Genomic DNA, 59,335 nt, shown 5'->3' on the forward strand with positions numbered 1-59,335 from the left:
GAGCTGCAGGTGAAGGCTTTCCCACACTGGCCGCACACGTAAGGCAGGTCTCCGCTGTGGATCCTCTGGTGGACGATCAGACAGGACAGCTGGCTGAAGGCCTTCCCACACTCGCTGCAGTCGTACGGCTTCTCGGCGGTGTGTATCCTCTGATGCACGATCAGGTGGGAGAAGCAACTGAAGGCTTTGCCGCACTCCTTACACTCGTACGGCTTCTCGCCCGTGTGGCTGCGCTGGTGCACGATCAGGTTGGCACTCTGCGTGAAGGCTTTGCCGCAGTCATTGCACGCGAAAGGTTTCTCCCCGGTGTGGATCCGCTGGTGGACAATGAGGTTGGAGCTCCGCGTGAAGGTTTTGCCACACTCATTGCACTCGTAGCATTTCTCCGTGATGTGCACTTTTTGGTGGCGGGTGAGCTGGGAGCTGTAGCTGAAGGCTTTGTCGCAGTCGCTGCACTTAAAGGTTTTCTCTAGCGAGTGGATTTTCTGATGCACGGTCAGATTTGAGCTCTGCGTGAAGGCTTTGCCGCATTTGGCACACACGTAGGGCTTCTGGCCCGTGTGAATTCTCTGGTGCACCACGAGGTTTGCACTCTGGATGAAGGCCTTGCCACACGCGTGACACTCGAAGGGTTTCTCGCCCGTGTGGATTCTCTGGTGCACAACAAGATTGGCACTCTGACTAAAGCTTTTGCCACACACACTGCAAGTGAAAGGCTTTAACCCGGGCTGTATTTTTTTATTTTTCACAGCGCCAGAACTGAGACTATCGTTCCCCTTCGATTTCTTATGTTTCTGGCCTTCTTCTTCTTTAAAACTTCCAGAAAAGTGATAGTCTTGTATGGTTACTTTTCGGAAATCTTTCTTCTCCCTCTTTCTTCTCTGCCTCTTTAGCATGGTTCCATTCTCACAGATTTCTTCTAACTCCGGCCCCTGAGGGCCAGCTTTCTGATTTCTTCCTGGTAGGATGGGGTGGTTTTCAGCTTCGTGATATGGCTCAGGTTTTGGAACGAGCAACTGTAGGGCCTTGGTTTCAGCATCTGAACCAAGGGGACAGACAACACAAGAAAATGTGGTATATGGATACAATGGAAGTTTACTCATCTGCTAGAATGATCTTTTTTTTTTTTTGGTCGGTCGTGGGGCTTGAACTCTGGGCCTGGGCGCTGTCCCTCAGCTCTTCAGCTCAAGGCGAGCGCTCTACCACTTGAGCTACAGCGCCACTTCCGGTTTTCTGGTGGTTTATTGGAGATAGGAGTCTCACGGTCTTTCCTGCCCGGGCTGGCTTTGAACCGCGATCCTCAGATCTCAGCCTCCTGAGTAGCTAGGATTACAGGCGTGAGCCACCAGCGCCCGGTGCTAGAATGATCTTGAATCATTTGCAAAAGATCTGGAAAAAATTATGCTCAGGGAAGGGAATCAGGCCCATAGAGAAAAAGGTTTCATATGGGTAAGCTAGAATTAGTATGTGAGTAAATAAATAAAATACTTCAGGTACTGCGCAAGTATACACAAATGTATTAACTGAAATACAGAAAAGACAGAACTCAAAACTGAAATTCCTCAATAAAAGAAACACTAGGAAACAAGTACTAGAAATGGGTAGGATGGGATCAAGAGGAAGGGAATATATGAAGACAACTAGAGAATAAAGTTGAGAACGTAATGTAAATCCTGCAAAATAAAGAAGTATGAGAGGTGTGGGTGAGGAAGGAGGAAAAGGTGAGAATGTGGAAAGAGGTAACATCGATTAAGACACATTATACTGTCAGGTGCTGGTGGCTCACACCTGTCATCCTAGCTACTCAGGAGGCTGAGATCTGAGGACTGTGGTTTGAAGCCAGCCCAGCTGGGCAGGAAAGTCTGTGAGACTCTTAAATCTAATTAATCACAGAAAAAGTCAGAAGGGTGCTGTGGCTCAAGTGGTAGAGTGCTAGCCTTGAGCAAAAGAAGCTCGGGGACAGCGCCCAGGCCCTGAGTTCAAACCCCAGGACTGGCAAAAAAAAAAATCACTAGAGTGGACCCTTCTTCCCTTAGCTAGCTAATTCTGGGAGGCTCATGATACCCACAAAGCCCAAGAAGGCATCTGTCTTTGTGGGTACATAGACAGAAAACTCAGCGAGCAATACGTTTGAATAAAATGCAGACTGGTGTTAGAAGTATGGCTTGGTTGGCAGCGCACCACAATTAGTGAAAGTACCAGTCCAGAATTTTGAGTCCTGGTCTTGGGCCAAAAAATAAAAGATAAAACTGGGAGTACACTTCTGTTTATCTGCTAACTTGAGAAGGTATACAAAAGAAGCCACTTCTTGGGCCTGGTCCAGTGGCTCAGTTGTATTCTTAGGTACTGGGGAGGCAGAGATCAGGAGGATTGTGGTTTGAGCCCAGTCCAGGCAAAAAAGAAAAATCCAGCAGGGCACTAGGGGTTCAGGCCTGTAATCCTAGCTACTCAGGAGGCTGAGATCTGAGGATCACAGTTCAAAGCCAGCCCGGGCAGGAAAATCCGTGAGACTCTGATCTCCAATAAACCACTCAGAAAACTGGAAGTGGCACTATGGCTCAAGTGGAAGAGTGCTGGACTTGAGCTGAAGAGCTGAGGGACAGCACCCAGGCCCAGACTTCAGGCCCCAGGACCAACAAAAAAAAAAAAAAAAGGAAGAAAGTAAAGACTGAGAAACCCCAGGGTTGGCTGGGAGACCAGGAAGTTGACCTTACCTAGAGAAGTCAGGTTCCTGTGAGACTCCAGCAGCTCGCTCTTCGCCAGGGCCCCCGGCCAGGAACAATTGCCAGGCGCCTCCTGTGTTGTCGTTAGGACTACTGCCATGTTCCAGAAGGTGTTCTGAACCTAGACACAAGCAAGGAGAAGCTGGTTTTATGACGGCGGGGGCAGTGTGATCACAGGATGGAGGATGAGCATGTTTGTTTCTGAAATCTACAAAACATTAAAGAATAAATGAATAAATAAATAAATGGAATAGGAAGCCAGAATCTACCCAAGCCCAGCACCTATGGGAATCTGAGCAGAGAAATGAGGCTGCCATTTTTATTTTATCTCCAGTGAATCTGATGGGAGAAAAGCACATGGGAGTCACTGGTGGCCTGTCATCCTAGCTACTCAGGAGGCTGAGATCTGAGAATTGAGGTTAAAGGCCATTCTAAACCAGAAAGGCTAGGAGACTCCAATTAACCACACACAAACCAGAAACAGAGCTGTGGCTCTAGAAGCAATGCATGAGCCTTGAGCAAAAAAGCTCAAGGACAGCCCAGTGCTGGTGGCTTCACGGCTGTCATCAGAGCTACTTATGAGGCTGAGATGTGAGGACTGCAGTTCAAACCCAACCTGGGCAGGATGGTCAGTGGGACTTTTATCTTGAGTTCTAGCCCCACAACTCACACACACACACACACACACACACACACACACACACACAAAATAGCAGTGGCTAAAACATCCTAACTCCAAAAAAAAACCTGAGAATTTTTTTTGCCAGTCCTGGGGCTTAAACTCAGGGCCTGGGCGCTGTCCCTGACCTTCTTTTGCTCAAGGCTAGCACTCTACCACTTGAGCCACAGCACCACGTATGGCTTTTTCTATTTACGGGATACTGAGGAATCAAACCCAGGGTTTTATGCATGCTAGGCAAACACTCTACCACTAAGCCACCTTCCCAGCCCTTACCTGAGAATTTTTAGAGCTTTAGAAACTCTCGTCTCATCCCAGCCACTGAATTTAATTCAAACAGAGGTCAATCTGGAAATGGACTTCCTAAAAGCCCGCCATATTCTACAAAAGCTTGAAAGCTACTGCTTTACAGGAAGGATGGATGATACATCAATCAGAAGGAGCATCTTCAGTATATTCCAAAGGACTAAAAGTCAGGAGTCCAAGCTGGGTGCTGGGGGCTCACGCCTGTCATCCTAGCTACTCAGGGAGGCTGAGATCTGAGAATATCGTAGTTCGATGATAGCCAGGACAAGAAAGTCCCTTGAGACTCTTGGTGCTGTGGCTCAAAGTGGTAGAGAGCTAGCCTTGAGCACAAAGAGCACCGGGACAGTGCCCAGACCCTAAATACCAGCCCCACAACCAACAAAAAACAAAACCAGAAAAACTCGAAGAGTCTTGACTAGGAAACAAGATGCTAGATTCAGAATCAGAGGATCAGAATCCTCCTTGAAATGATGTAAGAGGCCATCACTTACCTTTTGCTCCTCTTCTGATATATTCAGGTCTGTCTGAGGGCCAGCCCCGGGGACCCACACATGTTTGCTGGCTGCCTGACTTAGGGTAGGTTCATCCTCTTCCTCTTCTTTTTTCACCTTTATGGGGCCCCAGGGAGCTAGGGCCATGGTAGCTCTCAATCCTGCAGGCACCTCTCTTCTCAGCCAGGGAAGGCCAATAGCTAGAGGTTACCCAGCACAGATCAAGCCCCATTTAATCTGTACTTTCAAAAGCCTCTTCTTGACTTTCCAAGGCCAAGAGAAATACCTATTAAAAAAAAAAAAAAAAGCAATATTGGACTGGTTGCCAATGGCTTAGCTACTCAGGAGGCTGAGATCTGAGGATCACAGTTCAAAGCCAGGCTGGGCAGGAAAGTCTGTGAGACTCTTATCTCCAATGAACCACCAGAAAACCAGAATTGGCACTGTGGCTCAAGTGGTAAAGCACTCACCGTGAGCTGAAGAGCTGAGGGCGAGAGCCCAGGCCCAGAGTTCAAGCCCCACAACCGACCAAAAACAAAAACAAAAAAAAAAAACAATATTGGCACTGATGACAGATATGTCCAGATGCCACGTAGCCCAATGGCCAATTTCTCTAGGGCCTGGCCAGTAGGCACGGTAGCCCAGTGAATGTTTCGTCCTCTCTCATAAGATGAAAGATGATGCTAGGTAACGGTGGCTTACACCTATAATCCTACTTACTCTGGAGGCTGCATAGGAGGATCTTAATTTGAACCAGCCAGGGGAGACAAATATGAGAGATTCATGTATCCACTTTTAGCATCACTCCTTTTTTTTTTTTTTTGCTAGCCCTGGGGCTTGAACTCAGGCCCTGGGCACTGTCCCTGAGCTTCTCTTGCTCAAGGTTAGCACTCTATCACTTGAGCCACGGTGCCACTTCCAGTTTTTTCTGTGTATGTGGTACTAAAGAATCAAACCTAAGGCTTCATGCAGGCTAGGCAAGCACTCTACCACTGAGCCATCTTCCCAGCCCCCGCTGATGTTTTTCTCTAAAAGTTAACATGTTACCTGAGTACCGGTGGCTCACGCTTATAATTAGGGCTACTAAGGAGGCTGAGATCTGAGGTTTGAGTTCCAGGTTCGAGGTTCAAAGTCAACCTAAGCAGGAAAAAGTCCGTGCGACTCTCTTAATTAACCACCAATTGGAAGGGGTGCTGTGGCTCACTAACCTTCAGCACAGAGAGGCTCAGGGACAGTGCCCAGGCCCTGAGTTCAAATCCCAGGCCTGGCAACCAAAAAATAATTTTTTTTAAATAAGCCATGGCAGAACTAATTGACAATACTGTCACCAGACTTGTGAGTGAGATCTTAAACAGAACTGGAGGGATTCGAACCCACTCCTGAGGGCGTTCCCATCCCTCCATCCACCCACCCACCCACCCATCCATCCATCCATCCATCCACCCACCCAACCCCCACCCACCCACCCATCCATCCATCCACCCACCCACCATCCATCCATCCATCCACCCACCCAACCCCCACCCACCCACCCATCCATCCACCCACCCACCCACCATCCATCCATCCACCCACCCACCCAACCCCCACCCACCCACCCACCCATCCATCCACCCACCCACCCACCATCCATCCATCCACCCATCCCTCAATCCATCCATCCATCCATCCATCCAAAACAGAACTGGAGGGATTCGAACCCACTCCTGAGGGCGATCCCATCCACCCACCCACCCACCCATCCTAGGTCCTTTCCCTCATTTCCAGGGCCCTGTCGGGCAGCAGGCGGGTCCCAGGCCAGCCCCGAGTCCTGGGGCACAGTCACCACCTTGGACAGGGAACCCCCCAAGCGGAGGACACGCCCAGGGCGGTCCTTCCTCCCCCCCCCCCGCCCGAGCCCCTCGGCATCCCCAGCCACCCACGCGACGCGGCCCGCTCACCTGGACGCCCAGCCCGGGACGGCGGAGGTCACCGGCGCCCGCTACTCCCGCCCGCGCGAGAACAATGACCGGACAGGAAGTACCTCCGCCTCCAACTTCCGGTTCTCCTCGTCGGGCCCGCCCCCACCTCCACACCATCCAGTCTCTCTAGGAATCTCGGAGGTGCTTTCCTCTCGATGGTTACCTTCCCCCCCCCCCCCCCCCCCCCCCCCCTCCTTACCAAAACCACCAGTGGGTGCTGTGGAGCCAGTTTACTGTGTGGAATTGAATCTCTGTTCTGGGCTGGGCACAGAAGGAGACGGGAATGGTAGGGTGGAGAGGCATGGAGGTCAAAAATCAAGCCCAGGCCCTAGTGGCTTACCCCTATCATCCTAGCTACTCAGGAGGCTGAGATCTGAGGATCTTGGTTCAAAGCCAGCCTTGGCAGGAAAGTCCATGAGACTCTTATCTCCAATAAACCACCTAGAAAACCAGAAGTGGCGCTGTGGCTCAAGTGATAGAGCCCTTGCCTTGAGCTGAAGAGTTCAGGGACAGTGCCTAGGCTCAGAGTTCAAGCCTCACAACCGACAAAAATAAATAAAAATTTTTAAAAATCAGTTTGTGAGTCTACTTCTAGGTATCTTTTAGGTTCTTCCAAACACTACTCCATTCACTCTTTGTACCTGTGTGTGTGTGTGTGTGTGTGTGTGTGTGTGTGTGTATGATGGTTCTGGTGTTTGAACTCAGGCCCTGAGCTTGCTCAAGACTAATGCTCTACCACTTTGAGCCACAGCTCCATTTCCAGCCTTTTGCCAGTTCATTGGCGATAAAGAGTCTCATACTTTTCTGCCTGGGCTAGTTTTGAACCTCAATCCTCAGATCTCAGCCTCCTGAGTAGCTAAGACTTTAAGCATGAGTTCCACTTCTGGTTTTTCTGATAGTTCATTGGAAGCAACAGTCTCACAGACTTTCCTGACCAGGCTGACTTGGAGTCGTAATCCTCAAATCTCAGCTGCCTGAGGAGCTAGGATTACAGGTGTGAGCTACTGGTGCTTGGGTTTCATGTGGCCATTTATCATGTTTCTCTGCTGTTTTCTGTTCCTATAAACTGGTGATTAATTAGGTCTACAAAACCTAAGTTGAAGGCAAATTTTTCGGCTCATTACATCACATATCACATTACATATTATGTGGGCTTTTATCATTTTACATTTTTGTTAATTGGTTAATGAGGTAAATGCCAGCTTTCTCCATTACATAATCTGGGTTGATTCTGTGTGTGTGCTAGTACCAGGGTTTGAGGCTTGAAGGCATTTCACCCCTAAATAGCATCTTTCACTCCAAGTCAGCACTCTGCCACTTGAGCCATATCTTCCATTCTGGCATTCTGCTGGTTAACTGGAGAAAAGAGTCTCTTAGCGGGCTGGGAAGGTGGCTCAGTGCTAGTGTGTTTGCCTTGCATGCATGAAGCCCTGGGTTCGATTCCTCAGTACCACACACACAGAAAAAGCTGGAAGTGGCTCTGTGATTCAAGTGATAGACTGCTAGCCTTGAACAAAGAAGCTCAGGGACAGTGCCCAGGCCAGGAGTTCAAGCCCCAGAACTGGCAGAAAAAAAAAGAAAACTAAAATGATTTATTCCAAGTAAGGGGAAGAAAGTATTAATATTTTAAGATCTTCAGGCTCTTCAGCTTTTCCCTCACTGTAGGATACCTCCTAATCTAATGAAGAACTAGCCTTCAGGAGCCTTAGGGTTGACATACTAACATTTATTATAATAATAAATAATCAAGTAGTTTGTTAGTTTATTATAACAACATACTATCAACCAGCCAGAAGATGCAATCCTGATACACTGGTATTTGTAGTCCTCAAGCATTATAGAACAAATGAAACTTACAAATGAGCAATGGCTCACACCTGTCATCCTAGCTACTTAGGAGGCTGAGATCTGAGGACTGCAGTTCAAAGTCAGCCTGGGCAGGAAAGTTAGTGAGACTCTTATCTTCGATGAACCAGCAAAATAAGCTTAAAGTGGTGGTGTGGCTCAAGTGGTAGAGCACTAGCCTTTGAGGGCAAAAGCTCAGGCCCTGAGTTCAAGCCCTAGACCTGGAGGGGGCAGGGAGAAAATATCTAAGATGAATGGAATTCTCCATTCTTTATAAATGGAATTAATGAGCCTGCATAATACCATGTTCTAGACTTTGGGCAAACCTCTTTTAGGGAACTTTATTGACAAACCAATTCATAAAGTACTTCTGTGAATACATTCACTGAGCTCCCACAACAACCCTGTGAGGTAGATATATGTCCACATTTGACTGACAGAGAAACTAGACTAAGTGGTGGATTTAATAATGTCATGTAACCTGGGTTCAATTCCTCAGCACCACATAAGCAAAAAGAAAAAAGCCGGAAGTGGCACTGTGGCTCAAATGGTAGAGTGCTAGCCTTGAGCTGAAGAGCTGAGGGACAGCACCCAGGCCCAGAGTTGAGGTCCCACGACCAGACCCAAAAAAATAATAATAATGTCATGTAATAAGGCAAAGAGTCAGAACTGGAACCCATGTCTTGGGATTCTAAATCCAGCAAGCTTCTTAGGTGGTTTTCAAACACTAGACTCTTAAGCACTCAATCGCTATGATCTGTTTATATGGACAGATCACACTGTCCATATAGATTTTCTGTCCCAGTGACATTTTCTTTAAGATGTTCAATATATGTATTTTCAGAAACATCGACTTCTTAATCCAAATGCTATTTTTGCTATCATTGACAAGGACACCATTACATTTTGTAAGACACAAGCTCAGTTTCCTCAGGGTTTTCAGCTGCTCTCTTTTCCAGTGTCACAGTAAAGGGCCTGTAATAAGTATCCTTTAACCAGGCCGGGTGTCTGGGGCTCATGCCTGTCATCCTAGCTACTCAGGAGGTTGAGACCTGAGGATCCTGGTTCAAAGACAGCTCAGTCAGCAAAGTCCATGAGACTCTTATCTCTAATGAACCACCAAAGAAAGCCAGGAGAGCTGTGGCTCAAGTGATAGAAAGCTAGCCTTGAGTGGATAAAGCTCCAAAACAGAACCTAGGCCCTGAGGCACTATATATATATGTATATATGTATATATGTATATATATATATATTGTACATACATATATTCTATATATATATACAATATATATACATATATATATATATAAAACCACAATTTGGATTGCATTTTCCAAGACAATGAAGTCTATATCACTTCCTCCAATTTGTCTATAAATAAGTTGATTGGCTGGGTGCCAGTGGCTCACGCCTGTCATCCTAGCAACTCAGGAGGCTGAGATCTGAGGATCGAGGTTCAAAGCCAGCCTGGGCAGGAAAATCCATGAGACTCTTATGTCCAATGAATCACCAGAAAACCAGAAGTGGTGCTGTGGCTCAAGTGCTAGCCTTGAGCTGAAGAGCTGAGAGACAGGGCCCAGGTCCAGAGTTCAAGACCCATGACAAAAAAAAAAAAGTTGATTGCATTTTTTTTCCTTTTGGAACTAAATATCATTTCACCAACAGTTAATGAAGCAGGGTATATTTCATTTTACATATAACACTGGATCCTTCTTTATTTGTGGTGCTGAGGATCAAACCTCAGGACCTTGTACATGCTGAGCAAGTATATTCTCCCACTGAGCTACATACCCATCCCTACACTAGATTTTCTGGATATCTACCTTAGATTCACTGGCATTTTGTAGCCAAGAGATTTCCTCCACAGTATGGCTTTTTGCTTGCAGATGGACATTTGAAGTCTGAGAGAACACATTAGCAGAGTCACCGCACCCACGAGGCTTTTCCTCTAAATGAGCTTTCTGATGTTGGCAAAGGCTATTTCTTGGCCTGCACACTTTACTCCGATCATTACACCCACAGGCTTTCTCTCCCACGTGGTTCCTCTGGTGGCCAATGAGGATCCTCTTCGAGGTGAATGATTTCTTGCATTTCTCACACTCATAAGTCCCCCCCCCCCCCCCGTGTGTCTTCTCTGATGCACCACGAGGTTTTTTTATTCTAACTGAAGTCTTTGCCACACTCACTTTCTCCCCAGGGTGGATGTGTTGGTGCACTGTGAGATTTCTTCTAGAAGTGAGGACTTTGCGACATACGTGACATTGGTAGGTTTTTTTCCCAACTGTGGAGGCTCTGGTGTCCAGTGAGGTTTCTGTTGTATGTAAACCCCTTCCCACACTCGGCGCATGCGTAGGATTTCTCGCCCGTGTGGATTCTCTGATGGGCGGTCAGGTTGGAGCAGTAACTGAAGATTTTCCCACATTCGTGGCATCGGTACGATTTCTCCCTCATGTGAATTCTCTGGTGCCTGAGGAGGCTCTTCTTCAGGATGAAGCTTTTGCCACACTGGTACAGCTTCCCCCCGCTGTGGATCCTCTTGTGCTCGGTGAGGTTCCTGTTGGAACTGAATGCTTTTCCACACTCGTTGCACTTGAAGGGTTTTTCTCCCGTGTGGATCCTCCGGTGGACGAGCAGGCTGGAGTTGTAGCTGAAGGCTTTTCCACAGTCTTCACATTTGTAGGCCTTCTCCTGGGTGTGCAGTTTCTGGTGGACTGTGAAGCTCTTGCTCGTGATGAAGGTTTTCCCACACTTCCCACATTCGTAGGACTTCTCTCCATTATGGAGTCTCTCGTGGTCCAGCAAGTTTCTATGGCAACCGAACATCTGGCCACAGGCTTGGCAGCTGTACAGATTCTCCCCGGTGTGGAATCTTTGATGGAGGGTGAGGCTCTTTTTCAGGATGAACACTTTCCCACACTCCTGTCACCCGTGGGGTTTCTCCCCAGAGTGGATTCTCTGGTGCAGGGTGAGACTCCTTTTGAGGATGAAAGCTTTCTGGCCCTTGTTACATTGGTACGGCTCCTCGCCCCTGTGCAGTCTCCGGTGGTCCACGAGGTAGGCATTCTGGGAGAATACCTGGCTGCCTTCGTCGCATTTGTAAGGTCTTTCTCCAGAATGGCGGCGCAGATGGAGGAGGAGGCCGGAGTGGTGGTTAAAGGCCTTCCCACACTCTTTGCATTTGTATGGCTTCTCCCCAGTGTGGACCCTCCGGTGGTTGAGAAGCTGGGAGATTTTGTTCAACGATTTACTACAGATGTTACATGGATATGACTTGGGATCTTCCTTTCCTGGGAAGCTTTTGGACATGGCTGAACCTGAAGTGAAATGTTGCAATTCCTTCCACTTTGGGCCTCTGTGGGCGCGTGGGGTTCTGTTCTTCTGATCTCTTTCACAGAGATCTTTCTTTACCATGTCTGCCCATGCTGGCATTTCATTTCCCCACTGACTGGTCAACAGGGGCCATTCACGCTCAGCCTCAATGCCAGGGATGTGGGTAACTGCTGTTTGAAGTCTCTTTGATGTGCCTTTTTGGGAATCTGCCTTCTGAGAAACACTTGGCTTAGATATTGCCTCCCCGTACTCGGTCATCGTTTCCGAGTCTAGTTAAAGGAGCTCAGTGCCCTGAACTCCCTTACTGTAAGATTCTTTTCAGTTCGGGGCAAGGGTACATTCTAAGGCCATGAGGAAGGCAGCAGACATCAGGAGATAGAAGAGGCCTCAGGGAGCTGGTCACTGGTGGCTCATGTCTGTCGTCCTAGTTACTCAGGAGGCTGAGATCTGAGGATCATGGTTCAAAGCCAGCCCAGGCAGGAAAGGGTATGAGACATTTATCTCCAATGAACTACTAGAAAACTGGAAATGGGGCTGTGGGTCAAAGTGGTAGAGCGCTAGCCTTGAGCAAAAGAAGTCAGGGCCAGTGCCCAGTTTCTGAGTTCAAGGCCCATGAGGGACAAAACAAGAGAGAGAGAGAGAGAGAGCCTAAGGAAAGAATCTCTAATAGCCTGGATCCTAAATTAGAGACAGCCCTGTACAAGAAAGGACATGGCACTTTGGACAGCAATTGGAAAGCTACACCCAGGAAGCAGAGAAGGTGAGAAGCTTGCCTGGGGCTGGGCTGTTAGAAGCATAAGTGCCATCAGTTGATTTCTTGGGTTTTCTTCCTGGGGAAGGGAAGAAGCTTCAGGGCCAGGAGAATCTGAGGAAAGAAAACAAGCTGCATGTGAGATGTCTGCTGTTCACACGTGTGTGTGTGTGTGTGTGTGTGTGTGTGTGTGTGTGTGTTGGTCATGGGACTTGAACTCAGGGAATGGCCTCTATCCCTGAGCTTTGGTGCTCAAGGCTAGCGCTTTACCACAGGAGCCACAGCTCCACTTCTGGTTGTTTTTTGTTTTGTTTTGTTTTGTTTTTGGTAGTTCACTGGAGATAAGAGTCTCACAGACCTTCCTGCCCAGGCTGGCTTTGAACCACGATCCTCAGATCTCAGCCTCCTGAGTAGCCACCCATGTCAGCTATCCGTTGTTCTTATGCCACTCCAGTTCTACCATCTCCAGATTAGATTCCAAAGAGTGCAGAGCGCTCAAGTCCTAGGCAAAGATGGCTACACAGTGACCTCTAAATGGCTGGGGAGAAATGTCCATGTGCAGGGTTGCAATCAAACAAGTGTAGCAGTAAGAATGGATAGAGGGAGTTTGGAGCCGAGGCTCGTAGAGTGCTAGCCAATGAGCAAAAGTGTCAGGTACCAAGTTCAAGTCCCAGACTTGACTCTAATGAAGAAAAAAAAAAAGAAAGAAAAGAAGGAGGGAGGGAGGGAGGGAGGGAGGAAGGAAGGAAGGAAGGAAGGAAGGAAGGAAGGAAGGAAGGAAGGAAGGAAGGAAGGAAGGGAAAAGAAAAGAATGGATGGAGAGCTGGAGGGTCCCAGAAAAGGATTAAGAGGAGAACAGTAAGGATTACAGAAAGAGACTGGCATTACAGGAGCAAAGGGGGCTGGGAAGGTGGCTCAGTGGTAGAGTGCTTGCCTTGCATGCATGACGCCCTGGGTTCGATTCCTCAGCATCACATACACAGAAAAAGCCAGAAGTGGCGCTGTGGCTCAAGTGGTAGAGTGCTAGCCTGGAGCAAAAGAAGCTCAGGGACAGTGCCCAGGCCCTGAGTTCAAGCCCCAGGACTGGCAAAAAAAAAAGAATAGAAAAGAAGCAAAGTCAAGCACCAGTGGCTCACGCCTGTAATCCTAGCTACTCAGGAGGATGCACACACTGGAGAAATATACTTAAAGGACCAAAGCATGGGTTGTAAGTTGACAACCACTTTGAGCCACACCCCCAGCTCCTTTGTCTTTTTGTTTCTGACATACCAGCCTTGCTAACTTGGCCCAGGCTGGCTTCTTACTCCCAGATCCTCCTGCCTCTGCCTCCTGTGTACCTAGAAATACAGTCATGTACCCCTACATTCCACTCACTCACATTATTTCTTTGGTAGGAGTTCAAGCCTCAGGATCAGTGTACCCAAAAATAACAATAACAATAATAATAATAATCCAGGCAAAGTCAATACCGTGTGGAGACTCTTGGAGGCTGGCCAGTACTGGGTCACTAAGAAGAGGATTCAGGTGGAGTTCCGCTGACCGAAGAGGAAGTGGTATTCCCAGTACCGTCTGCCCTTCTTGGAGAGTGTCCTCGACCTGGACAAGGACTGGAACCTGGAACCAAGCAAAACAGAATAACCTGTTTGGAGAAAATGGACTCACCAGGACAGGTGCCAGGACACCTGTAAATCCTGTTGAGCATGCCTGTCATCCTAGCTACTCAGGAGGCTGAGATCTGAGGATCGCGGTTCAGAGCCAGCCCAGGGAAGGATAGACTGTGAGACTCTTAGCTCCACTCAACTAGGTCCTTCACCCCCCACCCCAAAAAAAGCTGAACGTAGAGCCGTGGTTCAAGTGATAGAGTGCTAGCTTGAGCAAAAAAGCTCAGGGACAGTGCCCAGGCCCTGAATTCAAGCCCCAGAACCGAAAGCAAGCAAGCAAGAATGAAAGGAACAAAGAAAAGAGAGAGAGACAGAGAGAGGGAGGGAGGGAAGGAGACAGGGGAAGGGAGGGAGAGGGAGGAGAGAGAAAGAAAGCAAATGGACTCATTTAACCACCTCAGACCAGTTCCTGTCCTCATTCTAGAAGTGTGAGATCAGAAAGACCCACCTGAAATATGGAACACCAAAACCAAAGACCATAGGTTTTGCCTTTGGAACAATGAATCCGGCCTCCTCTCCCACCCATGGTACTGCCAGAGGCCACTGTCCACAAAGAACAAGAGCAACAGGAGCCGGACCACCTGTGGGCTGAGGCAGGAATGGAAGTTAACAAGCAGTAACGAAGAGCCTGGATTTAGCTTCATATCTGGTTTGAAACCAGACGAGTTCAATCCCATTTCTTCTACTTATTTATCTGGTATTCCTTTGTCCCCTTAGCCCATTCTCCTCCTGCTCCAATACATATGTTACCAGTGTGGAAACGTCATCTCTTGGTTCTGTGGTTAGTCAGGTGTCTCTGATCTAACGCAATCCATGGAGGCATTTCTGTATGAGTTTATGACTTATGAGCTCATTTCTTTTCTTTTTGCCAGTCCTGAGACTTGAATTTAGGACCTAGGTACTGTCCCTGAGCCTCTTTTGCTCAAGGCTAGCGCTCTACCACTTGAGCCACAGTGCCACCTCCAGCTTTTTCTGTTCATGTGGTACTAAAGAATCAAACCCAGGGCTTCATGCATGCAAGGCAAGTGCTCTTACCACTGAGCCACCTTCCCAGCCCCCTAGCTCATTTCTGTATGACTTTATTTTAGAGCTATGTCTCATTACAAATGTATGACAGGTGAATAATTTCATAACAAAAGACACGGGCTCTAAAACTTTTGGTTGGATGATTAAAAACAAACAAGCTCACCCTCCATGCCACTCAAAGTTTTGAGTTATGGTTGCTTTTTTTTTTGTCAATAGTGGGGCTTGAACTCAGGGATTGGGCGCTGTACCTCAGCAAGGTCAAGGATAGGAAATTCATTTCAAGTGAACACTTCAACCTATCCTACTGGATGGTGGAATGGCCACTAGAGGGCGCACAGGGTGGTCTTTGTAGATCTGGAGGACATCGTTCTTGCTGTCACTCTGTTATTATTGCCAATGCTAGAGCTTGAAGCCAAGTCTTCCTGCTCCCAATTGGCTTGCTCTTTTTTCCTTTTTCTTTTTGGTGCCAATCTTGGGGATTAAACTGAAGGCCTTCGCACTGTTACTGAGTACTTTTATTTTGTTATTTGTCAGTCATGAGGCTTGAACTCAGGGTATAGGTGCTGCCCCTTAACTTTTTCTCTCAAGGCTAGTGCTCTACCACTTTGAGCCACAGTGCTACCTGCAGTTTTCCCCTAATTAATTGTAGATTAAGAGTCTCATGGTCCCTCCTGCCCAGACTAGCTTTGAACCACGACACTAGGATATCAGCCTCCTAAGTGGCTAGGAATATAGGTATAAGCCACCAGTACCTGGCTTCTGAGCTCTTTTCACTTTATTTTTTTTTCCTTTTTGGTTGGTCGTAGGGCTTGAACTTAAGGCCTGGACACTGTACCTGAACTTCTTTGGCTCAAGGCTAGCACTCTACCACTTGAGCCACAATACCACTTTTGGCTTTTTCTGTTTATGTGGTACTCAGGAATCAAACCCAGGCTTCATGCCTGCTAGACAGAACTTTACCACTAAGCCAAATTCTTAGCCCCATTCCAAGCTCTTTTGCTCAAGGGTAGCACTCTACCACATGAGCCAGAGGTCCACTTCTGATACCTTGTGGTTAACTGGGGATAAAGAGTATTGCAGGCGGCTGGGAAGGTGACTCAGTGGTAGAGTGCTTAACTCGTATGCATGAGGCCCTGGGTTCGATTCCTCAGCACCACATGAGCAGATAAAAGCCAGAAGTGGTGCTGTGGCTCAAATGAGAGGGTGCTAATCTTGAGCTGAAGAGCAAAGAGCTGAGGGACAGCGCCCAGGCCCAGAGTTCAGCCCCCATGACCGACAAAAAAAAAAAAGTATCACAGACTTTTCTTACCCAGGGTGGCTTCGAACTTCAATTCTCAGATCTCAGTAGCTAGAATTGCAGGCAGGAGCCGCTGGTGCCCAGCTCACTTGGATTTTTCACTCCAAGCTAGTAGTCTATCTCTGGAGCCACCGCTCCACTTCCAGCTTCTGGATGGCTAATTGAAGATGAGAATCTCATGGAATTTCTTGCCCACGGATGGTTTCAAACTACAATCCTCAGATCTCAGCCTCCTGAATAGCTAGAATTATAGGCCACCAGAACCCAGCTTTTTTTTGCTGTTGTTGTTGGTTGTGGACCTGAACTCTGGGCCTGGGCACTATCCCTCAGCTCTTCCGTTCAAGGCTAGCCCTCTACCACCTGAGCCACAGTGCCACTTTGGGCTTTTTCTGCTTATGTGTTGCTGAGGAATTGAACCCAGGGCCTTATGCATGTAAGGCAAGCACTCTACCACTGAGCCACCTTCCCAGCCCCAGAACCCAGCTTTTGTCAATCACTTTTTTTCCCCTTTGCCAGTTCTGGGACTTGAACTCAGTGCCTGGGCACTGTCTCTGAGATTATTTTGCTCAAGGCTAGCACTATACATTAAGCCTCAAGGCCACTGTTGGCTTTTTCTGTGTATGTGGTACTGAGAAATCGAACCCAGGGCTTCATGCATGCTAGGCAAGCGCTCTACCACTAAGCCACTTCCCAGCTCCTGTCACTCCCTTTTATATCACCATTTCAATCAACAGAAACACTTCTGCTCAGAAGAACACTTACAAACCTCGTTCTCTTTTAGGTGTTGGGACCAAATTCAGCATTAGGAAGCATCACCCAGGGGGACAGGCTGGAACCGATGTTCTTGCACAGATTCTGTATAGGGCCTAAGGTTTTCCATCATGAACCCATTTCTCTATTGAAGTCTCAATAGCGTTGGAACCTGCTTTAATGAGCATTAAGTTACTGTCATCACGCATAGAAATCACAAGCTCACCCATCAGCCCAGCCTCCATAAGCCAATGTCCCTCCCTCCACAGCCCCCCCCCCCCCCAGCCATCTCACTTTTAGTGCCAGTCCAGCCAGATCTTTCTGCAGCTCCTCTACCAGGGCCACAGCCTCCTCGCCACTCCCGGGATGAGGGAGCTGCACCCAGGTCCGGAGCTCTCAGGGAACTGCTCCAACACCAACAGCTCAAGGATCTGAGCCTTGGTGCATGCTTCTGGCCTCAGTCATCGTCGACAGAGCTCCCAGAGTCGGCTCAGAGCCTCCTGGGGTCCAGATGTGTCATGGTAACATAATCGTCTGAAGTGCTGATGGGAGGTCTCCCACACAGAGGAGCTGCTCCCTTGGATGCTGGTCCCCCATGTCTAGATATCATCCTTCCCTTTTACAAGGCCTTCTTGTCTCAGAGCATTGTGGGCCCTGTTTTCTCTTGTCATCATCTTTCACAAGAAGTTCTTTCCTCGTAGTTCCCTTAATTCGTGCTTGAGTTCTTTCTTAGGGCTTGGGGAATATCACCTGTAAGACCTCAAAAAAGCACGGTTAAAAATTAGTCCAGCCACGCACTGGTCAGGAGGCAGAGATCTGAGGATTGAGGTTCAAAGCCAGCTGGGGCAAGAAAGTCTGTGAGACTCATCTCCAGTGAACACCAGAAAAGCAGAAGTGGCACTGTGGCTCAAAGTGGTAGAGCACTAGCCTTGAGCAAGAGATCAGGGACAATGACCAGGCCACCAGAAAAAAAAATTAGTCTAGAGAAACACTAGATGCAGTCAACTGCTAGTAATAATTAGAACCATCTCTCTGCTGGGTACTGGTGGCTCCCTACTGTAATCTGACCTACACAGAAGGCTGAAAATTGTGGTTCAAAAGTAGTCTAGACAGAAAAGTCTGTAAGATTCTTAGCTCCAATTAACCACCAAAATGCCAGAAGTCAAGGTGTGGCTCAAATGGTAGAATACCAGCCTTAAGCGAAAAAGAGACAGTACCCAGGCCCTGAGTTCAAGTCCCATGACCAGCACCACACACACACACACACACACACACACACACACACACACACACACAGAGTTAACAGCAGTTCCCAACTTGCAAAGTTATAAGAAATTCATGTCTAAATAGACTCGCTATTACCTTGCCCATGTAATTGTAACTCCTCTGTATGGTATTTTCACAATAAAAATTTTAAAAAAATAGATTCGCTAGACAAGTGTACCCCCCTCCAGGGCATATTAAAGTTAACAGTGCCAGATACACAAACTAAAATGTTAACCTTTTTCTTTTTCTTTTTTTGTCAGTCATGGACCTGGGTGCTGTCCCTGAGCTCTTCAGCTCAAGGTGAACCCTCTACCACTTGAGCCACAATGCCACTTCTAGTTTTCTGAGTGGTTCACTGGCAATAAGAGTCTCATGGCCTTTCCTACCCAGGCTGGCTTTGAACTGTGATCCTCAGATCCAGCCTCCTGAGTAGCTAAAATAACAGGCATGAGCCACTGGCTCCAGACTTAGTTAACCTTCTTTAACTAGCACACTTCCCTAGGTTCAGTCGTGTAGCTAAGTAATCATGGCCTTAATCCTGATGCACATGGGAAAAATACATGAACACTCAATTAATAAAGGTGGAATTAAGTGCTACATAACTTTGAAGACCTACTTCTAAAACAAAAACAACTGTTCATTGTGTTGTCAGGCCCAGTGGCTCACACCTGTAAATGCTAGCTAAAAGGGAGGTGAAGATTAGGAACTGTGGTTCAAGGCCAGCCTGGTATTAAAAAAAAATAAGACACCATCTCAACCAATGGCTGGGGCTGGGCAGGTGCATGCCAGGCTTATGGAGGGAAGCAAGCAACACAATGGCTGGATGCCAGTGGCTGGAACCCAGTCATCTCAACCTGAGACACGGGCCAAGAAGACATGACCCTACCAGAAGTCTGGGGGGGGGGGGGGAGGGAAGAGGGGGACACTGCTTTTTTTTGGGGGGGGGAGAGAGGAGACTGCTTCTGTGCAGAGAAGACTAAGAAGGAGGGGGTGGGATTGGTGGAACCTCCTAAAAATGAGCTGCTCTTCTCTCTGGGTTCTAGGTGACACCCCCAAAACACACACACACACCATCCCACGGTCACCCCCAAGTTTCAGGGGTGCTGTCTTCAATTACCTGTCCTGAATTCCATGTGTGGGGTGGGGTGGCAGGTAAAAATGTGAGGGACACCCCAGACTGTTTCTCTCAGGGGACTCCTGGCAGGTTGTATCGGGGTGGGGGGATTAGGGGGAGGCTCCAGCCTCTGCCACCTCCAGCTGCTAGATGATGACAATGGCACTGGAGGCAGCAGGGGCCAACAGTTAGCAGGACAGGCCTTGGAAGAAGGGCTGGACACTGCGACTTCCGGTTGCTCAGCTCTCCAAGCTGTTACTCTCTAGCAAGCTTCGTCTCTCTGGTGTCACCGCCCCACCAAGCTGGATACTGCGACTTCCGGTTGCTCCTCGCTCCAGACTCGATCTCTCTAGGAATCCGCGTCTCTATGGTTCCTGGCTTTCTCCTCCTCCCTGAGGGAGGTAGGGCCAAGTTGGAGGCTGAGCTCTACCCTAGGCCTTTGGGGCTTTAGGTTGTGCTAACTGCCTGTGACCAGGAAGGGTTTACTATAACGAATCAGGAGGTTGTTGCTGGTGCCAGAATTAACCAGCTGCATCACCCCACCCTACACACACACACACACACACACACACACACACACACACACACACACACAGAGTTTTCAACAGTAGAGAAACATTGTAGCTTCAACCAAAATGTTCGTTTTCATTTTTCCCCTCCTTTCATGAAATTCTTGACATACTAATATTGTCAGTTTTGATGATACGTAGGATCCCTAATATTGTCAGTTCTGATGATACGTAGGATCCCTTTAACAACCACTTAAACTTTAACAAGTTTTGCCTACTCAAGAGCTGGTGGCTCACATCAGTAACTATACTTGCTCAGGAGGTTAAGATCCAGAGGATCTTGGTTCAAAGCCAACCGGGAAGAAAAGTCTGAGACTTTATTTCAAAAATAATCTGGGGAGGCAGGGAAGAAGAGGAGGACTGGCTAAGAACGGAGAGACCCTAACTGTTGCCAGATGGGTCAGGTGGAGCATGTGTGTGTGTGTGTGTGTGTGTGTGTGTGTGTGTGTGTGTGTGAAGGCATGCATGTTGGTACTAGGGCTTGAACTCAGCCTGTGCACTGTCTTTTTTCACTCAAGTCTGGTGTTCTACCACTTGGGCCAGAGCTCTATGTCTGACTTTTTGTTGTTGATTAATAGGAAAGAAAAGTCTCATGGACTTCCCTGCCCCAGGTGAGATTTGGATTTCTATCCTCATGGTCTCAGCCTCCAGACTAGCTAGAATTACTGGTGTGAGCTACTGTCTTGGGGCTGTTTTCTTAGGGGCACACTTTTCCCTAGCTATCTAGAAACGTACTAGGAATGCAAGAGTTTAGGTAGCTCACCAGCAGCTCACAACTGAGGGGAAAAAAGAGATACTAAATTTTTGTGTTCTTTTAACCTAAATGTGTGTATATATATATATAATAAAATATTATATATAATTATACATTATATTATATATTTACATATATTATATATATATATATATATATATGTTGTTGGCAACTCTTAAGTCAACTCATCTTAGAATTGCAAGACAAAAGAAAGCCAAGTGCCAGTGTCTCATGTCTGTAATACTAGCTACTCAGGAGGCTGAGATCTGGAGATCGTGGTTCGAAGCCAGCCTGGGCAGGAAAACCTGTTGCACTCTTCCAGAAAACTAGAAATGGCTCAAAATTGTAGAGTGCCAGCTAGCCATGAGCAAAAGAAGATCACGAGCCAGGCGCTGGTGGCTCACGCCTGTCATCCTAGCTACTAAGGAGGCTGAGATCTGAGGATCTCGGTTCAAAGCCAGCCCGGACAGGAAAGTCCATGAGACTCTTATCTCCAATGAACCACTAGAGAACCGGAAGTGGCGCTGTGGCTTATGCTGTAGAGCGCTCGCCTTGAGCTGAAGAGTGCAGGGACAGCGCCCAAGCCTAGAGTTCAAGCCCCACAACCGACCAAATAATAATAATAATATGATCAGGGACAGTGCCCAGGTCCTGAGTTGAAGGTTGAGGAAGGCCGAAAGAGGAGGCCCACAAGTTGAAGGCTAACCTGAACTATATAGTGAGACCCGTCTCAAAAACAAAACAAAAGACAGAGAGGGTTGGTGTTCATGATTTTACTAACAGGCTCTAAAAGGAATTGGTTTGGCCATAGTTCAACTCTCACTAAGACATGGCCATAATTCAGTCACTGCTAAGCACTAGAGCAAGGGTATAATTCCAGTACTTTAAGTTCCTAAAGTATGTTCCTTTCTTCCAACTGTCAAGGGGAAAATAAGCATGCATTCATTATCTTCAAACTATACCCTAGTTTTCTCTAAATACAAAAGTAGTACAGTTTCATTGTAGAAAATTTAGAAAACATAGAAAAGTGATACGGAAGAAAATAGAGATCATCAACAATTCTATCACTCATAAATAACCGGCTCTACTTTGGGTTACTTCCTTCCTCTTTTCCTACACATAATTTTTTAATTAGAAAAAAAACTGGATCAGTTTCATTGTTTTTCCTTCTTTCATTCCTGTCGTTTTTTTTTTTCCCACACAGTTTCCCCGTGGCATTAACATATTCTTCAAAAATGTTTACAATGTTGCAGGGCACTGATGGCTCACGCCTGTAATCCTAGCTACTCAGGAGGCTGAGATCTGAGGATCACGGTTCAAAGCCAGCCCGGGCAGGAGAGACTGTGAGACTCCTATCTCCAATAAACCACCAGAAAACTGGAAGTGGCGCTGTAGCTCAAGTGGTAGAGCGCTCGCCTTGAGCTGAAGAGCTGAGGGACAGCGCCCAGGCCCAGAGTTCAAGTCCCATGACCGACAAAAAAAAAAAAAAAAAATGTTTACAATGTTGCAGGGCACTGGTGGCTTACACCTGTAATCCTAGCTACTCAGGAGACTGAGATCTGAGGATTGCTGTTCAAAGCCAGCCTGGGCAGGAAAGTCCATGAGACTTTTATCTCCAATAAACCACTAGAAAACTGGAAGTGGCGCTGTGGCTCAAGTGGTAGAATGCTCGCTTGAGCTGAAGAGCTGAGGGACAGCGCCCAAGCGCAGCCCCACAACTGACAAAAAAAAAAGTTTACCATGAGCCGGGTACTCATGGCTCACGCCTGTCATCCTAGCTACTCTGGAGGCTGAGATCTGAGGATCATGGTTCAAAGCCAGCCCAGGCAGAAAAATCCGAGACTCTTATCTTTAATAAACTACTCCTAAAAATTCAGAAGTGACGCCGTGGCTCAAGTGGCTTCTTGAGCCAAAAAAGCTCATGGACAGTGCCCAGGCCCAGAGTTCAAGCCCCAGGACCAACATTTTTTTTTTCTCTTTACAATGGCTGCAGAAACATTATTAAGAATACACAATCAGGCTGGGAAGGTGGCTCAGTGGTAGAGCACTTGCCTTGCATGCATGAGGCCCTGAGTTCGATTTCTTAGCACCACATAACCAGAAAAAAAAAAAGCCGGAAGTGGTGCTATGGCTCAAGTGGTAGAGTGCTAGCCTTGAGCTGAAGAGCTGAGGGACAGCACTCAGGCCCAGAGTTCAGGCCCATGACCGGACCAAAAAAAAAAAAAAAAAAAGAATACACAATCAAGCAGAGTGCCAGTGATTCGCACCTGTCCCCCTAGCTACTCAGGAGGCTGAGATCTGAGGATCTAGGTTTGAAGCCAGCCAGGGCAGAAAAGTCCAAGGGACTCTTATCTCCAATAAACTACTCAGAAAAAGCTGAAAGTGGCGCTGTGGCTCAAGTGGTAGAACAGTCCCAAGTGAGTTTAAGCCCAGGCTAAGTAAAAGAAAACGAATAGCCAATCAGACAAGTTAGTGGCTCACACCTGTAATCCTAGCTATTCAGGCAGCTGAGATGTGAGGATCACAGTGTGAAGCCAGACATAGGCAGGAAAGTCTCTGAGATTCTCATCTCCAGTGAACCACAAAAAGCAGGAAGTAGAGCTGAGGTTCAAGTGACAGGGCTCTAGCAAAAAAGTTCAGGGGTGGAGCCCAGGCCCTGAGTTCAAGCTTCCAGGACCAGCACAAGAGAGACAGAGAGAAAGAATAGACAATCATTCAGTTAACCCAGTACTGTTGGAAAATCATTTGGCTTTTTTTCCTTTCCGTTATATCAAAGCCAGCAGGAATATCATTCCTTTTGTTCACCTTTCTGTACATATTTTCCCTGCATGGATTTTTTTTTTTGGTCAGTTGTGGGGCTTGAACTCTCGGCCTGAGTGCTGTCCCTGAGCTCTTCAGCTCAAGGCCAGCGCTCTACCAGTTGAGCCACAGCGCCACTTGTGGCTTTCTGGTAGCTTATTGGAGGTAAAAAATCTCATGGACTTTCCTGCCTGGGCTGGCCTTGAATCCCAATCCTCAGATCTCAGCCTCCTGAGTAGCTAGGATGACAGGCGTGAGCCATTGGCACCCAGCACAAAACTACTTTTCAGAAAAGAAGCAGTTAGCTGTATGGTTGACAACTGGTTAATTAGGAGACTTCTATGTCCTTGCTATGTTTTCTCTGATGTTGAAAAAGCTGCGAGCTGTAACGGTAGGCTTTCCCACACTGCTCACACTTGTAAGGCTTCTCCTTCGTGTGGGTCCTCAAATGCAGAATAACTTGGGAAGTCTGTCGGAAAGATTTCCCACATTCATTACAGCTATAAGGCTTCTCTCCAGTGTGAACTCTCCGATGGTCCAGAAGATTGCGATTGGAAGTAAAAGCTTTGCCACACTCGTTACAGGTGTAAGGTTTCTCTCGGCGATGGAGTCGCTGGTGTTCTTGAAGCATCTTCTTTAAGATGAAGGCTTTCCCACACTCATTGCATTCGTAGGGCTTTTCCCCGCTGTGAAGTCTCTGATGATCTAGAATCTTGGTGTGGGAACCACACGATCGCCCACACTCCTTACACTGGAACACCTTTTTCCCTTTGTGCATTCTCTGATGTTGACTGAGGTTGGAACTCCGGCTAAAGGCTTTCCCACACTCAAGACAACTGTAAGGCTTCTCTCCAGTGTGCACCCTGTGGTGGGAAATAAGTCCTGAGCTCCGACTGAAAGTTTTCCCACACTCCTTGCATGCGTAAGTTCTCTCTTCACTGTGGACTTCTTGGTGTCGGATAAGGTGGGACTTCCCGCTGAATGATTTGCCACACTCGCTGCACCTGTAGGGTTTGAGTCCACTGTGAATTCTCTGATGCACTACTAGGTTGGAGCTATGACTGAAGGCTTTGCCACACTCCCTGCACTTGTACGGTTTCTCACCAGTGTGGATTCGTTCATGCACAGTAAGGTTGGCACTCTGACCGAAGGCTTTGCCACATTCCGCACACACGTACTGTCTCTTATCAGCTTGAACTTTCTCCTTTGTTAGAGGACCCTGGTGCTGGCTACCATCTCCTTCAGGTTCTGGATCATTCCCTTCTGTGAAGGCGGTTGTGTCTTTCACCACAGGGTATTGGAAATTTCTTGTCTTTCTCCTCATTATTGCCTGATGGAAAGGATGTTTTTTTTAAAAAATATTATTATTTTTTCAGAGGAGCTGTTGATAATGGTGGCATCCTGAGCATCACGTCTGTGGAATTCTTGCAAGAATACAGTATAAGGATGGTTTGGTTTGGTTTGGTTTTTCAGGAATAGTGTCAATACCTCCTCAACCCCAGCTTGACCATTTAACTGAAAAAAAAAAAATACATGTTGTACATGTCACCACTGGTGGTTCATGCCTGTAATCTTAGCTACTCAGGAGGCTGAGATCTGAGGATCATGGTTCAAAGCCAGCCCAGGCAGGAAAGTCGCCAAGACTCTGATCTCCAATAAACTACCAGAAAACTGGAAGTGGCACTATGGCTCAAGTGGTAGAGTGCTCACCTTGAGTTGAAGAGCTGAGGGACAGTGCCCAGGCCCAGAGTTCAAGCCCCATGCCCCAAAACAAAAAAAATCAATATAATCTGGCCTCTACTATGTGAAATGACTAATCTCCAGATGAGTTTGGCTTGTAGTTGAGTTGGCTTCCTTTCTTTCTCTCTTTTGTTCTCTTTCTTTCTCTCTTTCTCTTTTTCTCTCCTTCCTTCCTTCCTTCCTTCCTTCTTTCTTTCTTTCTTTTTTTCTTTCTTTCTTTCTTTCTTTCTGTCGTTAACAGCTTGAAGTCAGGGCCTGGGCACTGTCCCTGGGCTTTTTTTGCTCAAAGTTAAGGCTCCACCACTTTGAGTCACAGCTCCACTTCTGTTTTTCTGGTAGTTCATTCGACATAAGTGTCTCATGGACTTTCCTGCCTGGGCTAGCTCTGAACCACCAAGCTCAAATCTCAGACTCCAGAGTAGCTAGGAATACAGACGTGAGCCACCAGTGCCTGGCTAGCTGATCTATTTTCTTACTTGGAGTGATACAGTGGCTGGCACCTAATAGACACTCAAAATTGTTCTATAGAAGAGCAAGCAGATTCTGTCTTAGAATATGGCTAAGAATTCTAGAAACCCTCTAGGTGCAGCTAAACCACCTTGGTTTACCTCCTATGTATTCTCAGGGCCTGGGCACTGTATCTGAGCTTCTTTTGCTCAAGGGTAGCACTCTACCACTAGAGCCACAGCACCACTTCAGGCTTTTTCTGCTTATGTGGTACTGTAGAATCAAACCTAGGGTTTCATGCATACTAGGCAAGCACTCTACCACTAAGCCACATTCCCAGCCCTCCTCCTCATTATTTATTTATTTATTTTTGTCATTTGTGGGGCTTGAACGCTGTCCCTTAGCTCTTCAGTTCAAGGTGAGTGTCTACCACCTGAACCACAGCACCACTTCTGGTTTTTTGGTGGTTAATTGGAGATAAGACTCTCAAGAACTTTCCTGTCTAGGCTGGCTTTGAACCGCAATCCTCAGAGCTCTGCCTCCTGAGTAGCTAGGATTACAGGTGTGAGCTACTGATGTCTGGCTATCCACATTATTTTAAAAATGATTAATAAAAATTTAATAGGATCATAGTTTGAAGCCAAGCAGGACAGAAAAGTCCCCATGAGACTTTTATCTCCAATTAACCACTCAAAATCCAGAAGTGTGCTGTGGCCCAAGTGGTAGAGTACTAGTCTCAAGCACACCGAAGCTCAGGGACAGTGGCCAGGTCTTGAGTTTAAGCCCCATAACAGACTAAAAAAATTCAATAGACTTATGATCTACAACCTGGTATTTCTGATTTATGTATAACTTGTACAATGAAGCTGGGCACCAGTGGCTCATCCGAGGAATGAGAAATATTTGCTTTCAATCCTTGACCCCTCATCCTTTAGCAAGTAGGAGTCCTGTCTCAAGACTAATTTCACAGTCTAACTCTCACCTGTTCAGCAAAGATGATTTGTATGGCAGCAACTTCACTCCAAATGATCTACTCAGCACATTTTGCCTGGTTTCCTCTTTAGATTCAATGAGGAAGCTCCTAGTACAGTCAAGAATTGCTGTTGACAGATACGAACGATGAGTTCTCTTAGAGCTCAACTCTAAGCAGATATTCAGACAATATCCATTCTAAGGTAATATCCTGTCCTTAAGAACCGTGGCTGGGCGCCGTGGCTCATGCCTGTAATTCCAGCCGCTCAGGAGGCTGAGATTTGCAGAATGCAGTTTGAAGCCAGCCGAGGCAGGAAAGTCCATGAGAGACCTACCTCCAACTGATCATAGGAAAAAAATGCAATTGGCACTGTGGCTCAAGTGGTAGAGTGCTAGGCCTTGAGCAAATGCTCGGGGACTAAAGAGCTAAAGTAACTCCATTTTGAGATTAACGCCACCAACCTGTAGCTGTGTTGCCCTCAGATTAACCCCAAAAGAAAAAAAAAAACTGTTCTCAGAAAAACTTCAAGTTTCTACCAACCCTGCCCACCCTTATGAAACAGAGCAAGGGCTGGGAAGGTGGCTCAGTGGTAGAGCGCTTGCCTTGCATGCCAGAGGCCCTGGGTTCGATTCCTCAGCACCACATAAGCAAAACGAAAAAAGCCGGAAGTGGTGCTGTGGCTCAAATGGTAGAGCGCTAGCCTTGAGCTGAAGAGCTGAGGGACAGCGCCCAGGCCCAGAGTTCTGGCTCCACAACCAACCCAAAAAAAAAAAAAAAAAAAAAAGAAACAGAGCAATTGCCCAAGTGTTCCATCAGAAAAAGGGAAGTGTGGTCAGGGTGGACTCAAACCTCAGTACTATGAAATTTTTAACCAATCATGTAACTGCTTGTGTGGAAACCCCCTGAACTTGTGAACTTGTTTGTTCAATACCATAAAAAGCTATGCTGATTTTGTACTCAGGGCCTCTTAGTATCACCAGTTACCAAGTGCATGCAGGACCAAGCTCAAGCTTGTGATAAACGACTCTTGGCTGTTTGCATTGATCGTGGTCTCTGGTGGTCTGTGAGGGGGCATCTGAAATCAGGTAGTTCATCTGGGGGCTCGTCCGGGATGCCCCCCTCCAGAAGCTCACCCAGATGCCTGATCAGCAAGTCGTCTAGCCGGCTGGTAAGTAGGGGTGCAGCTGCTTCATGTGAAATGTTTTGTGTTTGATTAGCAAGTAGGGTTTTGTGACTGGCAAGAAACCTATAAGGTCACCAGTGGGCCGGTGGAAGACGTTCCTCGGACCTTTAGGGGAAGCCATCTCCCGGGTGGGGATGCTCCGGCCTCCGCTACTGCGGGTAAAGGGTGGATTCGAGCTCAAGTCTCGACGCACATGCTGTCCCTGTCTTGTCTGTATTTGTCATTCTGATTCAGCGCCTCTTTTTCTTTGTTCATCTTACTTTTATTTTCAGATCAAAGGGCATCCTGGAGCCCCCCAAAACGGGCAGCCAGTGGCTTCTTTCACCCCAGCCACTCTCCCGCTTTAGTTAATCCTTTTGGAATTCCAGGACCACATGAGGAGTCGATTTATTCCCCAGAAGACCTCTTTCTGTGCGCCGGAATCCCCAACCCGAGCCAGCGCCGACTTTATCAATTCCTTCTCGGGTGCCTATTCCTTTCAGCAGTTTCCTCCTTGGGCTGGGCCCTTTTTCACTTTGAAATGGGGCAGGACCAGCGTACTCCCTTGACTCTCCTGACTAATCATTTTAAGGATGCTAAAGACAGGGCCCACAATTTGAGTTTGGAAATCAAGAAAGGTAAGTTGATCACTCTTTGTCGGTCAGAATGGCCGGCTGTTGAGATTGGATGGCCCCCAGAGGGCACCTTTAACCTGTCAATCACTCAGAAGGTAAAGCATCGAATATTTTTGCCTGGAAAACGGGGACACCCAGATCAGATTCCTTATATCCTGGTGTGGGAAGATCTGGTAGAAACCCCCCCACTCCGCAGGTGGATATCCCCCTTCCTGTTCCCCACTTCTGGCGCATCCACCATATTGACCCTAAAAGGCCCACAGGTGCCTAGTCCATCAGCGCCTCCTCCTGTTCTGATGGAGGAAGATCCGAATCTCCTCTTCCTCGATACTCCACCCCCACTTAACCCTACCCCGCAGCCCCCAGCAGCGCCTCTGGCCCCCAAGGAGGCAGCAGCGGCAGCAGGGTTGGGGGGAGATAGAGGGGAAGACTTAGAGGGCCCTGCGGGGAGGATGCGAGGTCACACCCTTAGGACTGCCAGTCTGCAACCTCCGGACTCGACCATAACCTTGCCGCTTCAGGAGATCAGACCACCCGATGACACAGGGAACCCGAGGCTCCAATACTGGCCCTTTTCCACCAGTGATTTATATCATTGGAAGTCCCAAAATGCAAAATTTTCAGAGAACCCTAAAGATTTGATTACTCTTTTAGACAGTGTGATGTTTACTCACCAGCCTACCTAGGATGACTGCCAGCAGTTGCTCCGGATCCTGTCCACCACTGAAGAAAGAGAGGATCCAGGCAGAGGCTCAGAAACAAGTCCCAGGAGATAACGGGCAGCTCACCCTTAATCCGGATCTAATTAATGCTTCCTTCCCCTTGACCAGGCCCCCTCCAGACAATTGGGATTACAGTACGGCTACAGGTAGGGAGAGGCTTCAGGTCTATCGCCAGACTCTAATGGTGGGTCTCCGGGCAGCTGCTTGCAAGCCCACTAATTTGGCCAAAGTATCTTCAATAATGCAGGAAAGGAATGAGTCCCCCTTTCGACAGTACACCCCCTTGGATCCAGGTGCCCCCGAAAGTCAGGCCGCAGTAGTCATGTCCTTTGTTAACCAGGCAGCCTCAGATATTAAAAGGAAATTACAAAAGCTTGAGGACTTGGAGGGTAAGTATATTCAGGACTTAGTGAGAATAGACCAAAAAGTATACAATAATAGAGATGCTCTGGAAGAAAAGCAAGTACGGGCTACCAACAAGACCCCAGAGACAGCTAGGAGGCAGAGGCAGAGGACTAGGGCCAAACCAGTGCACCTTTTGCTGTGAGACCGGACATTGGGCTAAAGAATGTCCCAAAAGAAAAGAACAGAGATCCAGACAACGGTCCCCCCAGAGACCAATGTTAAACACCCCCCCCAATGAAGACTAGGGGTGACAGGGTTCAGCTCCCCTCTCCAAACCCAGGATAACTCAAGGTGGAGGGGACTCCAGTAGACTTTCTAGTTGACATGGGGGCTCAGCATTCAGCCTTGATTGAGCTTAGCGGAAAGGTTTCTGACAATGCTGTGTGGGTACAAGGAGTCACCGGAGTAAAGAGATACCCATGGACCACTAAAAAACTGTTGACCTTGGAAATGGGAGAGTGACTTATTTTTAGTCATTCCCCACAGCCCCTACCCCTTTCTGGGTCAAGATCTGTTGACCAAGATAGGGGCACAAATTCATTTTCACCCCGATGGCCCTCGAGTAAGGACTTACGAGGTCAGCCATTTCCTATGCTGACTTTGGCTTTAGAGGATGAATACCACCTTCACCAACAACTGCAACCTCCAGACACAGACATCAATTACTGGCTGAGCAGGTACCCCGGGGCTTGGGCCGAAACTGGAGGGATGGGCCTGGCAAAACACCGACCAGCCCTCTTTATTGAGTTAAAACCAGGGGCTGATCCGGTCAGGGTCCACCAATACCCCATGACCAAGGATGCCCACATTTGGAGGCTATTAGAGCAGGAGGTGCTATGCCCCTGCCGATCTGCCTGGAATACCCAACTGTTACCAGTCTGGACGCCCAACTCCAACAAGTACCAGCCAGTACAGGACTTAAGGGAAGTAATTAAGAGGGTCATGGACATTCACCCTACAGTGCCTAACCCCTACACTCTCTTGAGTGCCCTCAGTACAGGACCTGGTACATTGTCCTGGATCTCAAGGATGCATTCTTCAGCTTGCCCTTGGCACCCAAAAACCAGGATCTCTTCATGTTCGAATGGACAGATGCAGGAAAAGGTATTAACGGTCAGCTGACCTGGACATGACTTCCCCAAGGCTTCAAAAACTCACCAACCCTGTTTGATGAAGTTTTACATGAGGACTTGGGTGAGTTTTGGGAAAGCCACCCTGGCTTGACTTTACTACAATACGTGGATGATTTGCTTATAGCTGCAGAGACTCAGGAAGAGTGCACTCAGGGAATGGAGGACTTACTCCAGACTTTGGGTAATCTGGGGTACCAGGCATCCACCAAGAAAGCCCAAATCTGTAGATCAGAAGTGACATATTTGGGGTACCTTCTAAAAGAGGAGCAGCATTGGCTGACTGAGGCAAGAAAAGAGACTGTTCTTAAAATACTGCGACCTGACTCCCTGGGAGGGGCAAAGGAATTCCTGGGGTCCACCAGCTTCTACTGTTTATGGATCCCGGGATTTGCGGAGTTGGCCAAACCCCTATATGAGATGACCACAGAAAAAAACAACCTTTCCAATGGACAGAAAAAGCAGAGCAGGCATTTCAAAGACTAAAAACAACCCTGCTGTCCGCCCTGGCTCTGGGTCTGCTGGACATCTCTAAGCCTTTCTACCTCGATGTAGATGAGCATAAGGGGGTAGCAAAAGGGGTTTTGACACAGCAGCTGGGACCCTGGAAATGACCAGTTGCCTATCTATCAAAAAAACTGGACCCAAGCCGCCCACTGGTGGCTCATGCCTGCAATCCTAGCTACTCAGGAGGCTGAGATCAGAGGATCGTGGTTCAAAGCCAGCCAGGGCAGGAAAGTCCGTGAGACTCTTATCTCCAATAAACCACCAGAAAACCGGAAGTGGCGCTGTGGCTCAAGTGGTAGAGCGCTCGCCTTGAGCAAAAGAGCTGAGGGACAGCGCCCAGGCCCAGAGTTCAAGCCCCATGGCTGACCAAACAACAACAACAACAACAACAACAAAAACTGAACCCAGTTGCGGCTGGATGGTCTCCATGTCAGAGGATAATAGTGGCCACAGCAATTATGGTCAAAGATGCTTTCAGGCACCAATGGCACTCAACCCTGCAACACTATTGCCAGCCCCAGACCTGGAGGCTCCCCTCCACGATTGCGCACAGATCCTTGCGCAAGTTCATGGGACCAGAGAAGATCTCAGTGACCAGCCACTGCCAAACTCAGATGCCACCTGGTTCACCGATGGGAGCAGTTTCATCCGTGATGGCAAGAGATATGCAGGGACTGTGGTAGTCTCAGAGACCGAGGTGATCTGGGCTGAGCCTTGGGAACACCAGCCCAAAGGGCAGAACTCATAGCCCTCACTCAGGCCCTGACTTTGGGTAAACAGAAGCAGCTAACCGTCTACACTGACAGCCAGTATGTCTTCACCACGGCCCATGTGCATGGGACCATTTATAAAGAGAGAGGACTATTAATGGCAGAGGGAAAAAAACCATACAAAACAAGGAAGAGATTCTTGCTCTCCTAGAGGCGCTGTGGCTACCCAAGAGACTGGCCATTGTCCACTGCCCTGGACATCAAAAGGCAAGAGACAGGGTATCCAGGTGGAGCACAAATTGGCCCTTACCCTCCCAGATCCAGGGCCCCGAGAATTGTCCGAGGTACCCCAGTACACAGAAGAGGATTTAAACTGGATCAAAGAATTGCACCCATGGACACAGTGCATACAGGGATGGTGGCAGGACTATCAGGGAAAGATTATAGTTCCGGAGAAACTAGGCCACCAGATTTTACAAGAAAAAAAATGCATCAAACCACCCACCTGGGAGAAAGGAGAATGCAAGACCTGCTAAGATGCATGCAGCTTAAAATTAAGGGTGCCACTTCCAAAATTCAGCAGATTGTAGCAGCTTGCAAGACAGGCCAGCTCACTAATGTGGGACACAGCACAGTGGGTTTGGGTACTAGAGAAAGGAGGGGCAGACCAGGAGTGTACTGGGAGGTAGATTTTACTGAAGTAAAACCAGGGAGTAACAAAGAAGTTATTGGAAGATATTCTGCCCAGGTACCGTTTCCCCTTGATGATAGGCTCAGACAATGGACCTGCCTTCCTGTCTATGGTAAGTCAGGGATTGGCTTCCATCCTTGGGGCGGATCGTCCCCAGAGTTCAGGACACGTAGAGAGAATGAATTGGACCTTAAAGGAGACCTTGACCAAATTGACCATGGAGACTGGCGGAGACCGAGTGGCCCTCCTTCCTTATGCCTTATACAGGGTCTGCAACTCTCCCTGTAAATTAGGAGCTACCCCTTTTGAAATTACGTTTGGCTTGCCCCTACCTGTTATCCCCAGCTTATCAAGTCTTGCAATTGTGGAATTTGATGATTCAGAACTGTTGTACTCTTTGCGGGCACTACAACAGGGTCACCAGGACGTGTGGCCCGTGACTTGAGAGCACTCTACAAGACAGGGCCTCCTCCCCAGCCACACAAGTTCCAACCTGGAGAATGGGTCTACGTCAGGAGACACCAACAAGAGACCCTAAAGCCTCGCTGGAAGGGACCCTACATAGTACTTCTCACCACTCCCACCGCTCACAAATCTTAATCCACTAATGCTTAAGCTGCACGCTTTTACATAGGTTTGCTTGCTTTAATTAGCTGCTTCGTTTCCTGTAATAATCCCCACTACCCATATAAGTGGACTTGGACCATTAGTAATCTTGGGTCGGCCAGGGAACTAGTTCCTGGCACCTAAGGCTGGGCTTTCGCTCTGGTTTCCAGACTTAACTTTTGACTTGTGCAAAATAACTGAAGGATCATGGCCAAATGGTGACCTACAGGGCCAGGATGCAAGCTGTAGGATACATAAATGGTATATGTGCCATTTATGTAGGGAAAGGACCCTAGCAAATGTAGAAGTGTTGGTGACTTCTATTGTGAACAATGGGGGTGTGAAACAAGTGCATTTGGCGGGAAATGATTTTGGGACTTTTCACAAATGACAGCTATGGGACCTACGATTCAAATTAAGTTTACTCCAACAGGGAAAAGAGCAGAAGGATGGGAAATAGGAAAAACATGGTGATTCAGGTTTCATATTAGCCCTGATGGAAGGCTCATATTGGCTCTTAGACTCACCAAAACATTAATCCAACCCCTAGCAGTGATAGGACCCAATAAAGCTTTAAGACCAACTATAAGCGTATCCCACATCTGTCACAACAAAAATCCACGAGCAAAAACAGGTTGGCAGAAAGCCAACCCCTGGGGACCTCTATATGGAAACTGCTGGCAGATACCTATGCAGTCCTAAATCAGACTCAGCCAGAAATAACGAAATCTTGCTGGTTAGGCTATGACAGGCAGTTTCCTTTCTATGAGGGCGTAGCTGTAAGAGGCAGTTTCTGCACCAGTTCAGATGTTAGTCAATGTAGATGGCAGCAAAAGAGTGGTGTAAAGTAAACCCTTCAGTCAGTTGTCAGAAATGGACTGTGTTTAGGGAAAGTGCCCTCCCAATATTCTTATTTGTATAACCGAATGTTTACACTAAATCCAAATAAGAGATATATAATCCCCCCAGAAAATGAATGGTGGGCCTGTCCTATGGGATTGACCCCCTGTGTACATGGAGAAACCTTAAACCAGTTAGGCAGCTTTTGTGTATTCATCCAATTAACCCCACGCCTAATTTAAATCCTTAAAGTACAAAGAGAACCTGTCACAGCCATTGTAACTATTGGGGCTCTGTTAAGGCTAACTGGACTAGGAGCTGGAGTGGCCTTATTGGTTACGCACAAAACTTCCTATGCAAATCTTCGGGTAACAATAGATGAAGATATCAAACACCTAGAACACTCCATAGCGTATCTCCAAAAGTCCCACAACTCCTTGTGCTACAAAACAGAAGAGGATTAGACTTAATATTCCTACAAGAAGGGGGACTGTGTGTGTGGCATTGGGAGAGGAATGTTGTTTTTATGGAAACCACTCAGGAATTGTCAAAGAGTCACTGGCTAAAGGAACGATTAGCTAGACGACAAAAAGAGAGGGAAGAGCAAGAAGGATGGTTTGAATCATGGTTTAACTACTCCCGATCGCTGACAGCATTAATCTCTACCTTGGTAGGTCCTCTTATTGTACTTTGGCTTGTACTTACTGTAGGCCCCTGCGTGATAAACGAATTAATGGCATTTGTTAAAAAACGGGTAATCACCATACAATTAGTGGTATTGAGACAAAAATATCACCCTCTGATACAGGATGGGACATCCATTGAGATGTCCACTTACTATACTGCTTAGGGAACCATGATTGGTCCCCGATGCTCTAGAAGAGGAGAGAATGAAGAGCTAAAGTAGCTCCATTTTAAGATTAAGCCCACCAACCTATAGCTGTGCTGCCCTCAGATTAACCCCAAAAGAAAAAAAAAAAACAGTTCTTGGAAAAACTGCAAGTTGCTACCAACCCTGCCCACCCTTAAGAAACAGAGCAATTGCCCAAGTGTTCCATCAGAAAAAGGGGAGTGCGGTCAGGGTGGACTCAAACCTCAGTACTGTGCAATTTTTAACCAATCATGTAACTGCTTGTATGGAAACTCCCTTGTGAACTTGTTTGTTCAATACTATAAAAGCTATGCTGATTTTGTGCTCAGGGCCTCTTAGTATCACCAGTTACCGAGTGCATGCAGGACCAAGCTCGAGCTTGTGATAAACGACTCTTTGCTGTTTGCATTGATCGTGGTCTCTGGTGGTCTGTGAGGGGGCATCGGAAATCGGGTACTTCAAAAGGGTCATCAGCATTGTTCTCCTAGGAGCACCCATTTTGTAGAATTACTAAGGCCTCAAATGATGTTTTGGGTTCCTACTCCCTACCTTGTCCCCCCTCCAGCAGCCCCCCCCCCCCCTCCCCAGGTAGGTGAGCTCAGACTCAAGCTTCTAAAGTTGTCAAACCTGTTTGTATCACCTTCCCTCCCAGAACAGAGCTCTCTGTCTTGTGTACCAGACTGACCCTACCTGACCCCAAGTTGTAGGACACCGGAAACCTGTAGTGGGGACAGGGGCTTGATATCACTTGAGGGAAGAAAAAAAAAAACGTATGACTATCCTTGGGCCAAGCCTATGTTCCCTAGAATCACAGAGTCCTGGCTGGTTGAGGCAGAGAGAGCCACGATCAGATTCAGCGATCGGCGGACTCCAGTAACTCCATCCTGGGGACTACTTGGGCTCTGGACCACAACTAGGCCGTTGCCATGGCGACCCAAAGCTAGAGAGGAGATGAGGAAGATGGTGATGGGGTTGGGGATCTAAGTTCTGCGTCCGTCCATCCATCCATCCATCCATCCATCCATGCATCCATCCATCCATCCTGCCATCCATCCATCCATCTATCCATCCTTCCTGCCATCCATCCATCCATCCACCCACCCACCCATCCATCCATCCATCCATCCATCCATCCATCCATCCATCCATCCATCCATCCATCCATCCATCCATCCATCCTGCCAGCCAGCCAGCTTGGATCTAAGACAAAAGAAGCAGCGATGGAAAGAAGAGGGGAGAGGTTCACCACGACCTCACCCCCACCTCACCCCACTCCCGGTCTGGGATCTCACCCCCAGGCCCCCCCAAACCGGCCCCCAAGTTCCCTCCCCCCCACACACACTTCCACCTACAATCAGCCCCCCCAGAGCTCACCAGAACAAAACTTCTGGGAACCAGACGGACCAGGAACTGCGTCAGCGTCTCCCCATGAATCCCTTCCCCCACCACACCCCCCATGGAGACCCTCCGGCCCTTCTAGGCATCTGGAAGTTTCCGCGCCTCTGTGGTTTCCCACACACACCCCTCCCCTGTCAGCCCCTGCCCCCAGATGCTTACAAAGACATCCAGCGCTCTGGCACCGCCCCTAACACAGGCTGTGCGCGACCATTGGCCGAGGAGATGGGCGGAGTTAGAAGTCCAGCCAATGAAAAGCCACACCACACTCTCTTGAAAGCGGGGGGGGGGGGGGGGGGGAGGGGGGGGTCGAGCAGAGATGAGTGGGGTTGGAAGTCCAGCCAATGAGAAGCCACCATCCTCCTTGGAAAGGGGCGGAGATGGGCGGGGTTAGAAATCCAGCCAATGAGAAACCACCACCCCCTCCTTGATAGGGGCGGAGCCACCAGCCAACAACAACAACAACAAACCACACAAGAGATTTCCCAAGGCAAAGAAACCATGGGAACCCAAGAACCCATTCTAAGAATATCCCTAACATGGAGCCATGGGTGACAATGTTATCAGACACTTTGTATTCATATAGTGTTTTGTAGAATAGGAACTTCTTTGTACAACTATTTAAAGATAAGAAAAAAAATTTAAAAAAATATTCCTCACAAGAAGACATTCCAACACTTTGTGAAAATCCTTCAGCGGTGAGAGACTGAGAAAAATGGTTCTTCTACACCTTATAAAGGCTATAGAGTCAAATTTAAAAAATGGAAAACTGGAAAACACACACACACACAGATCACAGGGTCAGATGATTTTTTTTAAAATCCGTAATTTTATTTACACTTCGAAATGACCAATGAAAGTTTTGATTTTTTTCCCCCAAAGGTACTTACAGTTTTTTTTTTGTTGTTGTTGTTGTTTGTTTTCATCCATGCAAGGACCCGAGACTGTTCCAGAAAGCCAGGGCATTCATTTTTCATTGGCCAGCAACACCTACAGACTAGAAGCAGATACAGGTGTGTCTACTGCTGGTTCTCAACCTTCAGATGATGAGTATGGTTAAAGGGAAAAGAGTAGACAATTTTTTAAATGTAAACATACACTAGCCAGGATGGTATTAACTACAGATGGGCCCAGAAGTGGCCAACTCAAGGCAGAAGACTGTCCAAGTATAGCCTAGGTAATGGTGCAAGATCCTCTAGATCTGAGTAAACTCAACATGAAACCCTTTTTTGTGTGTTTTATTTTTTGCCAGTCCTAGGGCTTGAACTCAGGGCCTGCACGCTTGAGTGAGATACTCACTCAATGATGGCACTCTACCACTTCAATCATACCTCCACTTCAGCAATTTGCCCCTTAATTGGAGCTTAGGCATTGTCCCTGAGCTTTTTCCTTTCCTTCCTTCCTTCCTTCCTTCCTTCCTTCCTTCCTTCCTTCCTTCCTTCCTTTCTTTCTTTCTTTCTTCTCTCTCCCTCCCTCCCTCCCTCTCTCTGTCTCTGTCTCTGTCTCTCTCTTTTTTTGCTGGTCCTGGAGTTAGAACTCAGGGCCTGGGCTCTGTCCCTGAGCCTCTCTGTGCTCTAGGCTAGCACTTTACCACGAGCCACGGCACTACTTCTGGCAATTTCTGCGTATGTGGTACTGAGGAATCGAACCTAGGGCTTCATGCATGCGAGGCAGACTCTAAGGCACATTCCCATTCCTTCCCTGAGCTTTTTCACTGAAGGCTAGCACTCTACAACTTTGAGACACAATGCCACATCCATTTTTCTGGTGTTTAATTAGAAATTAGAGTCTCACAGACTTTCCTGTCCAGGATGGCTTTGAATCATGATCCTCAGATCTCAGCCTCCTAAGTAGCTAGGATGACAGGTATGAGCCACTGGCGCCTGGCCCATGAGACTTTTTTCTCCAATTAATCACCAAAAAAAAAAAAAAACACCCTGAAAGTAGAGTTGTAGCTCAAATGGTAGAGTGCAAGTCTTTTTTTTTTTTTTTTTTGTCGGTCATGGGGCTTGAACTCTGGGCCTGGGCGCTGTCCCTCAGCTCTTCAGCTCAAGGCGAGTGCTCTACCACTTGAGCTACAGCGCCACTTCCGGTTTTCTGGTGGTTTATTGGAGATAGGAGTCTCACGGTCTCTCCTGTCCTGGCTGGCTTTGAACCGCGATCCTCAGATCTCAGCCTCCTGAGTAGCTAGGATTACAGGCGTGAGCCACCAGCGCCCGGCTTAGAGTGCAAGTCTTGAGCAAACAATCTTAGGGACAGAACTCAGGCCTTGAGTTAAAGATAGCATGCACATGTGCACAAACACATACACACACACACCACCACCACCAGCACCACCATCACCACCACCACCACCACCAGAAAACCCAAACTTGCTACCTTATGTCCACCAGTCATGAAGAGAATCATATTGAGAATGAGTACAGCCCAGCCAGCTGTGGTGGCCCAGGACAATAATCAAGGAGGTGAATAAGTGCAAAAGGCCCAGCATAGTATACATTGTTTCTAAATGGTTGTAATTTGTACAAAGTCCTATAGATATAGTAAATGAGAATACAGGGCTGGGGATGTAGCTTAGTGTCGAGTGTTTGCCTAGCATGCATAAAGCCCTGGGTTCAATTCCTCAGTACCATATACACAGAAAAAGCCAGAAGTGGCACTGTGGCTCAAATGGTAGAGTGCTAGCCTTGAGCAAAAGAAGCTCAGGGACAGTGCCCAGGCCCTGAGTTCAAGACCCAGGACTGGCAAAAAAAAAAGACTGAGAGAGAGAGAGAGAGAGAGAGAGAGAGAGAGAGAGAGAGAGAGAGAGAGAGAGAGAGACAGAGAGAGAGAGACAGAGAGAGAGAGAGACAGAGAGAGAGAGAGACAGAGAGAGAATATTACAGACACTGAAGTTTCTGGGGGAAAAGACCATGATATGATCTTTTTCTGGCATTATGTTGCAGGACAGGGCTTTCTGACTAAGCCCTGGGCCTTTCCACTTCTTTGTACAATGCATTAACAGGTCCTTATATGCTGCAGTCTTCCAGAATGACATGATTCTGTTACTTAGCAACAGAAGGGCAGTGTCATCAGGGATACAAAGTACATGGGCAATGGACTCTTAGGGCAGATAGGTAGGAGACAAAAGCAGGTGCCGGTGGCTCATGCCTGTCATCCTAGCTACTCAAGAGGCTGAGATCTGAGGATCAAAGTTCAAAGCCATCCCGAGCAGAAAAGTTCATGAGACTCTCATCTCCAATGAACTACTAGAAAACCACAAATGGTGTTGTGGCTCAACTGGTAGAGTGCATGACTTGAACACAGAGAAGCCCAGGGACGGCGCCCAGGCCCAGAGTTCAAGCCCCACAACAGACAGACAGACAGACAGACAGACAGACAGACACAGACACAGACACACAAAGTCCTCAACTTTCACTGGATAACTCCCTGCTATGACTCCATGAAGCATCTTTGTTGAGGGAGGGGGTGGAGAATCATACTGGAGCTTGAATTCAGGGTGTCATCTCTGAGCTCTTTTGCTCAAGGCCACTTTGCGCACCACAGCTCCAATTCCAGTTTTGTGATGGTTAACTGGAGGTACAAGTCTTCCAGACTTTCCGGCATGGGCTGGCTTTGAACCTCAAACCTTACCTCTCAGCCTCCTGAGTAGCTAGGATTGCAGAAGTGAGCCACCAGTGCTTACTTAGCCCATAAAGTATCTTTTTTTCCCCTCCCTTGGTGCAAGACTGGCATCTGAACACCGTGTGGTGTTCCCTTTATCGGCGATCTAATTAAACCTACCTGTTTAATTTCCCTCAGGATACAGTCCTTGGGCTCTAGAGGTGGGTGGGCTAGGGAGAGAGGAGTGGAGAGGTCAGTCCTCCCCAGCGTCCTAGAGAGGCAGCGGAGGCCACCTGGGCTGTTAAGTGCGCACGCGCGACGCGGGTAAGCGGGAGGTGGGCGCGCATGCGCCATCCCGTCCGGTGGGCGCGCCGGAACGCTGCGGAGGGAACTGACGCGCCGCGCTCGGCGTGTGGCGGTGGCCGTCGGCGCCCGGATCCCGGTAAGTGATCCAGTCAGGTGTCGGTGCGGCCCTCGCGGGGTCCCGAGCGTTGGCTGGAGCCCGGAGGCCGGAGCTCCGGAGTCGGGACGCGGATGGGGACGCCCGTGGGGTCTGCGGGTCATCCGGGCGGAACGGAGGCGGGGTTGGCGTCTCTGGGCCTAGGCGGCCCCGGAAGCCTCGTGTCCAGGCCGCTGGGAGGAGGAAACGTGTCCGAAGTAAGTGACGAGATCAGGAGTTAGTCCTGAAGTTGCCCTTCCCAGACTTGCTCTTATGGGGCAGGGGGGGGGGGGGAGCTGGGCAGGTGGCTCAGGGGTAGAGCGCTCGCCTCGCATGCGTGAGGCCCTGGGTTCGAATCCTCAGCACCTCGTACCCAGAAAAAGCCGGAAGTGGCGCTGTGGCTCAAGTGGTAGAGCGCTCGCCTGGAGCTGAAGAGCTGAGGGACAGCACCCAGGCCCAGAGTTCAAGCCCCACGACCGACAAAAAAAAAAAAAAAAAAAAAAACAACAAAAACTTGGCCTTATTATCTACCAACTATTGGAATTTTTAAAACAAACTCCCCACCTGTCAGGATTGCCCTACAATATCATATTATACCACGGGGGGTGGGGGGTGGGGGTGGGGGGAATAATGTGTTTTGTGACTCTGAGTAATTGGTAAAATGATGACCCATTTCGGTTGTTTTCTCATCTCCCACTAAGGCCAAGGTTCGAACCCAGGGGCCTGGAGTATGTGAGGCAAGCACTCTGCCCGCACCATTCCGTTCAGCCCTTGGGTGTGAGTTAAGGCCGTGTGGCAAAATAATGGCACCTCTTATGTATTGTAGTAAGGAAAATGGAGATGACAGGACAGGCCGGACTGGATCTCAGCAGGCAAGAATTGTAGGAAAGCGCACTTGCAGCGGGAATGGAGGTGGTACAAAGGGGTGAAGTCAGGGTGAGGCCTTTTATATGGGGCCAAACAAGGAAGCAGGTGTCTTTTCTGGCACCGGGTATGGTGGGTATTCGTGGTCAAACCCGGACAGAATGTTTTACCTGGGGGCAAATATATCCAGGCACACCTGGGGTCCTGAGGTGAGGCCGAGGCCTTCAATCTATCTTTTTTCTTTCCATTGGAAGGATAATTAAGACATGTGTTTGCCGGGTTTTATTGCTCACAGTACACATGGACATGCGACTTCCAAAATAACAAGGGACATTTGAGCATAAAAGTAGGCCAAAATCGGGCTGGGAAGGTGGCTTAGTGGTAGAGTGCTTGCCTAGCATGCATGAAGCCCTGAGTTCAATTCAATTCCTCAGTACCACAGAAGTAGAAAAAGCCAGAAGTGGCGCTGTGGCTCAAGTGGTAGAGTACTAGTCTTGGGCAAAAATAAGCTAAAGGACAGTGCCAAGACACTGAGTGCAAGACTGGCTAGGAAAAAAATAGCCAAAATCTTGTTTGTGATGGTGACTGTTTTTCAGGAACCATTGTAGTATAATGTGCAGGGTGTTTGTTTTGCTTATTTGTTTTTTTGGGGGGGGTATTTAAGTTGGTTGTATAGAGGGGTTTCAAGTCAATATATTGGGTTATGAGTAAAATGTGAAACTCAGTGGGTTTTTGTTTTTTTGGGTTTTTATTTTTTTGGCCTGCCCTGGGTGTCGAACTCTGGGCCTGGGTGCTGACCCTGAGCTTTTGTGCTGCTCAAGGCTAGTGCTCTACCACTTGAGCTACAGCTCCACTTCCAGCTTTTTTGGTAGTTTTAGTGGAGTTAAGAGTTTCACAGACTTTCCTGTCCTGCCTGGCTTCAAAGTAATCCTCAGATCTCAGCTTTGTGAGTAGCTGTTGGGTCTTCATCTGTCCCGAGGAAGTCCGCAGGGTCGGAGGAAAGGTAAGTGCACTGCTCGCAAAAAAACGAGCAGCATTATAGGGGAGGAAAAGGAACCAATCAATCACTGTAAAGGCCACCCTATCATGCGCCTAAGCTTTCTATACTTTCCCTGCTGTCCTTGAGCTGTTCACACACTGATATCACTTCGCCTGATCGTGGTATCCAATCAGATTTTAACGTAAACAACTCAGGTTCTGCCCACTCAACTTCTCTCAGCGCCATCTTTGCTGCCCATGTGTCCCACAAGTAGCTAGGATGACAGGTGTGAGCCATAGGCGCCCTGCTTAAAATTTAGTGTTTAAGCAAAGGTCCACCTCTAACCCACAGCCACAGTGTTTTCAGTGTGTCCGGTGCCTGTGTGTGTGGGTATGTGTATGAGTCATGGGGCTTGAACTCAGGACCTGGGTACTGTCCCTGAGTTCTTTTGCTCAAGGCTAGCGCTCTACCGCATTGACCCACAGCACCATTTCCAGTTATCAGGTGATTCATTGGAGCTGAGAGTCTCGTGGCCTTTCCTTCCTGGGTTGACTTCAAACTGTGATTCTCAGATCTCAGCCTCCTGAGTAGCTAGGATCGCAAGTGTGAGCCACTAGTGCCCGGTATGTATGCTTTCTTAATGCTGCAAGGTGACAAACTTGGCTCAAAAAGAAAAAAAAAAATCTTACCGGCAGAGACAGGAGGAATGAAGGAAGGGGTGATACTGTTCAAAAAGCTGACCTATGAAATGATAACCCCTCTGTAAAACACCTTAATAATAACAATACAGTAATATTTTAAGAAAATCTCTTTCACCGGTCACTCACACCTGTCATCCTAGCTACTCAGGAGGCTGAGATCTGAGGATTATGGTCTGAAGCTACCCCCCCCCCCCCCCCCTGCAGAAAAGTTCCCAGGAGACTCTGATCTCCAGATAACCACTCAAAATCCAGAATGAGGGCTGGGAAGGTGGCTCAGTGGTAGAGTGCTCGGCTAGCATGCATGAAGCCCTGGGTTCCATTCCTCAGCACCACATACACAGAAAAAGCTGGAAGTGGGGCTGTGGCTCAAGTGGTAGAGGGGTAGCCCTGAGCAAAAGCAGCTCAGATGCTGCAGACCCTGGGGTGCCAGGAGCTGGCAAGAGGTGAGCAAAGCCTCCGTAGTCATTGACTCCAACCCTCAGGGCTGTAAGTACTTGCCCCTTTATGGTTTGAGGAAGTGTTCCTTTTAGCTTGGGGGTGGGGAGGGGGCTTATGTCCTTTAACTGAAGCAAGTATGGTAGACAAAGACTGATTGAAAGAGAATGACGAAGGACGGATGGGGTCTGCATTTTTCGGTACTGTGGGCCCTAGAACAATATTATGCAAGCATTTGACAAATATCGCAAGTGTATATAGCTAAGGCTTTTGCTGGAATAAACTGAGTTGTGCCATGAGCCTTCTCTCCATCTCCTCCTTCATCCCCCTGCTCTTTGGAGCCCTGCTTGTGCTATGGCTGGACCGCAGCACTCAGGAGCAGTGCCCAGGCTCTGAGTTCAAGCCCCATGACTGAAAACAATTATATTGTTCTTATAGAGGTCATGTACAGAGGGTTTACAATGATGCTAATCATTTAATGAGTACATTTCCTTTGGTACAGTGTCTGTTCCTTCATTCTCACCCAATCCTTCCCTCCTGTCTCCACCCACGAGTTGTAGAGTTTACTTTCACCAGTGTCCAGTGGCTCTACTCCTGTGCTTTTTCACCCTTTTTTCCTTGAGTGCTTTGCCCTCCACCCCACCCCCAAAGATAGACGCATGAATACACCATAAGGAAAAAAGGACAGAATCATCAAAGTATAAAAACATGGCTGGGATGGTGGCTTAGTGGTAGAGTGCTTGCCTGGCATGCATGAAGCCCTGGGTTCCATTCCTCAGCACCAGATAAGCAGAAAGAGACGAAGTGGCGCTCTGGCTCAAGTGGTAGAGCACTAGCCTTGAGCACAGAGAAGCTCAGGGACAGCACCAAGGCCTAGAGTTCAAGCCCCAGGATTGGCATAAAAAAAAAGTCTTAACAAGGACTGTTTTCCCATCTGGCTTCAAACTGCAATCCTCAGATCGCAGCCTCCTGAGTACCTAGTATTACAGATGTGAGCCTCTGGCTCCCAGCTCCCTTTAATTTTTTAAGTTCTGAGAAGGGGACTTGAACACTTTTGCTCATTGGCTAGTGCTCTACCAAGTGAACCACACCTCTAACCCCTATTTTCTAGTTCTTACAACTTTTTTTTTTTTTTTTTTTTTGGTCAGTCATGGGGTTTGAACTCTGGGCCTGGTCACTGTCCTTGAGCTCTTCAGCTCAAAGTGAGCATTCTACCACTTGAGCAACAGCGCCACTTCTGGTTTTCTGCTGGTTAATTGGAGATAAGAGTCTTGTGGACTTTCCTGCCTGGGCTGGCTTTGAACCACGATCCTCAGATCTCAGCCTCCTGAGTAGCTAGGATGACAGGCATGAGCCACTAGCACCCAGCTGTCCCTTGGTTTATTTTTACTACCCTGCACCTAGTATCAAGTATACTTTACATATGAGATATCTATCTCTGTAAGCTTCTTTGGGCTTTATTCAGTACTGTTACCTTAGTACTTGGGACGCAGTGAGTGCTCAATAAATGTACGTTAAATTCTTTTTTTTTTTTCCCTGTCAGTCATGGGGTTTGGACTCTGAGTCTGGGCGCTGTCCCTGAGCTCTTCAGCTCAAGGCTAACGCTCTACCACTTGAGCCACAGCACCACTTCCAGTTTTCTGGTGGGTCCTTGGAGATAAGAGTCTCACAGGCTTTCCTGCCCGGGCTGGCTTTGAACCAGGATCCTCAGATCTCGGCCTCCTGAATAGCTGGAATGACAGATATGAGTGCCCTTTGTCTTTTTTCTTCATACCCATTTAGATTGTACTCTGGGCTATTTCCATAGTTTACCTTAGTAGGTGGTCTGCTCCGTATTGGCAGATATGTTTGTGCAGTTGTTGGGCACATGTGATTTCTTCTTATGTGGCGATGATCCCTTGCAGACAGCATGGAACTACATGTATGTGAGGGCTGACTTTTTCTTACTTGTCCCCACCCAAACAGGCATGTTAATTATTTAAAGTCTCATGTCCAGCACCTTGGATATCCCAGCAAATGGTCTCCTGTCCCCAAAGACTCAGAAGTCCCACAGCAAAGCTTGCAGACTTGCTTTGCTCCCAGCTGCATGGACCTTGAACTTGAACTTGAACAATGCCTCCAGGCAGGTGGAACTTTGTTCATCCAGTGCGGGCCCAGGCACCAAGGGGACGTGGGCGCCTCTCGAAGATAAAGAAGGAGGAAGAAGAAGATGAAGGCTATACTTTGGGGGAGACCGCCAGGCCACAGACACTCAACCATGCTGGCCAGGAACTGTTCCGCCAGCTCTTCCGCCAGCTGCGCTACCACGAATCTTCTGGGCCCCTGGAAACGCTGAGCCGCCTCCGAGAGCTCTGCCGCTGGTGGATGCGGCCTGATGTTCTGTCAAAGGCACAGATGCTGGAGCTGCTGGTATTGGAGCAGTTCCTGAGCATCCTGCCCGGAGAACTCCGGACCTGGGTGCAGCTCCACAGCCCCATGAGCGGCCAGGAAGCGGTAGCTCTGCTGGAGGAGTTACCGCGAGACTTTGATGGGACATCCCAGATGGTACGTGGTGCCATGTGAGTCCTGTGCCTGTGTATTCAGGGTTGGCACGGTCCTCTGAGTGATCAGCCTGAAGGGGTATCTCCTCCCCTCCCACTTCTCACTGTTTTTTTTTTTTTTTTTGGTGCTAGTACTGGGACTTGAACTCTGGTTCTCACAGTTTTATTTTCGTTTTTTGTTGATCATGGGGCTTGAACTCAGGGCCTGGACTCTGTGTCCCTCAGCTCTTCAACTCAAGGCAAGCGCTCTACCACTTGAGTCATAACGCCACTTCCAGTTTTCTGGTGGTTTATTGGAGATAGGAGTCTCACAGACTTTCCTGCATGGGCTGGCTTTGAACTGTGATCCTCAGATCTCAGCCCCCTGAGTAGCTAGGATGACAGGCTTGAGCCATTCTTTTTTTTTTTTTTTTGGTGCCAGTTGTAGGATTTGAACTCTGGGCCTACGTGCTGTCCCTGAGCTTTTTCTGCTCACAAGCACCTTACCACTTTGAGCCACAGCTTCACTTCCTGTCTTCTGGTGGTTCATTAGAGATACGTGTCCCACAGACTTTCCTACCCAGGTTAGCTTTGAACCGTGGTCCTCAGATCTTGGCCTCCTTAGTAGGTAGGATGACAGGCATGAGAACCAGTGCCCGGCTTGGCCCTACTTTTAAGCTTTCCTTCTTTGAGGTCACTTTGCATATCAGGGCATACGGAAATGCTAGAAAGTACTCTTTACTTGACTGTGTCTCTGCTGTAAGCTGTTATCCCTTAACTCTCAGAGACTAATTCCTTCTTTTTCATGTCTCATTTCCTGGCCAGGGGTAGGGGAGGGAGCTACTGCTCGCTGTTTCTCTGACGTCTGAGGACTAAAGACAGGCTACTATTCATTTGCCAAGTACTTCTTTAGATTGAGCAGGAATTTGTTCCATCTGAACTCCCCCAGCCTTCATCAAAGCCAGGAAAGCTGATAGTGGGACGGACCTCTGTGGGCTTTCTGCTCTTTTCCATCTTCCTGGAGGTTAAAAAAAGGGCAGGAGGGACTTGCAAGCCAGGCATTGGAGGCTCAAGTCCATCAGCCACTCAGGAGGCTGAGATCTGAGTGTCATGGTTCAAAGCCAGCCCAGGCAGGGAAGCCTGTGAATCTGCACCAAAAAAAACCCAAAAGGGTGGTAGTGGGGCTTGCAGGTGAATTCCTTGTCTTCAGAGATTGGCCAGGTGGCTTCTGGGTTTCTGATTCCCCCAGGGATCCTCTCACACCTTTTTTTTTTTTTTTTTTTTTTTTGTGCCAGGATCCTAGCCCTGTCAGCCAAGCTGTGCATTGGTTGGGCACCGGAGCCCTTCAATCTCCACAGATACAGCCCGAAGCTTCATCTCTCTGCAATAGCTCCGCTCCTTGGGATCACTTGGAGCCTCCCAGTGAAATAGGAGTGCATGACTTCCTGTCTAGGCAATCTGGTATTGGCCGTGTGGCTCGCAGAGCCCAGCCTTGTTGCCGCATTTCCCGTGCTGTCATCTTGTTATCCTCTATGCCTTAGCTCTGTGTGTCTCTACCTCCTTTCGTTGGTGGTGGTGGTGGTGATGGTCATGAGGCTTGAACCCAGGGCCTGGTCTCTCTCCCTGAGCTCTTCTGCCCAAGGCTAGTGCCCTACCACTTGAGCCACAGCGCCACTTCTGGTTCATTGGAGTCTCATGGTCTTTGCTGCCTGGCCTGGGTCTGAACTGTGATCCTCAGATCTCAACCTCCTGAGTAGCTGAGATTACCCCACCTCCTTCTGACCCAGGCCTGTCTAGCTCTTCCTGCTATTGTACCGCCAGCTTCCCTCCTTTAGCGCCCCTAGCGCACACTTTGAGGGTCTGTCCAATGGGTGTTTCTCAGCAGTCTCTGCTGTCCAGAGATCTAGAAACGGAGAAAAGTGGGGTTTTTCAGTGATGGTGTCCAGTGCACAGGGTCATCTCTCTCATGGTGCTTTCTTCTCCTTCAGATACTCCTAGTGTCCAGGTGTCTGACCCTTCCCAGAAAGAGGAAAGCCCAGGAGACCAGGTAACCCTACCAGGTCCCTGACAGCCCAGCCCTCCCCCCTCATGTGAGCCAATGTCCCTGCTACCCAACAGAGCAGTGCCGCTCCCTTGTCTGGGGTTTAAACCTATGACCCTGAGACTACATTACACGCCTGGAGTCCGCAGGGATTGACGTCTTCCCCCATTGCCAGACCCACCTCAGTGTTCACTCAGTGTCAGCACAGCCACACTTGCCTTTCTGAAGGCTGGGCGCTGCGGGCCAGCCTTCAGACCCAGTGTATTTGCAGGAGGCGTTGACCTTCAAGGACGTGGAGGTGATTTTCTCCCAGGATGAATGGGGATGCCTGAACTCTGCTCAGAGAAACCTCTACCAGGATGTGATGCTGGAGAATTATGGGACCCTGGCCTCTCTGGGTAGGTCTTCAACATTCCCTAGGTTCCTATCTATACTTTTACTTCTGCTTACTTGCTGTTTTGTTTTTGTTTTTGTTTTGGTGCTAGTCCTGGGGTTTGACCCTTGGGGCCTGGGCGCTGTCCCTGAGCTTTTATGCTCCAGGCTAGTGTTCTACTACTTGAGCCACAGCTCTACTTCTAGCTTTTTGGTGCCTCATTGGAGATAAGAGTCTCACAAGTTTTTCTGCCCAGCCTGGCTTTGGACCACGATCCTCAGATCTCAGCCTCCTGAGTAGCTAGGATGACAGATGTGAGCCACATGTGTGCCCAGCATCTTAGTAGTTTTTATGGGATGTGTACCAAGGGATCTGATCCTGAGTTTAGATCCCGACTCTGCAACTACTGTTAGGTCATTTACTCTCTCACTCACTGTCTTCACATTTGCAGATGGTGACGGGCCAATTGAACTACTGAGAGTTTTGCTTCCCACATGTGGAAAGAGTCCTTGTTTTTGTTTTGTTTTTTTTTTCCCGGTCGTGGAGCTCTTCAGCTCTTCAGCTCAAGGCAAGCGCTCTATCCCTTGAGCCACAGCACCACTTCCAGTTTTCTAGTGGTTTATTGGAGATAAGAGTCTCATGGACTTTCCTGCCCTGGCTGGCTTTGAACCACGATCCTCAGATCTCAGCCTTCTGAGTAGCTAGGATGACAGGCGTGAGCCACCAGCTCCCGGCTTCCCTGAGCTCTTTTGCTCAAGGCTCTACTACTTTGAGTCGCACCGCTACTTTCCAGTTTTCTGGGGATTCATTGGAGAAAAGTCTCAGGGACTTTCCTGTCTGGGCTGCCTTCGAACCACAATCCTCCAGATCTCAGCCTCCTGAATTGCTAGGATTGCAGGCATGAGCCACGGGTGCCCAGCTCACCTGGGCTTTTCTTAGCTTCTCTTCTCGTCTGCTCAGGGCTAATCCAAATGCATACTGAGTCTCCTGTCCTTGGCCTTCCTGCCTTTCCCCCCTCAATCAGGACTTAGGCTGCGTGTTCCATGTGACCCTTCTGTGCCATCTCATTCTCTTTTGTGCAGTGGGCTCATTTTCCAAACCTGCTCTGATCTCATGGTTAGAGGCAAGAGAGCCATGGGGTCTGAACATCTACACAGTTCAGCCTGAGGGAGAGACTGATACTGCCTGCCCTGAAGGTGAGTTCTAGAAAACACACGAGATCCTGCCCCTTCTCTATTTTTGTTGTGGTGGTGGTTCTTTGTGGGGTGTGAACTCCTGGCCTAGGAGCTATCCCTGAGCTTTCTTTGCTCAAGGCCTAGTGCTCTACCACATTGAGCCACAGTTCTACGTTGGGTTTTCTGGTGGCTCATTGGAGATAAGAGCCTCACAGACTTTCCTGCCCCTGATGACTTTGAACCACGATCCTCAGATTTCAGCCTCTTGAGTAAGCTGACAGGCATGAGTCACCAGCACCCGTCTATCCAGCCCATTTATAAAGGTATTGAGAGACGGACATGAACCTCACCACCCAGGTTTATGACCTCTTAGGGCCCCTTGGTGTTTCTCCCATTCCAGAGATGGGAAGTGAATACATTTCTCTCGTTTTAATTTTCATTAGGAGGTGAGCTCCAGCTTCAAACCAGCCAAACCCAGAGCTTTCTAGAACACATGAAATCAGATGTACCATCTGAACATCCTCTAACAGATATCCAGGAGGAAACAGGAGTCAGAGACTCTGTTGAACAGGAGAACAATGATGTACACCTGCCCTGTGGAAACCCTATCCAAGTGAGAGTGAAGACGGAAGAGACTACCTTTAGTCCTGGAATTGGAGATGAGTCCCAAGGATCGCAGCAAAGTAATACCTTTTACCTAAAGCCCAGTACTTGTTCAAAAACTTCGAGAAAAAAACGAGCTCTCAAACATGGCCGTGGCCGGCCATTCAGAAAAAACTCACACCCTTACGATTACAAGAAATACGGGAAGGGGCTCAGACATGCGCAGAGAGCGCTGAGCTTGCACCCAAGAATTCCCATCGACACGAAGGAGAATGAAAAGGACACCTGTGGGAAAAGCTTCAGCCTTCCCTCCCCTCCTCCCCAGGAGCCGCCTCCTGACAACCCCGGGATGCTGAACACATCCACTGACTGTGGGGCCCCGTTTCATCCCAGCTCCCACCTCCTATTTCACCCAAGACTGCCGACTCCAGAGAAAATCTTTAAGTGTCGGGTGTGTGAGAAAGCCTTCAAGTGGAACTCCAACTGTCTGCGCCACGAGAAAATCCACACGGGCGTGAAACCTTACAAGTGCAGTATCTGTGAGAAAGCTTTCCAGCGGTTGTCAGCCTACCGCCTGCACCAGCACACCCATGCGAAACAGATGTGCACGCCGCCGCCGCCGCCACCGCTGTACAAAGACGCAGGGCTGGGTTATCACGTGAGCGAACAGAATGGGGAGAAATACTTAGACTGCAGCCACTGCGGGAAATCCTTCCACTGCAAATCCTACGTTCTCGAACACCAGAGGATCCACACCAAGGAGAAGCCGTACAGATGTGGCAGCTGCCGGAAAAGCTTCCGCTGGAGGTCCAACTTCAATCGTCACGTGAGACAGCACCGGGAACAAGAAGAAGGCATAGAAGAAGGACGCCAGCACAAGTACGCCAGCCAGGACCCCCCCACGGAGGAGAAAACGTTCCATCGCCCACACCCCAAGAACACTTTTAACCCAAAGAAAAAACTCCTGGAGCACCAGATAGTTCACAGCCGTGACAAGCTTTACCAGTGTAACGAATGTGGCCAAGGCTTTGCCTTTCGATCTGCATTTATTGTTCATAAGAAGAATCACGCCATTCAAAGGAAAACAGAAGGTCAGAGGTTATCATTGGGTCAGGAGACCGCGTGTGCAGCCCCACACGGCCGTGGGAACGCAGAGGAAAAACCCTACAAATGTAGCCAGTGTGACAAAGTCTTCCGTCATCACTCGTTCCTTCTCATCCACCAGCGAGTTCACACCCGGGAGAAACCGTATCAGTGTAAGGAGTGTGGAAAGGCATTCCGATGGACTTCCAATCTCTACCGACACCAGAGGCAGCATTCAGTCAGCCTCCACTACAAATACCGCCGCGCCCCTAAGGAGCCCCCAAGCCCACAGCCCGACAGCCCCAGCGATGGGAAACACTTTTGGTGTCAAGAATGCGGGAAAACCTTTACCCGCAAGCGAAGCCTGGTAGATCACATGGGCATCCACAGTGGGGAGAAGCGATATAAGTGCAATTTGTGCAGCAAGTCTTACGATCGGAATTACCGCCTCGTGAATCACCAGAGAATCCACGCAACCGACAGGCCATTCACGAGTCAGTGGTGTGGGAAAGAGTTCAGAGACTTGCACACCTTCTCTCTCCACCCAAAACCACACACCAGGGTGCCACAGACCAAATGCACTCTGCCTACTATGGCAGACCTGGATGCTCAAGTCCAGGAATTCAAAGCAAGTGGAACCAAATCTCTTGAAAGCTCTGAGGGCCCTTCCACTCAGGACTCTGCAGTCCCCGAACTCCAAAACAGACCCACTGAGAAAAAGGGTCACAAATGTAACCTCTGTGGCAAGGCCTTCTGCAAGAACTCGCTACTCCTGAGCCACAAGAGATTTCACACGCGAGAGAGGCCCTTCAAGTGCGCAGTGTGTGGAAAGACTTTTAGGTGGTCCTCAAATTTGGCTCGACATATGAAAAACCATATTTAAGATTTAGCCATGGGCTGGGAAGGTGGCTCAGTGGTAGTGTGCTTGCCTAGCAACGCATGAAGCCCTGGGTTCGATTCCTCAGTACCACATAATCAGAGAAAGCTGGAAGTGGCACTGTGGCTCAAGTGGTAGAGCGCTAGCCTTGAGCAAAAGAAACTCAGGGACAGTGCCCAGGCCCTGAGTTCAAGCTCCAGGACTGGCAAAAAACAAAGCCTGAAGGAGCCAGGTACCAGGTAGCTCCTGCCTTGTTCATCTTGAGCTACTTCAGGAGGCTGAGATCGGAGGATCGGGACTGGAAGCCAGCCTGGACAGGAAAAGTTCATGAGACTCTTATCTCCAATAAACTGAAAACAGCTGGAAAGTGGAGCTGTGGCTCATGGGGCAGAGCACCAGCCTTGAGCCAAAGCAGCTCAGAGAACAGCACCCAGGCCCTGAGTTCATACCCCAAGACTGTCACAAAACTAACACAAACAAAAGAAAACCTTGTCTTCCCAGATGCTTCTGGGGCTTAGCTTTATACCTGGGGCTTTTTTAATGTTTGCTACAGGTGGAGGAAAGCACCCCCATCTCCTGGGAAACAGGGCTCTATCTACATCATCGCCACCTCCAGCCTCTGTCCAGCTGCTCTATGAAATACGAAATCGTGAGCATCCCCCACGGGCCTGGAGCTGGTACGTGTGCCTAGATACTTGGCATTGATGGTCACAGACAGAAACTTATGGTCTTAACCTTCATGATACACAAAAAAGGATCTTGTCAGAATAAATCAGAGCAGAGTTAAAGAGGTTGAATGCTGCCCTGGGAGGTGGGTTGTCTTTTTTTTTTTTTTTTTTTTTTTGAATTTCCTTTTCTAAAGAGGCTGGACAGGCTGGGCACCTGTGGCTCACCCCTGTCATTCTAGCTACTCAGGAGGCTGAGATCTGAGGATCGAAGTTCAAAGCCAGCCCAAGAAGGAAAGTCTGTGAGACTCCTATCTCCAAGGAACCACCAGAAAACTGGAAGTGGTGCTGTGGCTTAAAGGGTGCACTAGCCTTGAGCAAAAGAACTCAGGGACAGTGCCCAGGCCTCAAGTTCAAGCCCCACTATTGACCATAAAAAAGAGAAGAGTCTGGACAGGAAGGGCTTTAATAAAAGTAAGAGCTGAGAGAGTTCCAGACTAAAATGGGAGGGATCTTGTGTAGCAGAAAGGAAGGAATATTACAGAGGCCCCTGGATTGAATGGAAAGCGGCTAGAAGGTCATGTGATTTTCTTGTTTCTTTTTCTTTTTGTCGGTTGTGGGGCTTGAACTCTGGGCCTGGGCGCTGTCCCTCAGCTCTTCAGCTCAAGGCTGGTGCCCTACCACTTGAGCCACAGCACCACTTCCAGCTTTTCTGCTTATGTGGTACTGAGGAATCGAACCCAGAGCCTCATGCATGCAAGGCAAGCAACTCTACCACTGAGCCACCTTCCCTTCCCAGCCTTGGTCATGTGCTTTTTGTATAGCTCTCATGTCAGTTGGGGTTCTGCTAACATTCACTCTGCTCTTGTGTCACCAAATGAGTGTCTCTAACCTTCCTATCCTAGTTTGTTTTTGGTGTGGGTCCTGGGGCTTGAACTCAGGGCCTGGGTAACTGTCCCTGAGTGGTTCTTTTGTTTTGTTTTTGTACAAGGCTAGTGTTCTACCTGGAGCTATAGCTCCACTTGCAGTTTTTCAGTGGTTCATTGGAGATCAAAGTTTCATGAGTTTTCCTTCCCGGGTCTGCCTTTGAACCATCAGCCTCACATCTCAGTCTCCTGAGTAGCAAAGACTCCTAAGCGCGAGCCACTGGTTCCCAATAGGTGTTTTTACTACTGTTTCGATAGAATACAAATAACACTTAATAAAAGAATCATTCCAGATAGATTTCTTTTTGGTTGTTGCTATTTCGTTTTATTTTTGTTTTGTTTTTGCCAGTCTTGGGGCTTGAACTCAGGCCCTGGGTACTGTCCTTGAGCTTCTGTTGCTCAAGGCTAGCACTCTACCACTTTGAGCCCCAGCACCATTTCTGGCGTTTTCTGTTTTTGTGGTAAGGAATCGAATCCAGGGCTTCATGCCTGCTAGGCAAGCACTATACCACTAAGCCACATTCTCAGCCTGCAGACAGATTTCTTAAATATACAAAGCATGGAGTTGAAAATAATCCTCTACTGAAATAGCCCTTAATATTTTAGGATTCAGCCAAGCACCAGTGGCTCACGCCTGTAATCCTTGCTACTCAGAATGCTCACATCTGAGGATGACAGTTCAAAGCCAGCCTGGGCAGGAAAGTCCATGAGACCCTTATCTCCAGTAAATGGCCCAGAAAAAGCTGGAAGTGGTGCTGTGGCTCAAAGTGGTAGAGCACTAGACTTGAGCACAAAAGTGGCTCAGAGACAGTGCTCAGGCCCCGAGTTCAAGCCCTGGGACCATCTCTCCTCCCCAAAAAAATATATATAATATATATTATATATATATTGGGATTATACTGCTGTCTGTTCCCCTTACTTGATTCAAGAATTAGTTTACTATAAGCAATGTTATAAACACAGTTTTAGTAAAAGCCCACTTGGTATTAAGTACAGAACATAAAATCAGTGTTGAATTTGATTTCATCACTCCTCCCTTAATACCCCCTGGCCTGACCTGCTTTCATGCTGTCTTCTTTTGCCCAGTACAGAGCAGAGCCTGGCCTTACCCTTGTCCCCAAATCCACTCTCTTAGCCCCTTCTCTCAGGCTGGTATCTTGTTCTGCCAGTCACCTCTGAGTTTCCAATTATCTGTTACAATAGACTTATCAAGGATTCTGGGAAGCCAGGGCTGGCTGCTTATTTTTCCATTTGCCATGCTGAGATTTTTTTTTTGCACTAAATTGCTTCTCCAAAGGAATCTACAACTGACTTTCCAACAGCCTTGTCGGGATGGGAGCTTTTCTTTTTGTTGGTCATGGGGCTTGAACTCAGGGCCTGGCCACTGTCCCTGAGCTCTTTTGCTCAAGGCTAACACTCTACTGCTTTCAGTGCCACTGTCTGGCTTTTTCTGAGTAGTTTATTGGAGATAAGAGTCTCATGGACTTTCCTGCCAAGGCTGGCTAAACATCCATCCTCCGATCTCAGCCTTCCTGAGTAGCTAGGATGACAGGCGTGAGCCACCAATACCTGGATTACTGTGATTCTTAGCCACAGTGTCTCATCTTGGATACTAAAATGGCCGGGGTTTCTTCCTGCCTGATTCACCTCTCCGAGGAGCTCATGTTGGATCTGAAGAAATGCCACATGGCCTGGGAACATTCTAGAAAGAAGGTGGGTATCTGGCAGAGCCTTTTTGATCATCTGATGGGTGTGGTCAGACCTCACCTTTGCTGAAAAAAGACTGTTGAGACCCGGCAGCCGTACAGAAAAGAAAGTAGGAGAAATGCAAAAAGAAGACTTTGGGGATGCTCAAGGGTGGATGTTTTGTGGAAAAAGCTAGAATGGAAGTTAAGACAATTACTGTCCCAAGCAATTTAGTGTCTTATAAATTTGGGTTACTTCCCCGGAGTTCCCTTTTATGTATTCTTCAGTATTGACAAGATAAGGAGCTAAGCACTCAACAGATCAAATAAATGGTAATTTTTTAAATCTGTCCTTCAGAGAGTGTAATGCTGAGTTAAGCCTGTAATCCCAGCCCTTGGGAGGTTGGGATCAGGAATATTGTGAATTTGTGACCATCCTGGGCTAGAATACAACCTAGTGTCAAAAAAAATCCGGGTGCTGGTGGTTCATGCCTGTCATCCTAGCTACTCAGGAGGCTGAGATCTGAGGATCGGGGTTCAAAGCCAGCCCAGGTAGGAAAGTCTGTGAGACTCTTATCTCCAATAAACCACTCAGAAAAGCAGAAGTGGCGCTGTGGCTCAAGTGGTAGAGTGCTTGCCTTGAACTGAAGAACTGAGGGACAGCACCCAGGCCCAGAGTTCAAGGTCCCATGACCAAAAATTAAAAACCCCAACCCAATAAAACAAATGAGCTGGGTGCCAGTGGCTCACACCTGTCATCCCAGCTACTCAGGAGGGGCTAAGACCTTAGGATCCAGATTCAAAGCCAGCCTGGGCAGGAAAATCCTGTGAGACTCATCTATTAATTTTAACCACCAAAAAAGTTGGCCATGGAGGTACAGTTCAAGTGGTAGATTGCCATCCTTTAGCAAAAAACAGTACCCAAGCTCTGAGTTCAAGCCTCAGGACTAGTACACACAATCTATCAGTTAATGTGAAACGGAGTGTATTGTGCAACTGCACATGTCCCTTCCATTGGTTTGTGGGTCATTGACACAGTAGGTGGTGGGAAGATATGGGGGAACACTTCATGAAGTCATGCATGTAAACTGCTTAGGATAGCATCTTGGCACGTAAGTACGCACTGTTGGTTATTCATGTTTTGTCCACTTGGCTGCAGGTTCAAATGTTAACGGAATAAGAGTGAATTCACAGCCAAGTGCTGCTAGCTTACGCATGTCATCCCAGATACTCAGGAGGCTGAGATCTAAAGGATTATGGTTCAAAGCCAACCCCGGGTGGAAACATCCAGAAAACTTGGCTCCAGTGAAACTACCAGAAAAGCTAAAAATGGGAGCTGTGGCTAAAGTGGTATAGCACTACCCTTGAGTTAAAAAAGAGCTCAGGGACAATGCCCAGGCCCCAAGTTCAAGCCCCAGGATAGGCACCCCAAAAAATTTAAGAAGTATATAGTCACAATCAAGTTGATGATAGATAAACCAATATGTTCACCATCTCAGGACGCGTTGCTGAGAGAATCAGGAAGACATACGTAGCCAGGTACAGAAAGCCAGCAAGTTTTTCTTTTCTTTCTAAAAATCAGTGCAAGTGTTAGCAGAAAGTTGAGCTTTTAATAAAGTAATATGATGGGTTCAACTGTTTGCTTAAAATATATCCAAATAAAAATACTGAAGCATGGGCTGTGCTATCTTGATTCCTTATTCCTCTCAAATCCTGACATTGACCATGATCTCTCTCTCACTCTTTTTCTTTTTTGTGCCAGGCTTGGAGCTTGAACTTGAGACCTGGATTCTGTCCCTGGGCTTTGTGTAACCAAGGCCAGCACTGGCTTTTTAATTGGTGATCAGAGTCCTGCCTGAGCTGGCTTTGAACTGTAGTCCTCAGATCTCAGCCTCCTGAGTAGCTAGGATGACAGGTGTGAGCAAGTAGAGTTCAGTACCATACCACTTTTTTTTTTTTTTTTGGCCAGTCCTGGGGCTTGAACTCAGGGTCTTGGCACTGTCCCTGAGCTGCTTTTGCTCAAGGCTAGCACACAGCACCACTTCCGGCTTTTTCTGTTGATGTACTGAGGAATCAAACCCAGGGCTTCATGTATACTAGCATACAGGCACTCTACCAAGCCACCTTCCCAGCCTCCATACCACTTTGAACAGAGAACTTAATGTTTGGATGTTATTTCATTGGTCATAAGAATGGCTAAGGAGCCGGGCGCTGGTGGCTCACGCCTGTCATCCTAGCTACTCAGGAGGCTGAGATCTGAGGATCGCGGTTCAAAGCCAGCCCGGGCAGGAGAGACCGTGAGACTCCTATCTCCAATAAACCACCAGAAAACCAGAAGTGGCGCTGTAGCTCAAGTGGTAGAGCGCTCGCCTTGAGCTGAAGAGCTGAGGGACAGCGCCCAGGCCCAGAGTTCAAGCCCCACGACCGACAAAAAAAAAAAAAAAAGAATGGCTAAGGAAGGGACTGGGAAGGTGACTCAGTTGTAGAGTGCTTACCTTGTGTATATGAGGCCCTGGGTTCGATTCCTCAGCACCACATAGGCAGAAAAAGCTGGAAGTGGCGCTGTAGCTCAAGTGGTAGAGTGCTCGCCTTGACCTGAAGAGCTGAGGGACAGTGCCCAGGCCCAGAGTTCAGATCCCATGACCGACAAAAAAAAAAGAAAAGAATGGCTAGGGAGGCAGAAACTGCTAGAACAAACAGCTCCTACCTTGAGATCAAGGGAATTGTATTCTACTTTTGGTGTGTGGCTAGTGACTGCTTCAGATTCTCCCCCTCATCATGTTTCAGGCCTGGGCAAGCTGATCGAATCAAACTGCAATTTTAGATACTGGTGGCTCACGCCTGTCATCCTAGCTACTCAGGAGGTTGAGATCTGAGGATCACGGTTCAAAGCCAGCCTGGGCAAAAAAGTCCATGAGACTCATCTCCAATGAACCACTCAGAAAACCAGAAGTGGCACTGTGGCTCAAGTGGTAGAGTGCTCGCCTTGAGCTGAAGAGCTGAGGGACAGCACCCAAGCCCAGAGTTCAAAACCCACGACTGGCAAAATAACTTCATTCTGCCTGGGATCAGTGATGGACGACATCCCAAAGACACACCACCAAGTAGCAACTGAGGGAAGCGATTCCAGTGCTTATAGGGTCAGAGACTAGGAGAGGTTCTTTGTGGAGACGACCTTGGATCTGTGAGATGGGGTATGCAAGGTGCTGGTGATCCTCAGTATTTAGGGAACACCTGGGACGATTAAGGCACCTCTCACCTGCCTAGCGACACCCCCATTGTGGTGCCTGTGGCTCAGACCTGTAAGCTACTCAGGAGGCTAAGATCGGAGGATCACCGTTCAAAGTCAACCCCGGGAAGAAAGGCCCTGAGACTCTTCTCTCCAAGGAACCACTAGAAAAGCCAGAAGTGGAGCTGTGGTTCAAGTGGTAAAGCGCTTGTCTCGAGCACAAAAGTTCAGCGACAACACTGAGCTAGGTCCTGAGTTCAAGAAGCCCCAGGACTGGCACCAAGAAAGAAAAAAGAGAAATAACTGATTCCAATAAGTCCTCAAGTCATGAGCAATCTACCCTGAATTCACCCACAAGTGATCTAATTAACAGCTCCTATAACTGACATAGGTGTAGCACATGCGCAGTATAGACTGGCAGAACTCAGGCTGGGCAACCAAGCCCTAAGAGGGGTTGTTAATAAAAATATAAAAAAAAATTGGGGGGTCTGGGAATGTGGCTTAATGGTAGAGGGCTTGCCAGCATGTATAAGGCCCTGGATTCACAGTACCACATAAAAATTAATTAAAAACCTCTAGAGAATAAAGAATAACCCAACCACACACAGCCGCTTGGCAGTAAACTTCCACTTTGAATATACTTTTCCTTCTTTGCATTGCTGTCGATCAGTTCTTTGTCCAGACAAGAACTAGACACAAACCGGTGAGCCAGTGGCTCATGCCTGTCATTCTACTCAAGAGGCTGAGATTTGAGGATCATTGAAGGCAGCCTGGGCAGGAAAGTCTGTGTAACTCTCATCTCCAATGAACCACCAGAAAACCAGAAATGGTGCGGTGGCTCAAGTGGTAGAGGACTCGCCTTGAGCTGAAAAGCTGAGGGACAGCGCCCAGGCCCAGAGTTCAAACCCTACCACCAGCGTAAAAAAAGACACACTCAATGCTGTATTTTGTGGGAATCCTGAAATGGGATCATCAGGAACTA

General features: G+C 48.2%; 4 protein-coding genes across 6 annotated transcripts in view; 1 reads left to right on the forward strand and 3 right to left on the reverse strand.

The window, feature by feature from the left end:
* Positions 1-6,208, reverse strand: part of Znf35 (zinc finger protein 35) — a 6,576-nt gene extending 368 nt beyond the window's left edge. Inside the window, exons 1-4 of the mRNA XM_042666064.1 lie at positions 6,140-6,208; positions 4,200-4,485; positions 2,715-2,844; positions 1-1,039 (exon numbers count right to left, since the gene is read on the reverse strand). The exon at positions 1-1,039 is cut by the window's left edge and continues 368 nt beyond it. Coding sequence (XP_042521998.1) covers positions 1-1,039; positions 2,715-2,844; positions 4,200-4,346 — 1,316 coding nt within the window. The 5' untranslated portion in view covers positions 4,347-4,485; positions 6,140-6,208. The remainder of the gene's footprint in view (positions 1,040-2,714; positions 2,845-4,199; positions 4,486-6,139) is intronic.
* Positions 6,209-9,807: 3,599 nt separating this feature from the next.
* On the reverse strand, positions 9,808-17,491 carry Znf197 (zinc finger protein 197). Its single transcript, XM_042665903.1, is given in 9 exon segments — positions 9,808-10,122; positions 10,125-10,160; positions 10,163-10,191; positions 10,194-10,284; positions 10,286-11,604; positions 12,078-12,200; positions 13,556-13,700; positions 17,115-17,224; positions 17,227-17,491. Coding segments are annotated over 9 exon segments (2,433 nt in total).
* Positions 17,492-23,650: 6,159 nt separating this feature from the next.
* Znf660 (zinc finger protein 660) lies at positions 23,651-24,646 on the reverse strand. The gene has a single exon (XM_042666101.1). The coding sequence runs from the start codon at positions 24,644-24,646 to the stop codon at positions 23,651-23,653; it is 996 nt and encodes a 331-aa protein (XP_042522035.1).
* Positions 24,647-40,126: 15,480 nt separating this feature from the next.
* Znf445 (zinc finger protein 445) lies at positions 40,127-52,181 on the forward strand. 3 transcript variants are annotated; one of them, XM_042665948.1, is made up of 8 exons: positions 40,229-40,416; positions 45,143-45,721; positions 46,992-47,157; positions 47,685-47,743; positions 48,009-48,135; positions 49,193-49,306; positions 49,729-51,859; positions 52,065-52,181. In XM_042665948.1, exons 2-7 carry the CDS (start codon positions 45,290-45,292, stop codon positions 51,852-51,854), a joined length of 3,024 nt encoding a protein of 1,007 aa, XP_042521882.1. In that variant the 5' UTR covers positions 40,229-40,416; positions 45,143-45,289; the 3' UTR covers positions 51,855-51,859; positions 52,065-52,181. The 3 variants fall into 3 exon arrangements, with proteins under 3 accessions (XP_042521881.1, XP_042521882.1, XP_042521880.1); XM_042665947.1 differs by lacking the exons at positions 40,229-40,416; positions 52,065-52,181 and adding an exon at positions 40,127-40,201 and having other exon boundaries at positions 49,729-51,933; XM_042665946.1 differs by lacking the exon at positions 52,065-52,181 and having other exon boundaries at positions 40,230-40,416; positions 49,729-51,933.
* Positions 52,182-59,335: the final 7,154 nt, after the last annotated feature.

This window comes from Dipodomys spectabilis, unplaced genomic scaffold, assembly GCF_019054845.1.
Source record: "Dipodomys spectabilis isolate Male_0828 unplaced genomic scaffold, ASM1905484v1 ptg000360l, whole genome shotgun sequence".
In the NCBI taxonomy this organism is placed as follows: Eukaryota; Metazoa; Chordata; class Mammalia; order Rodentia; family Heteromyidae; genus Dipodomys; species Dipodomys spectabilis.

What these genes read in the sequence shown, in the direction of transcription:
- Znf445 (XM_042665947.1), top strand. Translation starts at nt 45,290, where the DNA reads ATGCCTCCAGGCAGGTGGAACTTTGTTCATCCAGTGCGGGCCCAGGCA. An exon ending in CTTCCTGTCTAGGCAATCTG is followed by an intron (nt 47,158 to 47,684) that starts GTATTGGCCGTG and finishes CTTCTCCTTCAG; the next exon opens with ATACTCCTAGTGTCCAGGTG. An exon ending in TGGGACCCTGGCCTCTCTGG is followed by an intron (nt 48,136 to 49,192) that starts GTAGGTCTTCAA and finishes TCTTTTGTGCAG; the next exon opens with TGGGCTCATTTTCCAAACCT.
- Znf660 (XM_042666101.1), bottom strand. Translation starts at nt 24,646, where the DNA reads ATGAGGAGAAAGACAAGAAATTTCCAATACCCTGTGGTGAAAGACACA.